This window comes from Coregonus lavaretus, assembly GCF_964263955.1.
Source record: "Coregonus lavaretus genome assembly, chromosome: 20".
NCBI lineage: Eukaryota > Metazoa > Chordata > Actinopteri > Salmoniformes > Salmonidae > Coregonus > Coregonus lavaretus.
This window is the reverse complement of record NC_140007.1, coordinates 5,918,464-5,990,552: the sequence shown is the minus strand read 5'-3', so window position 1 is coordinate 5,990,552 and position 72,089 is coordinate 5,918,464. Positions and strand designations below refer to the sequence as shown.

Here is a 72,089-nt window from a genome sequence, read left to right as displayed (position 1 = left end):
TTTCAGTTAATTAGACTAATTAATGAATACGTTATTTCTTTGTTTTATGAAGTTCATGGTGTCTATTAAATAAGTGTCTTAGATTATGAGGGAACTATATATAATTCTTTTTCTTCTAAAAATCATGGTTAGAATCTGTCTCCATGGTGGCCTCTTCTGAGCAATCCCAACCATCATCCCTTGATACCTTGGACTCTGAGGATACAGTCATTATTTCAGATAGCCCCTCCAGAAAACGCCAGAGGCTGGATACAGAAGCCAAGCAAGTAAGACAATTCTGACATTTTAAATTCTGTTCTTGAATCTGTTCTCAGAGAATTAAAATTACATTAATATACATTGTAAATTACATGGTTTCAAAACATTTTTGAAGTCCTGATTAGGGATGTCCCGATCAAGTTTTTTTAAGCGCCCTATCCGATTAAAAAAAGTATCTGCTGATATTGAGTCCTGATCAGATACTTTTATTTATTTATTGATAATACAGTGCACACTTCGAGTACATTCAAGTTATTGTCGCTGTCTGGAGGGAGTTTCTTACCATTATTGGCTTTTTCATTGGATTTTTGTAGCACTTGCAATCTTTGAGATTGGATCGGGACATCCTCTGACATCATATTAGTTTATTTCCAGTTTATTTGCAGTGGACATAACATGCAGAATTGTTATGCATTTTGTTTTAAGTTGGTGGAATCAGCTCTTACCAACAAAACCGGTGGGGAACGTATAATAAATGAATACAACCGAACCAAGTCCTTGACGGATGAAACAAGACGCAAAATGGTGAACATGCTGGCAGCTGACATGACAGAAATGAATGGGTAATTTGTTAATAGTCCTTGTGTTCTCAATCTGTAAATCTAAATCTGAATCTAAGTGAATATGACTGCACAATCCTTTCTTCTTCAATTTTGCAGTACATCTCCACCCAGACAGGTGAAAGAAATGTATGCCAAAGGAATAGTGACCTTATTCCCGTACCTCAGTGACCCATTCTCTAAGAATGGCTATGTGAGTTGCACACAGTAATAGTTGTAATGTTAAATATTATTGGAAGTTTTTGAATCCTACCAGACCATGTTGTTTTCAATGAAGTATCCATTTTTGTTATCCTTTCATCCTTCAAGGAGCATTATTATGATGGCGAGAGTGGAACTGGGTACTTGGCCTGGAGGATTAAAACTATTCAGAGAGGCACCGCCAAAGACAGGCGATCATCATTCGGAGGTAATACTGGAAAATGTATGGAACAAAACAGTTGCTAGATCAATAATTGCATTTGTTGCACTATTTCTCAGACATATAGTATAATGTGTAACTACATCCTTCAATTCTGCTAGCTCCCTCCCTCTTAGCAAATTTAAAGAAAATATGCATCAGAGACCTACAAAGGACTGTGACATAAGGGGGGGTTGCCTCGACACTGACTGGTCGAGGCAACCCCTGGCAAACTGGCCTTGCAAACTTTAGGGTGATTTAAACCAGTAGATGGCATTTTCATACATTTTTCAACCCACAAACTGCAGATTTCATAAATTGTGAAGAAATAATGTCAATATTAACACCAGCATTGATGCAGGGCTCCACACTAACTTTTTGTCTTGGTTGCACTTGTGCGCCTAACTTTTTTATTTAGGTGCACCAGCACAAAATGTAGGTGCACCCAAATTTTTTCCTTGCGTCGCCATTAACGCCACAATTTCAAGGTCACCTTTTTATCACGCTCCATATACATTCATATATATCATGTAACCACCCCCCCCCTTTGCTGTCCTCTGCCCCTCAGATGGCCAACACCTGTAATTTGGCCTTCTTCCCATTTGGCCTTGGCTAAACCAGCTTGCCACACTCCCTAGCATCAAACATATCATTCATATCATTTAGTTTACAGCTCAAAAAGTATATTTTACAGTGGAGTACTTCCTTTAAAAGTTAGCCAGGCTACTAAAACTTTTGACATGATTGAAATTTTCCCGTGTTGTGTAGAATCAGCCAAAGGATCAACTGGTGAAGACATGTCTGGAGGACCGACTGTCAGACGAGAATCCCAGTTTGTTCCAGAGACTGCCCTGACTGATGATGAGTGCAACAAAGCAATCTCACTGATGAAACATTCTGCTGATGCAGACACAATCAAGAAGAAAATGGAACTGACGTTTGTGTATCGCCGCAAAATGATCCTCGACCCCCAGCAGTCAAGCAACATACTGTCTGAGTTTCCACGTTTTAAAGACGTCAAAAGCTTGGTAATTATGTTATTTTGAAAATACTATGACAAGTGAATTGTTTTGTAAGACATTGTAGTGATACTAGCTAGCTAAACTAGCACGCAATACAATTTGATTGGCTGTCAAATAACTGAAATTGTCACCAACACCACCCCACTCCAGGTTGAACAGGATTTTGTTCTAATGTTCGGAGAGGATACCTCAAGCAAGCTTCTGGAAAGGTGGCCGGTCACGTTCAAGAAAAAGATCATCAAACAATGCAGAAAGCTTCCATCCACAAGTGAGCTTGAAGAACTCTTGCTGGCAGCTGATCCTCCTGAGGATGGCACTGAATTGGATGTTGACTTTGGTAAGATGCTTGTAAGCCTACCTTTTGTGTTGTATTGCAATATCAACATTATGTGTAAACATTTAAATATCAACATAATACTAAGAAGCTGGATCTGTGAAAGATTTACGAGTACGTTCTGTAGCAGTATATTGAACAAAACTTTTGAGATTTGACTCAGCCCTGTGGATGTTTTAGTTAGAGAACTTCTTGTGATGTAGAACTGCTGTCTGTCTGGGGGGTCTTTTGTAAAGAAAACAACGTAACTGAAGTGTGTTAACATTGAACTTGTGTTGTTACAGGTTGGGACAGTGATCTGTCATCGGTTTTACTGCTTATACACCTGATTCCACCCTCCGCTCAGGGTCGGAAGAGACCAGGAAAGGTTTCCGCATCCCAAGCAGAGAAACATCTTGTGGTATTCAAGAAGGTTTGTATTTTTTCTAATTTGTGGTATGAACACCTAATATTAGGCTACAAGTATTCATTCAATATTCATATTCAATAAGAGTAGTGTATTGGCTCTTTCTGCATATTCTACAACTACTTGGCCATTAACTACAGTTTTCCCTCATTTGTCTTCGCAGACCGGAACAAACATTCAAGAGCATCTCGATGCCATCACTACTAGCGCTCAGCCCTATCTCCTAGCTGTTGGAGTTAAGAAGAATGCAATCCACCAGTTCTTCATCATTATCGACAAGAATGCCATACCTTGCAGGTCAACCTCTTCTCTTGTTGCTTTTGACGAACTATTTAAGGCACATTTTGTGTTTGGCACATCCTACAACACCATGCTCCACAACATGTACACTTTCATCCAAACTACAGTGTACAGCATCGATGCTGGCAAGGTCAAAGAGAGCCCTCGTGTTGCTGAAATCAGGGCGAGGTTACTTCATTAGTGCTTGAAGTTTCTCCTCGAACATGAAGTGTTTTGTTTGTCAGGCTGAGTTATCGAGTTCAAATATGCTTGTTAGGCATTTACGATTAGTTCACGGTTACTTGCCTGGAAAAAATCTCCGGCTTAAATGTGCTCAGACTGGATGTGGCTGTGCGTTTGGTACGTTTTCTGGTTTTAGGAAACATTTAAACACAAAACACACTGAGTATATTGACCAACAGGTTGACCCTGATGTTTATTTAAGCAGCATTGGAGAGGCAGTGACCACTAATGTAGAGGAGACAGCTACAACGTCACGGACAGTTAATGAACACGAGGTAGCCACATCTACTCTGTTGAAAAAGTCCAACAGGAGCACTCTAGATATGTGTGCCTCTGCTGTTGCACAACTAAAAGCAGCTGGATTAAGTCAATCTACTGTAAATAGTTTTGTTTCCTCCATGGAAGAAGTGTTTTTTGAGATTCAAAGTCAAGCTACAGATGCAGCTTTGCAGTGCTTATCTCCACAGGAAACTGAAAATAAGAACAGAATAGAACAATCTTTGCAAAAGTTGGAAAACCCTTTCACACCCTTAAATTCAGAAGCTAAACGAAATAAACACTTCAAAGAGAAATGGGGAATCGTAGAACCTGTTGAAAAGGTGCTTGGCACAAGATTTGACAGCAGAAGAAACAAAACAACTGGGACATACGATCAGGTCGTTGTAACTGACAAGTTTGCATATATTCCTATTTTAGAAACACTAAAGGCCATTTTTCAAAACCCAGAACTTGCAGACATGTTCAAGCCCAGGCACATGCCCAAGGAAGGTGTGTATGCAGACTTGAGAGATGCCGCCTATTTTAAAAAAAGTCCCTTATTCTCTATAGAAAAAGATGCCATACAGATCCAGCTATTTTATGACGACTTTGAAACAGCAAACCCCTTGGGGTCTAAAAAGGGTATACACAAATTAGGTGCTATATACTTTACATTAAGGAATTTTCCCCCAATCTTTAATTCATCATTGATAAATATTCATTTGGGTGCTCTTTTCCATGCGCAGGACATCAAGCGTTATGGTTTTAATTTGATACTTGAGCCACTTGTCAGTGATCTTAAAGTACTCGAGACAGAGGGACTTAAAGTTCCCAGATTGAAAGATGTGATTCACGGTACCATAGTTCAGGTCACTGGTGATAATCTTGGGTTGCATGGTTTATTTGGCTTTGTGGAGTCATTTGGGGCAAGGTATTGTTGTCGTTTCTGTCTCCTTGAGAAAGATTGTTTTCAAACTGTGTTCTGTGAAGATGATCCAAAAGTTGTACTACGAACTATCGAGATGCACAAACTGCACTGTCAAACTTTACAAACAGATCCTACACTACCTCATATCTATGGTGTCAAACGCATTTGTCTGCTGAATTCACTACAGTATTTTAATACAGCCAAAAAATTTTCTGTAGATATAATGCACGATATTTTAGAAGGAGTTGCTCAGTTTGAAGTCAAACTTGTCCTGCAGTACATTAAGGAAAACTTCCTAAATGCTGAACAACTGGCTGGTAGAATACATGCTTTTGACTATGGATACAATCAGCAGCGAAACCGTCCACCTAGAGTAAAGTTGTTTGATGGAAGTAATGATTTGGGGTTGAATGCTATACAGTCTTGGTGCTTATTACGTAATATGCCTTTGCTATTTGGTGATTTAATACAGTCAGATGACCAGCACTGGCATCTTCTACTTTTGCTTCTACACATTGTTAACATTGTATTTTCCCCAGTCCTTACAGAAGGCATGACCATTTACCTCAAACATTTAATCATTGATCATCATCAGCTCTTCAAGCAGTTGTTTCCTGCAATCAATCTCTTACCAAAGCATCACTTCATGATTCATTACCCTCGTAATATAAAAAACATCGGCCCAGTTCTGCACATGTGGTGCATGCGTTATGAAGCTAAACATAATTTTTTTAAGAAGCAATTAAAAAGCTTTAAAAATGTAACAAAAACATTAGCCAAAAAGCACCAAAGTTGTATGGCAATGTATCGAGAGTCCTTTAGCAAGGAAAGATTAACTTTAGGTTCGGGGAAGATGGTAACACTTAGTGAGCTCAAAGAAGGTCCCGAGATTGCTTTAAAATGTGGGTCTGTATTGTCTACCAGTGTGTTTTCTGCCAAGTGGATCAAACATCATGGTACAGAGTACCGCCGTGACTTCATTATCTGTACTGAGGTAGCATTTGAGATGCCTGTATTTTGTAAAATCAAAATTATTGCTGTGAAAGATGACTGTGTATTGCTCTGTGGAAAACTGATGGAAACAGTGTGTTTTGATTACCATTACTATGCCTTTAAGGTCAGGATGCATCCAGACAGGGTTCAAAAGGTGATCAACATTACTGAACTGTGTTACTTTAAACCTTTTGATGTTCAAATGAAGTATGGAACGACAGATTCCTCCTTGTATGTTGTTCCCTATTGCCATTTTATGGAAACCTAAGGTCAATGTTTTAAAAAGGGATTTGTATTCTTAATATATTTTAGCCTGACATAGTTGAGCTGTTAATAAAAATTTGAAATGCATTATTTTGTGGTAAGTTGTGATTTTTACTCACTTAATGGAGTATTTGGTGTAATTTGACACTAAAAAAGTGTAAAATGAATACTGCTGAGATTTATTTCCGTGACACTATACGGTGTTAGAATTTGACTCTATTTGAGCTTGTTTTTCACTGCAAGATAGTCAATTATCAACACAATAGTGTGTAACATCAACACTTATCAGAGTTATTTTAACCTTGAGTGTCAACTCCATGCAGTGTTAAACTGGACTGGAATCAAACTCAATCAGAGTTGATTTGTTATTTTAGAAGAGTAAATGATTAACTCTTCCAAGGGTAATATTTACACTCTCCAGTGTTATTTAACCTTTAGTGTAAAATTAAAATAACACTATTCAGTGTAAGCGAGTGTTAAATTTTTACTCTATTTAGAGTTAATTTAACTCTAAAATGTTAACACTATGAAAAGAGTCAAATTAACACTATTTCAGGGTGGGACCATATACACTCAGAAATAGTGTTAAATTTAACTCTTTAAGTGTTACTTTAACACTTCAAAATTTACTGTGCAGGATATATACATACTGCCAGAGAGAGAAACTAGATACATTTTGTAGCCCTCTCTCTCTGGCTTGGCTAGGGTGGATTTTATCTAAGGCATGGCAACTGTGCATGCGCTGGCACATAGAAAGAGCTATATGGCACTGGAAACTTCTAGAAACTGTACAATGGCGCCAGCGACCATAATAATAATATTTGAGGCTATACAGCTTGCAGAGGTAGCATGCAAGTAAATACACATTGCTAGTACACAAAATGGTTCAATGTTGCACTCAATAAACCCACACCTAGCAATGATAACAGCACCACTATGAATTAGCATGCACAGGGCACATGCACAAACAATGCTAGCATTAGCTGGAAGCTAGAAACACTACTACAAATGTATCTTGTAAACTTATCTTAGCGCAGGGCAGGTATAACACTATTAATCATCAACCCAGATGTCCCCCAGTGAATATGCCCAAACTGTGGAAATTCACACATCTTAAAAGGCCTCAGTGGGGGGCTTAGTCCTGAAATGGCCTAGTCCTATCCGGCAGGACAGGCAGGGCAGAAGGGCAGAGCAGCGAAGGGACAAGACAAGGTGGGGTCCAGTCGTATTGTGCATCTAGCCGAACTAGAAGGGTAGCTGATAACCAGTGTCAATTGAGAGGACCATGGGGCCAGGAAGGTACCATCTCTGGTACACCTAAGGGGCTTAGGGGCCGCCCTGTGAGGAAGGTGCACAGAGGCACAGAGACGGTTCTGGGACGGCCCATGGAACACAACGGGTGAGGTGAAGGACCCTCTAACTCAGCTGGTGCAGGGCCGCTGGGGCCCATCCGTTGGCACTGAGTATGATGCCGGAGGCTGGCCTAGGCTGGAGACGGAGACTTGCCTTCTGCGGCGGATGAATGTGGCACGCCGGCCACAACTGTCGGTAGCAGCTCAGTGGATGCGGCTGAGGCTGGTGATTCTTTCAGCACTGCTATGGTGGAGCAGGTGGGGAACTCTGGGTGAGGCTCATCAGGGATCTGGAGGCAAGGGCCGGCTGGGCACCAGAGACAGGATCAGTTGGTTCCCCAAGTGCCAGGGCCGGAAACTCAGGGCCTGATAGGGCAGGGAACTTGGAACCTGCTACTAAGACTGCAAGCCAGGTATGGCGGGAGGCTGCGAACCTAGCTGAGCAGGGAACTTGTAGCCTAGCGCTACTGTAGGCGCTGGGCACAGACTGACGCTGGGGGCTGCGAACTGGCTAGGGGCAGGGACTGCACACCTAGAGGAGCAGATAACTCAGAGCCTAGTGGGACAGGAGACCCAGGGCCTAGAACTAGGACAGCGGGTTTGGCGTGTAGCACTGAGGGAGCTGACTGCTTTCCGACTGAGGCTGGGGGCTGCGGACCAACTGAGGGGAGAGACTGCAGACCTAGTGGGGCAGAGAACCTGTAGCCTGGACTGAGGGCCGACTAGAGCTGGAGACAGCAAAACTAGAATGGCTTAGGGCTGGGAGTATAGTGCTAATAACTTTGGGCCTGACAGGGAATGCGACTCTGGACCTGAGAGGGAAACTGACTCTGAACCTGAGAGGGAGAATGACTCTGAAACTAACAGGGAAACTGACTCTGAACCTGAGAGGGAGAACGACTCTGAAACTAACAGGGATACTGACTCTGGACCTGACAGGGAAACTGACTCTGGACCTGCCAGGGAAACTGACTCTGGACCTGCCAGGGAAACTGACTCTGGACCTGCCAGGGAAACTGACTCTGGACCTGCCAGGGAAACTGACTCTGGAACTGACAGGGATACTGACTCTGGAACTGACAGGGATACTGACTCTGAACCTGACAGGGATACTGACTCTGGACCTGCAATCTGAACAGGACAGGAGACTCCAGGGTTCAGTTCTAGGCTCTCTCCTCTTCTCTCTATACACCAAGTCACTCGGCTCTGTCATATCCTCACATGGTCTCTCTTATCATTGCTATGCGGATGACACTCAACTACTTTTCTCCTTCACCCCTTCTGACACCCAGGTGGCGACACGTGTGCCTGGCAGATATCTCAACTTGGATGTCGGCCCACCACCTCAACTTCAACATCGACAAGATGGAAATGCTCTTCCTCCCAGGGAAGTCCTGCCCACTCAAAGACCTCTTCAACACAGTTGACAGCTCCACAGTGTCGCCCTCCCAGAGTGCAAAGAACCTTGGCATGACCCTGGACTACACCCTGTCGTTCTCTGCAAACATCAAAGCAGTGACCCTCTCCTGCAGGTTCATGCTCTACAACATCTGTAGAGTACGACCCTACCTCCCACAGGAAGCGGCGCAGGTCCTAATCCAGGCACTTGTCCTCTCCCGTCTGGACTACTGCAACTCGCTGTTGGCTGGGCTCCCAGCTTGTGCCATCAAACCCCTGCAACTTATTCAGAACGCTGCAGCCCGCCTGGTTTTCCCAAGTTCTCTCACGTAACCCTGCTCCTCCGCACACTCCACTGGCTTCCAGTTGAAGCTTGCATCCACTACAAGACCATGGGGCTTATCTACGGAACAGCAAGATGAACTGCTCCTTCCTACCTTCAGGCTATGCTCAAACCCTACACCCCAACCTGAGCACTCCGTTCTGCCACCCGCTCAGCCCAGTCCAAACTCCACCTCGGTTGGCATTGTCTGAGAATGCCCACAGGTACGCCTACATTATTTTACTTTTTTTTACATCAGACAATCTCCAGTAAGAATGCTAAAATTCCAGGCAATATCGTCCTATAACACTGCTGTCCACCAAATGCTCAAATTATATTCACGTATAGTTTGCTATGGAAAGCATATTCAGCCAAAATCATATCAAGCCAAGATGATAGCTAGCTAGCTATAACGTTGGCTCATTGATTGTGATATAGTATAGCTTATTTGTTGGGATATACTTTAATGTCAAATCGAATAATTAGCCATCTAACAAGCTATAGGCATGCATGATGTATCAGCTTTTACAATAGCATCACAACTAATTTTCATATGAAGGATTTGCAATACTTTTTTTATCGTCCGCTTGAAGTTTCAGGCGATGTAAAATGTAGTATGCACTGGGATCAAGCTAAGCTAACTGCAAGCTAACTAGCTATATCCACACTAACGTTAGGGGTTGCAACGATTTCCAAATAGACTTAGTACTGTGTTATGTCCTGCATACAGGATCTCTTCGGGTTTGCACTGCCTCATTATCTTTCTCATTCATTTCAGGGTCAAACTCTGGCTCATACAGTGCCTTAGGAAAGGATTCAGACCCCTTGGCTTTTTCCACATTTTGTTACGTTCCAGCCTTATTCTAAAATTGATTTTTCTTTAAAATCCTCAGCAATCTACACACAATACCCCATAATGACAAAGCGAAAACTGGTTTTTAGAAATATTTGCTATAATATAATACAAAATAAATACCTTATTTACATAAGTATTCAGACCCTTTGTTATGAGACTGGAAATTGAGCTCAGGTGCATCCTGTTTCCATTGATCATCCTTGAGATGTTTCTACAACTTGATTGGAGTCGACCTGTGGAAAGGCACACACCTGTCTATATAAGGGCCCACAGTTGACAGTGCATGTCAGAGCAAAAACAAAGCCATGAGGTTGAAGGAATTGTCCGTAGAGCTCCGAGACAGGATTGTGTCGAGACAGATCTGGAAGGGTACCAACACATTTCCAAGAACTTGATGGTCACTCTGACAGAGCTCTAGAGTTCTTCTGTGGAGATGGGAGAACCTTCCAGAAGGACAACCATCTCTGCAGCACTCCACCAATCAGGCCTTTATGGTAGAGTGGCCAGACAGAAGACATGACAGCCCGCTTGGAGTTTGCCAAAAGGCACCTAAAGACTCTCAGACCATGAGAAACAAGATTCTCTGGTTTGATGAAACCAAGACTCAACTCTTTGGCCTGAATGCCAAGCGTCACATCTGGAGGAAACATGGCACCATCCCTACGCTGTAGGGGTGTTTTCAGCGGCAGGGAGACTAGTCAGGATCGAGGCAAAAATGAACGGAGCAATGTACAGAGAGATCCTTGACCTGCTCCAGAGCGCTCAGGACAGACTGGGGCGAAGGTTCACCTTCCAACAGGAAAACGACCCTAAACACACAGCCAAGACAACACAGGAGTGACTTCGGGACAAGTCTCTGAATATCCTTGAGTGGCCCAGCCAGAGCCCGGACTTGAACCTGGTCTAACATCTCTGGAGAGACCTGAAAATAGCTGTGCAGCAACGCTCCCCATCCAACTTGACAGAGCTTGAGAGGCTCTGCAGAGAAGAATGGGAGAAACTCCCCAAATACAGCTTTGCCAAGCTTGTAGCGTCATACCCAAGAAGACTTGAGGCTGTAATTGCAAGTGGCGCAGTGGTCTAAGGCACTGCATCTCAGTGCTTGAGGTGTCACTACAGACCCCCTGGTTCGATTCCAGGCTGTATCACAACCGGCCGTGATTGGGAGTCCCATAGGGCGGCACACAATTGGCCCAGCGTCGTCCGGGTTTGGCCGGTGTAGGCCGTCATTGTAAATAAGAATTTGTTCTTAACTGACTTGCCTAGTTAAATAGGTTAAAAACATGATTTTTTTTAAAGGTGCTTTAACAAAGTTTTGAGTAAAGGGTCTGAAACCTAATGTAAATGTGATATTTTGTAAAAAAATAAATAACATAAATTAGCAAAAATTTCAAATTGACTGTTTTTGCTTTGTCATGATGGGGTATTGTGTGTAGAGTGATGAGGATTTTTTAAATCAATTTTAGAATAAGGCTGTAACCTAACAAAATGTGATTAAAGTCAAGGGGTCTGAATACTTTCAGAAGGCACTGTACTAAAATTTCGAATTGACTGTTTTTGCTTTGTCATGATGGGGTATTGTGTGTAGAGTGATGAGGATTTTTTAAATCAATTTTAGAATAAGGCTGTAACCTAACAAAATGGGGAAAAAGTCAAGTGGTCTGAATACTTTCAGAAGGCACTGTACATGAAAGGCTGGCTCTATACTACCTTTCTCCAATGCTGGGCTAACATTACAGTTGCTTTTCTGATTAAGTAGCCATGTGGTAGAATTTGTTTTGGTTTGCCTCAGCCAATCAGAAGTAAGAAACTTTCCAATTTATAATGTTATCCCCACGCCAATACCTTTCGCCAAGTGTGTTTCCAGGAGAGACTCTGGCTTCAGTAAAAGCTGTTTTTAAAATACTTATTGACGAGTATGATTTTTTATTTTTAAATGGCATGTAACATCATTTTACATTTTAGTCATTTAGCAGACGCTCTTAACCAGAGCGACTTACAGGAGCAATTAGGGTTAAGTGCCTTGCTCAAGGGCACATTTACGTCATTTAGCAGACGCTCTTATCCAGAACGACTCACCAATTGGTGCGTTCACCCTATAGCCAGTGGGATAACCACTTTACAATTTTTTTTTTTGGGGGGGGGGGGGTAGAAGGATTACTTTATCCTATCCCAGGTAATCCTTAAAGAGGTGGGGTTTCAAATGTCTCCGGAAGGTGGTGAGTGACTCCGCTGTCCTGGCGTCGTGAGGGAGCTTGTTCCACCATTGGGGTGCCAGAGCAGCGAACAGTTTTGACTGGGCTGAGCGGGAGCTGTGCTTCCGCAGAGGAAGGGGAGCCAGCAGGCCAGAGGTGGATGAACGCAATGCCCTCGTTTGGGTGTAGGGACTGATCAGAGCCCGAAGGTACAGAGGTGCCGTTCCCCTCACTGCTCCATAGGCAAGCACCATGGTCTTGTAGCGGATGCGAGCTTCAACTGGAAGCCAGTGGAGTGTGCGGAGGAGGGGGGTGACGTGAGAGAACTTGGGAAGGTTGAACACCAGACGGGCTGCGGCATTCTGGATGAGTTGTAGGGGTTTAATGGCACAGGCAGGGAGGCCAGCCAACAGCGAGTTGCAGTAGTCCAGACGGGAGATGACAAGTGCCTGGATTAGGACCTGTGCCGCTTCCTGTGTAAGGCAGGGTCGTACTCTCCGAATGTTGTAGAGCATGAACCTGCAGGAGCGGGTCACCGCCTTGATGTTGGCGGAGAACGACAGGGTGTTGTCCAGGGTCACGCCTAGGCTCTTCGCACTCTGGGAGGAGGACACAGCGGAGTTGTCAACCGTGATGGCGAGATCATGGAACGGGCAGTCCTTCCCCGGGAGGAAGAGCAGCTCCGTCTTGCCAGGGTTCAGCTTGAGGTGGTGATCCGTCATCCATACTGATATGTCTGCCAGACATGCAGAGATGCGATTCGCCACCTGGTTATCAGAAGGGGGAAAGGAGAAGATTAGTTGTGTATCGTCAGCGTAGCAATGATAGGAGAGGCCATGTGAGGATATGACAGAGCCAAGTGACTTGGTGTATAGGGAGAAAAGAAGAGGGCCTAGAACTGAGCCCTGGGGGACACCAGTGGTGAGAGCACGTGGTGCGGAGACAGCTTCTCGCCACGCCACTTGGTAGGAGCGACCGGTCAGGTAGGACGCAATCCAGGAGTGAGCCGCGCCGGAGATGCCCAGCTCGGAGAGGGTGGAGAGGAGGATCTGATGGTTCACAGTATCAAAGGCAGCAGACAGGTCTAGAAGGACAAGAGCAGAGGAGAGAGAGTTAGCTTTAGCAGTGCGGAGAGTCTCCGTGACACAGAGAAGAGCAGTCTCAGTTGAATGACCAGTCCTGAAACCTGACTGGTTTGGATCAAGAAGGTCATTCTGAGAGAGATAGCAAGAGAGTTGGCTAAAGACGGCACGCTCAATAGTTTTGGAAAGAAAAGAAAGAAGGGATACTGGTCTGTAGTTGTTGACATCAGTGGGATCGAGTGTTAGTTTTTTGAGAAGGGGAGCAACTCTCGCTCTCTTGAAGACGGAAGGGACATGGCCAGCGGTCAAGGATGAGTTGATCAGCGAGGTGAGGTAGGGGAGAAGGTCACCGGAGATGGTCTGGAGAAGAGAAGAGGGGATGGGGTCAAGCGGGCAGGTTGTTGGGCGGCCTGCAGTCACAAGTCGCAGGATTTTATCTGGAGAGAGAGGGGAGAAAGAAGTCAAAGCATAGGGAAGGGCAGTGTGAGTAGGACCAGCAGTGTCATTAGACTTAGCAAACGAGGATCGAATGTCGTCAACCTTCTTTTCAAAGTGGTTGACGAAGTCATCCACAGAGAGAGAGGGGGGGGGGGGGGGGGGGATTCAGCAGAGAAGAAAATGTGGCAATGTGGCAAAGAGCTTCCTAGGGTTAGAGGCAGATGCTTGGAATTTAGAGTGGTAGAAAGTGGCCTTAGCAGCAGAAACAGATGAAGAAAATGTAGAGAGGAGGGAGTGAAAAGATGCCAGGTCGGCAGGGAGTTGAGTTTTCTTCCATTTCCGCTCCGCTGCCCGGAGCTCTGTTCTGTGAGCTCGCAATGAGTCATCAAGCCACGGAGCTGGAGGGGAGGACCGAGCCGGCCGGGAGGATAGGGGACACAGAGAGTCAAAGGATGCAGAAAGGGAGGAGAGGAGGGTTGAGGAGGCGGAATCAGGAGATTGGAGGGAGAAGGATTGAGCAGAGGGAAGAGATGATAGGATGGAGGAGGAGAGAGTAGTGGGAGAGAGAGAGCGAAGGTTGCGGCGGCGCATTACCATCTGTGTAGGGGCAGAGTGAGTAGTGTGGGAGGAGAGCGAGAGAGAAAAGGAAACAAAGTAGTGGTCAGAGACATGGAGGGGAGTTGCAGTGAGATTAGTAGAAGAGCAGCATCTAGTAAAGATGAGGTCAAGCGTATTGCCTGCCTTGTGAGTAGGGGGGGACGGTGAGAGGGTGAGGTCAAAAGAGGAGAGGAGTGGAAAGAAGGAGGCAGAGAGAAATGAGTCAAATGTGGACACAGGGAGGTTGAAATCCCCCAAAACTGTGAGGGGTGAGCCATCCTCAGGAAAGGAACTTATCAAGGCGTCAAGCTCATTGATGAACTCTCCAAGGGAACCTGGGGGGCGATAGATGACAAGGATATTAAGCTTAAATGGGCTAGTGACTGTGACAGCATGGAATTCAAATGAGGAGATAGACAGATGGGTTAGGGGAAAAATTGAGAATGTCCACTTGGGAGAGATGAGGATTCCTGTGCCACCACCCCTCTGACCAGATGCTCTCGGGGTATGCGAGAACACATGGTCAGACGAGGAGAGAGCAGTAGGAGTAGCAGTGTTTTCAGTGGTAATCCATGTTTCCGTCAGCGCCAGGAAGTCGAGGGACTGGAGGGTAGCATAGGCTGGGATGAAGTCAGCCTTGTTGGCGGCAGAACGGCAGTTCCAGAGGCTGCCTGAGACCTGGAACTCCAGGTGTGTGGTGCGTGCAGGGACCACCAGGTTAGAGAGGCAGCAGCCACGCGGTGTGAGGCGTTTGTGTAGCCTGTGCGGAGAGGAGAGTACAGGGATAGGCAGAGGCATAGTTGACAGGCTGCAGCAGATGGCTACAATAATGCACAGGAGATCGGGATGAAATGAACTGAACATCAGGGAAAGGAGAGAGCAGGCCTCCCTCACCAAAAAAAAATATATATATATATATAACCCTCCCAACTTCCACCTCAGAAACTATAATTGTTTCACTGAACCACCCGAGTAAAACTCTCCCAACTTCCACTTTAGAAATTATAATTGTTGTAGACTACAGCAGACTTATCAGTAGCTGTGATTAAGTACAGCAGCTACCAACCACCTAACGTTAATGCCTTGGATGAGGTTAGAAAAACAGCTGAATGGTAGCAGCTAGCTGGCTCAATCACAGGTACTCCCAAGCATGAAATAACATTGGAAACAATTAACCACAGTTGCAAAAAGTTACCAGTAGCTACCCGCTAGCTAGCTAGCTTTGTTGGTCCAAGTAGTGGGTAGGTTAGCCTCGTGCTTCGCCGGAGTCCGCCGAATACAGTCCTTACCTACAATAATTACCTACAATAACCTTTAATAACTACCTGAGTAAGCTACCTATAATACCAAACTACAATACCTACCTACAATCTAAATACATGGTTTAAGCTTAACTCAACACCATATAAGAAGCCAAGCTTACCTTTCATAACGCAGCAATGATTAAACGTTGGGTAGCTAGCACAAAGATATTGTATTTAGCTACCACAGTACAGCCAGCTGGTAGTGTTGGCTGGCTAGCAATGGCTACTGTGTTGACTTTGTTTGGTGATACTACTGTGTTAACAGCTTGATGATACTTCAAGATCATTGTTTATTGAAGTCAAGTGAAACTAAAATGGCTGGGGTGAACCTTCAAGTTCGCTGACTCGATGAGATAGGGTGGGTAATAAATAAAAGGGGGAATAGAGTGAAGAAATGCCTAAACAGTCAAATAGGAAGGCTGTAATAGCTGCAATGGCGCTTGATCCATTATCCTCATTATTATTAGTAGTAATATGGTTTAAATGACCTTAAAAATAAATGTACCCTCAGCATTTATGTGCTCTATAGTACAGTATGTACCAAAAAAGGAAGAGGGTATGTACAAAAAATGCATTCTATAATCTAGATCTTCACAAAAATGAATCATGGCATATAGGCCAAGTTCTCCCTGGGAGATAAATTCAGTAGCGTAAACGGAGGGGGACAGCCATAAAATAAACTATAAAAATAATAAGGATTTGTGTCGTAGCATTGCTATATGGGACTGGTCTTCTATCCTAAACAGTAGTACGAAAAACTTTGTAGAGGAATAGCTTCCAATTTATATTGCTATGTTTACCCCATATAGCGATGCAATGCGCTGTAAACCCACAAGGAAGCAGCCCCAGTCTGAATGACATTTATATATTGTCATACAGACTGTTCATTAATTGGCAATGTGTCATCATTGGCTAAACATCCTGGACCATAGGCAATATAATAATAACAAAATCCAATGTTCAGCAATGATGATAATAATAATAAATATAATAATAATATTAATAATAGTGTTAATTCTACCCAATTGAGGGGGTGTCCTCATAATTGTCTTATGCGGAGGGCAGAATCACAGCCACAGGCTAGGCTAGATCTGACGGCTCGTCCCCTTATCTGTGTTGGGCTTGATGTGCTTCTCAAAGAAGTCTTGAGCCTCCTTGGCAGTGGAAAACGTGTGTGTTGTATTCTGGAAGGTCAATATGAATTTTGCCGAGTGGATAAATCCGCATCTCAGGTTTAGCTTGCGTAGCTGGAATCTGACCTTGTTGTAGGTCGCCCTCTGTTTCAGCAGAGTACTCGGTACTCAGATCTGGGTAGATGCTGATCCTCTTCTCCGCATAGGTCAGAGTCCCCGATTCTGCTGCAAGGCGAACAATTTGCCATTTGTCTTCAAAACTGTGGATTCATACAATCATACACCAAGATCCGTTGCGGAGAGGACCCTTGCGGTGTGCAATGTTAATCAGCGGCATGGGACCCAGCTTCTCCTGCCCAAACAGTTAATAGAAAAGATTGCTCATGAAGGAAGTTGGGTTTCCCACTTCCACACCAGTTTTAATTTAATTTAATTTACGGGAAGGATTTTCGAGTGATTCTGATTCTGTTCTTTGTTAAGAGATTGATTTCCCCTTCTAGCTTAGTTCACGCTGTTTCCATATCACATTGGCCGCTGTCTCCAAACTTTCCACTCTAGCTGAGTAGGTATCCACTTTAGAAGTGAGCAGTGCAAGCGATTAATTTACCGGTTTTAATTGCAAGTTGAGGGTAGAGGTAATTTCCTCACGAACAATCTCTCAGATAGTAGTGGCCAACTCTTTCTGTTGTTGGGTGTTGAGAGCCGCCATGTTCCCACAGGTGAATTGTGAACGGACAGAATATGCCAGCTGGGGGAGCGAAATAGACCTGCTATTGTTCCTTGTAATACAGTGAATGTCCCACACCTTAATATGGTGTTATATGTTAACAATCATTTGAAATTAAGTCTGTTAATTCATAAGTTATTTTACAAAAGAAAGCCACAAGAAAGTCACGCGTTTCAATGCATGCCACCAGAACCGGTGCTGAGCACTCTCAGAACAAATTAGGGCACATACATTTTGAAATGTCAGCCCTGTTCACCTGTGATTTAGTGGTTTATCCATTCTGTAATTTATGGAAACCACCAGAGTGATGACAGTCCGAGGACTCACCTTTGGCACTCCCAGCCACTCGTCAGCCTGCTGCATGGCCTCTTTGGCATTGTCTACCCACTGTACCTCGTCCCAGCTCTCCCAGTCTGGGCACTGCAGGTAGGGAGAAAGACAGGGAATCAAAATCAGGTTCTGGACTATATAAGCTATAGGAAGTATCCGTTGTCAAGTAACAATAAAGCAGGATGTTGTTTTCATGAATACACTAATAGTTCACCTGGGGCCAGTCCGTCCACCAGTGCTCCCAGAGCCTTGGCATTCTGCCAGTCCTGGCTGAAGTTGGTGATAGGCAGTTCGGGCACCTTGTCCTGGATCTACCCCAGCAGCCTAAGCTCAGGGGTCTGTTTCTTGGTCTTGTCCTGGCCCCCATCCTCCAGTAGAGGAGAAGAGATGGAGTAGTGTAGGATCAGGGTACACACCAACCCTAGAACCAGCGTCATATTCCCATCCACTATGGCTTTACTGTCTGTAGGGGCAACACTATATTATACCCAATTACTTTGTAATTACTAGGCTGTACACGGTAACTGCAGGTGGGGTACATAAAACAATGACTGAACTGAATCATAGGAAACTGGCCAAATTGTTTCAAGTCAGTTAAAGTATAGCTACTGTATAGTTACAAGTAATGGCACCTAGAAATAAAAAATACATACTGTATTGGTGTAATGCAACCCCATGCAACCTTATGTAAAGCGTGACCAAAAAGTGTAACATTATTTAATTAACTTCATCCTCAGACTGAACTTCATCACTGAGCCTTTCACCATCTTACTCACCTATAGACACCATCTTGACATTCTCCTGGTCCAGAAACTCCAGCCCCAAAAAGACATTATCCAGCCTCATCTGCCTGAAGGTGAGCCTGGTGTGGTACTTCCTGAACATCTTCTTCTGGCTCAAGACCTCCAGCAGAGCAATGAGAGTCAGCCTGTTGTTCAGGTCAAACTAGAGGTCACCTATAAACCTGTTCACTCACTTCAGGTGCTCATTGCACCACTGTGTGAAGGTGTTATTCTGGATCTTCTTCCATGGTGCATCGTCTGCCAGGTTACAATTGTCTTTTGTTTATAATCTGATCTGTCTGTCCCTCTGTAGTGCTGTGAGCTTTTAAAGGAGGGTGAGATGTGGCATATGAGAAGCCATAGCCTCACAGAGTTCAAGAGTTTTCGTTGGAGGGGAGGGACAAAGTCTCCCCCTCCCTGTTTTCTTAACAAAACATTGTCCAAACCGTTAGCATTTACAGTGAGGGAGTACAATGCACGGAGGAAAAACAGTCCCTCTGACATATCTACCCAGTGTCATCATCATATGGAGTCTTTTTATGGAGAAAGAAGGGTATCAGACACTCATTTTGATGACCTCACTGGGATGGAAATGTATTGATTCTTATGGATGGAGGTCAGTAAGACTATCCCTCGGGTGTAAAGCTGATCCCCAACCGGGGGACCTATGACTAACATCCAGGCCTAACTTAATATACTACACCCCCTGCCTATGTTGACGTTATTCGTTATGTGTATCAGGATAAGACTTATATTACACATATTCTTTTGATGGGCTAGCAACATCTCACATTAGGTTTCCGGTGTAGCAAAATGGTCTTGTGTCATTGAGATGGATGACGCCATTATGGTGTGTGTGTGCTGCTGTATGTTATTGAAAAATCTTGACTCTACACACCATTGCACAATACTGAAACAAGATAGTCCTCTAAATGCCAAACACATGTCCAAGTTTAAGGTACTTTTCGCTGCTTCTTCAGAAAGCACCTTTCTGATTATCAAAAGTATGGTAATACCGATCAGAAATGTCTGGAGTAGGTCAAACAACCTGGCACGATACATAGTGTCTATATGGCAAAATCAACAACTGCTCAACATGACTCAAATGCCATACTGTAGACATTAAGATTTCATACAGTCAATGAGAGGTTTCTACCATGCTGTGTGTAGGATAACAACCCAAACTTAACATGTCTAATGTCTAATATGTGGTACTACTGTATATCAGGGTAATGGAGAAAAAGTATAATGATCATGAGATTTAGAATGTTTAATTGAGGTCACACATACAGTACATTTTAGAGCAAATAGTTCAACTTAAAACTCAATTAACTATATTATCACTTTCCATATCTTTACAATATACAGTACATTTTGCACTATTATTTATATTGGAAAAAGCAATGCTTGAATTACAGTATATTTTGCAGAGAAGTTAATTGGATGATAATTCAATTGATCCTAGAGGTTTAAAATGCATGCAAACATTGATTCTAAGGTAGGCCTACTGAATAGTTAGCAGTTTATGGGCTCAAGATCAGCATTAATCTCTAGGTGTTCCTTTACCCTTTTTACCACAATTATGAGTGTATGAAAATGATCTAAGATCATTCACCATGTATTCACACATAGCCTAGGCGTTGCAATGCAGAAAATTAAAATAAATAAAATAAATAAAGTGATGCGGGCAGTTGGACCTCGAAGGCTAGAAGGTTCTTCTGCAGTAATATTATACTGCAGAAGAACCTACAGTATAATATTAGAGTCCTAATGTAAAACATAAAGAAGAAAACAAATGTATGAGTTCCTGATATTATAACTTTAGGAAGATTGAAGTTGTCTTCTATTGTACAATGTATTTGACATTCACTTCTCTAATTTCTCTCTAGTTAAACTATATAAGTATTTAACTAAAGGGCTCTCCTTGCTACAACATCTGAACATCAGTAAATAACTGAACAGATTAGGAGGAAATGGGTTTAGTGTACAGAAGTCTGACCATATGTACGTATGTGTGCATGTTTGTACTCATATATGTATCCTTGTGTGTGTGTGTGTCTGTGTGTCACACTCAGGTCCTGGTGTAGAGCACGGCAGCAGTCATAGTCGCTACCATGGCAACTGCATGAGGCACCCAGACGATCCACCCACTCTGAAATAGTGACATAAACAGAAACACTGACATCAGCACTGTCTGATAGCCTGCTTTAGCCCTTTAACAGCACCTGATTGGCCAAAGCTGTCATGGAATGCAGAGAGAGCAATGACGGTTAAAAGCACCATCTTCACATAGAGAAAGACAGGAAAAAAATCAGCCCATAGAAAGAGAGATTCTTTAGATATTAATGATCTAGGCAAGACAGGAATATGTCAGATGTTGCACTGTCTGATTAGAAATGTTAGATCTGTCATGGGGAGCCACCACTATTTCCCACAATATTTCTAAGGAATGAGACACTCTTGAATTTTGAGACCGATTTGAGATTGTTTCCATGCAGTGTGCTGAAAGAGATGAACAATGTGAGATGTAGGCCGGGTTGACCTTTGTACCACAATGTGCCAAAGCACCAATACAACAAAACCAGGATAAGGCTGATGAGTATGGCTTGGACATGCAGCAATAGGGAGGTCTAAAGGAGGGAAGGGATATCACAGTAACATAAATAGTTGGGAATGGGTGAAGTTGACCCCAGGAGAGAGGGTCAACTCATGAAATATATTGATATTGGTACATAAAATACACAACACAATATGTCTCTGACCATATTCTAACAGACTACAAGCGTGTCCAAGCGAGTCTAAATCTAGAAGCAACAGTCAAGGGTAGGGGTGGACTGAGATAAGAATTCAACCCTGGCATTTTAGCTGTGGGGAAGATACATGGAACAAAAATGGCATGGATGGAACTACAGTGCCTTCAGAAAGTATTCACACCCCTTGACATATTGTTGTGATACAGCCTGAATTCAAAATTGATTAAATAGATTTTTTTTCTCTCACCAATCTACACACAATACCCCATAATGACAAAGTGAAAACAGGTTTTCAGAAATTTTTGCAAATGTATTGACATTTTAACACAGAAATATCACATTTACATACAGTACCAGTCAAAAGTTTAGACACACCTACTCATTTAAGGGGTTTTCTTTATTTTTACTATGTTCTACATTGTAGAATAATAGTGGAAACATTAAAACCATGAAATAACATATATGGAATCATGTAGTAACCAAAAAAGTGTTAAACAAATCAAAATATATTTTATATTCTTCAAAGTAGCCACCCTTTGCCTTGATGACAGCTTTGCACACTCTTGGCATTCTCTCAACCAGCTTCATGAGGAATGCTTTTCCAACTGTCTTGAAGGAGTTCCCACATATGCTGAGCACTTGTTGGCTGCTCTTCCTTCATACTGCGGTCCAACTCATCCAAAACCATCTCAATTGGGTTGAGGTCGGGTGATTGTGGGTGCCAGGTCATCTGATGCAGCACTCCATCACTCTCCTTCTTGGTCAAATAGCCCTTACACAGCCTGGAGGTGTGTTTTGGGTCATTGTCCTGTTGAAAAACAAATGATAGTCCCACTAAGCCCAAACCAGATGGGATGGCGTATCGCTGCAGAATGCTGTGGGAGCCATGCTGGTTAAGTGTGCATTGAATTCTAAATAAATCACAGACAGTGTCACCAGCAAAACACCTCCACACCATCACACCTCCTCCTTCGTGCTTCACGGTGGGAACCATGCATGCGGAGATCATCCGTTCACCTACTCTGCGTCTCACAAAGACACGGCGGTTGGAACCAAAAATCTTGAATTTGGTCTCATCAGACCAAAGGACAGATTTCCACCGGTCTAATGTCCATTGCTCGTGTTTCTTGGCCCAAGCAAGAAGTCTCTTCTTCTTACTGGTGTCCTTTAAATAAAATCTTATCAAATCAAATTTTATTGGCCACATGCGCCGAATACAACAGGTGCAGACATTACAGTGAAATGCTTACTTACAGCCCTTAACCAAAAATAAAAACAACAACAAAAAAAGTGTTTAGAAAAAAAGAGCAGAAGTAAAATAAAATAACAGTAGGGAGGCTATATATACAGGGGGGTACCGGTGCAGAGTCAATGTGCGGGGGCACCGGCTAGTTGAGGTAGTTGAATTAATATGTACATGTGGGTAGAGTTAAAGTGACTATGCATAAATAATTAACAGAGTAGCAGCGGATGGGATGGGGGGGGGGGCAGTGCAAATAGTCCGGGTAGCCATGATTAGCTGTTCAGGAGTCTTATGGCTTGGGGGTAGAAGCTGTTGAGAAGTATTTTGGACCTAGACTTGGCACTCCGGTACCGCTTGCCGTGCGGTAGCAGAGAGAACAGTCTATGACTAGGGTGGCTGGAGTCTTTGACAATTTTGAGGGCCTTCCTCTGACACCGCCTGGTATAGAGGTCCTGGATGGCAGGAAGCTTGGCCCCAGTGATGTACTTGGCCGTACGCACTACCCTCTGTAGTGCCTTGCGGTCGGAGGCCAAGCAGTTGCCATACCAGGCGGTGATGCAACCAGTCAGGATGCTCTCGATGGTGCAGCTGTAGAATTTTTTGAGGATCTGAGGACCCATGCCAAATCTTTTCAGTCTCCTGAGGAGGAATAGGCTTTGTCGTGCCCTCTTCACGACTGTCTTGGTGTGTTTGGACCATGATAGTTTGTTGGTGATGTGGACACCAAGGAACTTGAAGCTCTCAAGCTGTTCCACTACAGCCCCGTCGATGAGAATGGGGGCGTACTCAGTCCTCTTTTTTTTCCTGTAGTCCACAATCATCTCCTTTGTCTTGGTCACGTTGAGGGAGAGGTTGTTATCCTGGCACCACACGGCCAGGTCTCTGACCACCTCCCTATAGGCTGTCTCATCGTTGTCGGTGATCAGGCCTACCACCGTTGTGTCGTCGGCAAACTTAATGATGGTGTTGGAGTCGTGCCTGGCCATGCAGTCATGGGTGAACAGGGAGTACAGGAGGGGACTGAGCACGCACCCCTGAGGGGCCCCCGTGTTGAGGATCAGTGGGGCAGATGTGTTGTTACCTACCCTTACCACCTGGGGGCGGCCCGTCAGGAAGTCCAGGATCCAGTTGCAGAGGGAGGTGTTTAGTCCCAGGATCCTTAGCTTAGTGATGAGCTTAGAGGGCACTATGGTGTTGAATGCTGAGCTGTAGTCAATGAATAGCATTCTCACGTAGGTGTTCCTCTTGTCCAGGTGGGAAAGGGCAGTGAAGACACTTGCCAGTTGGTCAGCACATGCTCGGAGTACACGTCCTGGTAATCCGTCTGGCCCTGCGGCCTTGTGAATGTTGACCTGCTTAAAAGTCTTACTCACATCGGCTATGGAGAGCGTGATCACATAGTCATCCGGAACAGCTGGTGCTCTCATGCATGCTTCAGTGTTGCTTGCCTCGAAGCGAGCACAGAAGTGGTTTAGCTCGTCTGGAAGTATTGTGTCACTGGGCAGCTCGCGGCTGTGCTTCCCTTTGTAGTCTGTAATAGTTTTCAAGCCCTGCCACATCCGACGAGCATCAGAGCCAGTGTAGTACGATTCAATCATAGTCCTGTATTGACTCTTTTTCTGTTTGATGGTTCGTCGGAGGGCATAGCGGGATTTCTTATAAGCGTCCGGGTTAGAGTCCGCTCCTTGAAAGCGGCAGCTCTACCCTTTAGCTCAGTGCGGATGTTTCCTGTAATCCATGGCTTCTGGTTGGGGTATGTACGTACGGTCACTGTGGGGACGACATCATCAATGCACTTATTGATGACGCCAGTGACTGATGTGGTGTACTCCTCAATGCTATCTGAAGAATCCCGGAACATGTTCCAGTCTGTGCTAGCAAAACAGTCCTGTAGCTTAGCATCTGCGTCATCTGACCACTTTTTTATTAACCGAGTCACTGGTGCTTCCTGCTTTAGTTTTTGCTTATAAGCAGGAATCAGGAGGATAGAGTTATGGTCAGATTTGCCAAATGGAGGGCGAGGGAGAGCTTTGTATGCGTCTCTGTGTGTGGAGTAAAGGTGGTCTAGAGTTTTTTTTCCTCTGGTTGCACATTTAACATGCTGGTAGAAATTAGGTAGAACGGATTTAAGTTTCCCTGCATTAAAGTCCCCGGCCACTAGGAGCGCTGCATCTGGATGAGCGTTTTCCTGTTGATTTATGGCCTTATACAGCTCATTCAGTGCAATCTTAATGCCAGCATTGGTTTGTGGTGGTAAATAGACAGCTATGAAAAATATAGATGAAAACTCTCTCGGTAAATAGTGTGGTCTACAGCTTATCATAAGATACTCTACCTCAGGCGAGCAAAACCTCGAGACTTCCTTAGTATTTGATTTTGAGCACCAGCTGTTGTTTACAAATATACACAGACCGCCACCCCTTGTCTTACCGGAGTCAGCCGTTCTATCCTGCCGATGTAGCGTATAGCCCGCTAGCTGTATGTTATCCATGTCGTCGTTCAGCCACGACTCGGTGAAACATAAGATATTGCAGTTTTTAATGTCCCGTTGGTAGGATAACCGTAATCTTAGGTCATCCAATTTGTTCTCCAATGATTGAAGATTGGCTAATAGGATTGATGGGAGCGGCAGTTTACTCGCTCGCCGTCGGATCCTTACAAGGCACCCCGACCTACGTCCACGATATCTCCGTCTCTTCCTCATGCGAATGACGGGGATTTGGGCCTTGTCGGGTGTCTGTAGGATATCCTTCGCGGCCGCCTCGTTGAAAAAAAAATCTTCGTCCAATACGAAGTGAGTAATCGCTGTCCTAATATCCAGAAGCTCTTTTTGGTTATAGTAGTGGTTTCTTTGCAGCAATTCAACCATGAAGGCCTGATTCATACAGTCTCCTCTGAACAGTTAATGTTGAGATGTGTCTGTTACTTGAACTCTGTGAAGCATTTATTTGGGCTGCAATCTGTGGTGCAGTTAACTCTAATGAACTTATCCTCTGCAGCAGAGGTAACTCTGGGTCTTCCTTTCCTGTGGCGGTTCTCGTGAGAGCCAGTTTCATCATCGCGCTTGATGGTTTTTGCGACTGTACTTGAAGAAACTTTCAAAGTTCTTGACATTTTCCAGATTGGCTGACCTTCATGTCTTAAGGTAATGATGGACTGTTGTTTCTCTCTGGTTATTTGTACTTGGTCTTTTACCAAATTGGGCTATCTCCTGTATACCACCCCTACCTTGTCACAACACAACTGACTGGCTCAAACGCATTAAGAAGGAAATAAATTCCACAAATTAACTTTTAACATGGCACACCTGTTAATTGAAATGCATTCCAGGTGACTACCTCATGAAGCTGGTTGAGAGAATGCCAAGAGTGTGCAAAGCTATCATCAAGGCAAAGGGTGGCTACTTTGAAGAATCTCAAATATAAAATATATTTGGATTTGTTTAACACTTTTTTTTAGTTACTACATGATTCCATATGTGTCATTTCAGAGTTTTGATATCTTCACTATTATTCTACAATGTAGAAAATAGGAAAAATAAAGAAAAACCCTTGAATGAGTGTCAGAGTGGTGTGTGTAGATGAGTGGAAGGAATCAAGCGCAGGAACCAGGATGACTTCAACCGTCTTTTTAGTAACGTTCAAACACGTGAACAAAATAGTCGCCAACCCAACCGGGTGGCGCAAAACAATTACGCACAAACACAGTGCGAAAATACACAAGAAAAGCGCACGCAGTGCGAACTCTCGGGACAAGCAACAACGAGAGAAAATTAACCATACAGAGGCAGTCTGACAATAAACAATCACGCATAACACCTGACCCAAACAAACGAAACTAAATAGGGAACATCATCAAACACAAACAAGGGACAGGTGTTACAAAGAGACAAAACCAAACGAACAAGAAACATAGAACGGTGGCAGCTAGTACTCCGGAGACGACGACCGCCGAAGCCTGCCCGAACAAGGAAGAGGAGCAGCCTCGGCCGAAACCGTGACAGTACCCCCCCCTTGACGCGCGGCTCCAGCCGTGCGCCGACCCGGGGCTCGGGGACGACCCGGACGACGCGGAGCAGGGCGCGCAGGATGACCCCGATGGAACTCGGTCAGCAGGGACTGGTCCAATATGTCCCTCCTTGGCACCCAGCACCGCTCCTCCGGACCGTACCCCTCCCACTCCACGAGATATTGAAGACCCCCCATCCGGCGTCTCGAATCAAGGATGGACCTCACGGTGTACGCCGGAGCCCCCTCGATGTCCAACGGGGGTGGAGGAGTCTCCTCAATCTCAAAGTCCTGGAGTGGACCAGCTACCACCGGCCTGAGGAGAGACACATGGAACGAGGGGTTAATATTCTTGTAATCAATAGGTAGTTCTAACCTGTAACTCACCTCGTTCAATCTCCTCAGGACTTTAAAGGGCCCCACAAACCGCCGACCCAGCTTCCGGCAGGGCAGGCGGAGGGGCAGGTTTCTGGTTGAGAGCCAGACTCGATCTCCAGGTGCGTACACTGGCCCCTCACTGCGGTGTAGGTCGGCGCTCGTCTTCTGTCGACGTATGGCACGCTGCAGATGGACGTGTGCAGCGTCCCACGTCTCCTCCGAGCGCCGCACCCACTCATCCACAGCGGGGGCCTCGATCTGGCTCTCATGCCATGGTGCCAGAACCGGCTGGTACCCTAATACACACTGAAAAGGGGTTAGTTGGGTGGAGGAGTGGCGAAGAGAGTTCTGTGCCATCTCGGCCCAGGGCACATATCTCGCCCACTCCTCCGGCCGGCCCTGACAGTATGACCTCAGAAACCTACCCACATCCTGGTTCACACGTTCAACCTGCCCATTACTCTCCGGGTGGTAACCCGAGGTAAGGCTTACCGAAACCCCCAACCGTTCCATAAATGCTCTCCACACTCTGGAGGTGAACTGGGGGCCTCGGTCAGACACTATATCCTCGGGTACCCCGTAATGCCGGAAGACATGGGTGAACAGAGCCTCTGCGGTCTGTAGGGCAGTGGGTAGACCCGGCATGGGAAGGAGACGACAGGCCTTCGAGAACCGATCCACAACGACCAGGATGGTAGTATTCCCCTGTGAGGGGGGAAGGTCGGTAACAAAATCCACCGAGAGGTGGGACCAGGGTCGTTGTGGAATAGGCAGGGGTTGTAACTTACCCCTGGGCAAATGTCTGGGCGCCTTACACTGGGCACACACCGAACAGGAGGAGACATAAATCCTCACATCCCTAGCTAACGTTGGCCACCAGTACTTCGTGCTAAGGCAGTGCACTGTCCGGCCGATACCCGGATGGCCAGAGGAGGGGGACGTATGAGCCCAACAAATGAGGCGATCGCGTACCTCGAGCGGAACGTACGTCCGACCCACTGGACACTGTGGAGGACTCGGGTCGGTGCGTAACGCCCGCTCGATCTCGCCATCAACCTCCCACACCACCGGTGCAACCAGACAAGACTCTGGTAGTATGGGCGTGGGCTCAACGGACCTCTCCTCCGCGTCATACCGCCGAGACAGAGCATCTGCCTTCCCGTTCTGGGACCCAGGGATGTATGTGATCTTAAACACAAACCGGGCTAGAAACATAGTCCAGCGGGCCTGGCGAGGATTCAGTCTCCTAGCTGCCCGGATGTACTCCAGGTTACGATGGTCAGTTAGAATGAGGAAAGGGTGTTGAGCCCCCTCGAGCCAATGCCGCCACACCTTTAGGGCCTGTACCACGGCTAACAGCTCCCTGTCTCCTACGTCATAATTCCGCTCCGCCGGACTGAGCTTCTTTGAATAAAACGCACAGGGACGGAGTTTAGGTGGAGTGCCAGAACGCTGGGAAAGAACGGCCCCTATCCCGGCCTCTGACGCGTCCACCTCTACCTGGAACGGTAAAGAGGGATCCGGATGCGCCAACACCGGCGCCGAGGTAAACAGGTCCTTCAGTCTCCCAAATGCCCTGTCCGCCTCAGCTGACCACCGCAAGCGCACCGGACCCCCCTTTAACAGAGACGTTATGGGAGCTGCCACCTGTCCAAAACCCCGGATAAACCTCCGGTAATAATTCGCAAAACCCAAGAACCGTTGCACCTCCTTCACAGTGGTTGGGGTCTGCCAATTACGCACAGCTGACACCCGGTCTACCTCCATCTTCACCCCTGACGCAGACAACTGGTAACCCAGAAAGGAGACCGACTTCTGAAAAAACAGACATTTCTCTGCCTTGACATATAGGTCATGCTCCAACAGCCTCCTCAATACTCGGCACACCAGGGCTACATGCTCTGCACGGGTAGGACTGTACACCAGAATGTCGTCGATGTACACAACTACTCCCTGTCCCTGCATGTCCCGGAAAATCTCATCGACGAAGGATTGGAAGACTGAGGGAGCATTCATTAACCCATATGGCATGACTAGATACTCGTAGTGTCCGGAAGTCGTGCTAAACGCTGTCTTCCATTCATCGCCCTCTCTAATGCGCACCAAGTTATATGCGCTCCTGAGATCCAATTTTGTAAAGAACTGCGCACCGTGCAGTGACTCCGTCATAGTCGCAATCAGAGGAAGTGGATAGCTGTACTTCACTGTGATCTGATTGAGACCGCGGTAATCAATACACGGGCGCAGACCTCCATCCTTTTTCTTCACAAAAAAGAAACTCGAGGAAGCGGGTGAAGTGGAGGCCCGTATGTATCCCTGTCTAAGAGACTCAGCGATGTACGTCTCCATTGCCTTTCTCTCCTCTTGAGACAAGGGATACACATGGCTCCGCGGGAGAGCTGCTCCTGACTGGAGATCTATCGCACAATCCCCCCGTCTATGAGGCGGCAGCTGCGCCGCCCTAGTCTTACTAAACGCCAGTTTCAAATCCTCATACTCGGGGGGAATATGCAGTGCTGTCATTAGATTCGGACTTTCCACCGAGGTCGCCCCTATGGAAACACCCAGACACCGCCCCTCACACTGGGCAGACCACCCTTTAAGAGCTTTCTCTCGCCACATAATAGTAGGGTCATGGGTCATCAACCAGGGAAGACCCAGCACTACCGGATACGCAGGAGAGTCAATCAGATAGAGCTGAATTATCTCCTCATGACCCTCCTGCGCCATCATCTGAAGGGGTGCTGTGACCTCCCTAATCAACCCAGACCCTAACGGACGGCTATCTAGGGCATGAACGGGAAAAGGCTTATCAACTGGAAGGAGGGGAATCCCTAACTCTATACAGAACTGGCGATCTACAAAATTCCCAGCTGCGCCTGAATCTACCAGCGCCTTATGCTGGGAACGAGGTGCAACCTGTGGAAAACAAACAGGCAAGGTTAGGTGCACGACAGAAAGCTCTGGGTAAGTAGGGCGCCTACTCACCTGGGGGGACCCCCCAATGCGTGACCTGCCTTCTCCCTCACCGGGGGACCCTCCCCAACACCTAGCCGCGGTGTGCCCTCCACGGCCACAGTTAGTGCAGGGACCGGGCCCCCTCGGGTTCCTACTCCTCCGTTCCCTAGCGCCAGCACCCCCGAGCTCCATAGGGCTCGGCTCGGAGGTGCTGGAGAGTGGAATGGGCGAACCCCCCCCGGGACGTCCACGGGTGGCGAGCAGGGTATCCAGCCGAATGGCCATGTCGACAAGCTGGTCAAAGGTCAACGAGGTGTCCCTGCACGCCAACTCTCGCTGGACGTCCTCCCGGAGGCTGCAGCGGAAGTGGTCGATATGGGCCCGCTCATTCCACCCTGCATCGGCCGCTAGGGTCCGGAACTCCAATGCAAAGTCCTGGGCGCTCCTCATCCCCTGTCGGAGGTAGAACAGACGCTCCCCCGCCGCCTTCCCCTCTGGTGGATGGTCAAACACAGCACGGAAGCGGCGGGAGAACTCCGCATAGTTAGTGGTAGCGGCGTCCATTCTCCTCCATTCAGCGTTGGCCCACTCCAACGCCTTGCCGGTGAGACAGGAGATGAGGGCTGAGACGCTCTCGTGTCCCGAGGGCGCCGGGTGTACGGTGGCGAGGTAGAGCTCCACTTGCAGCAGGAACCCTTGACACCCGGCAGTGGAGCCGTCGTACGCCCTCGGGAGCGAGAGCCGAATCCCACTGGGTTCCGGAGATGAGGCAGGAGGACTGACCGATGGGGATGGTTCGGTTCGTGGGGGCGTGGGTACCCCGCTGGTTTCCCATCGGTGAAGAGTGTTCATCACCCCCTCCAGGGCATGACAGACCTGGTTAATACGATCCTCCTGTCCACGAAGACGTTCCTCCATCCCGGCTGTTGGCGCGGTCGCTCCTGCTGATTCCATGGATAGATGCGAATTTCTGTCAGAGTGGTGTGTGTAGATGAGTGGAAGGAATCAAGCGCAGGAACCAGGATGACTTCAACCGTCTTTTTAGTAACGTTCAAACACGTGAACAAAATAGTCGCCAACCCAACCGGGTGGCGCAAAACAATTACGCACAAACACAGTGCGAAAATACACAAGAAAAGCGCACGCAGTGCGAACTCTCGGGACAAGCAACAACGAGAGAAAATTAACCATACAGAGGCAGTCTGACAATAAACAATCACGCATAACACCTGACCCAAACAAACGAAACTAAATAGGGAACATCATCAAACACAAACAAGGGACAGGTGTTACAAAGAGACAAAACCAAACGAACAAGAAACATAGAACGGTGGCAGCTAGTACTCCGGAGACGACGACCGCCGAAGCCTGCCCGAACAAGGAAGAGGAGCAGCCTCGGCCGAAACCGTGACAATGAGTAGGTGTGTCCAAAGTTTTGACTGGTACTGTAAGTATTCACACCCCTTTGCTATGACACTCCAAATTGATCTCAGGTGCATTCACTTTCCTTTGATCCTCCTTGAGATGCCACTACAACTTGATTGGAGTCCACCTGTGGCCAATTCAATTGTTTGGACATTAGAAAGAAACTATATAAGGTCCCACAGTTGAAGAGCACAGTGGTCTCCATCATTGGGAAATTGAAAAAATATGGAACTACCCAGACTCTGCTCCCCGTGTAGCTCAGTTGGTAGAGCATGGCGCTTGCAACACCAGGGTTGTGGGTTTGATTCCCACGGGGGGCCAGTATAAAAAAATAATATGTATTCACTAACTGTATGTCGCTCTGGATAAGAGCGTCTGCTAAATGACTAAAATGTAAATGTAGAGCTGGCCATCCAACCAAATTCAGCAACCGGGCAAAAAGGACCTTGATCCGGGAGGTGACCAAGAACCCAATGACCACTCTGACAGAACTACAGAGTTCCTTGGCTGAGATGAGAGAACCTGCCAGAAGGACAACAGTATCTACAGCACTTCACCAATCTCATCTTTATGGGAGAGTGGCCAGACGGAAGCCACTCCTGAGAAAAAGGCACATGACAGCACGTCTGGAGTTTGCAAAAAGGCACATGAAAGACTCTGAGATTATAAGGCAAAAGATTCTGTGGTCTGATGATTCTGTAGTCTGACAGAAATTGAACTCTTTGGCCTAAATGCAAAGCGCTATGTCGGTAGAAAATATTTGCAGTTGTATGCTACTACCCATGAGACCTACAGTGCATTCGGAAAGTATTCAGACCCCTTGACTTTTTCCACATTGTGTTACGTTACAGCCTTATTCTAAAATTGATTAAATAATTTCACACCCTCATCAATCTACACACAATACCCCATAAGGACAAAGCAAAAACAGGTTTTTATAAATTGAAAACTGAAATATCACATTTAGATAAATATTCAGACCATTTACTCAGTACTTTGTTAAAGCACCTTTGGCAGCGATTACAGCCTCGAGTCTTCTTAGGTATGACGCTACAAGCTTGGCACACGTGTATTTGGGGAGTTTCTCCCATTCTTCTCTGCAGATCCTCTCAAACGCTGTCAAGTTGGGAGTGTCGCTGCACAGCTATTTTCAGGTCTCTCCAGAGATGTTCAATTGGGTTCAAGTCCGGGCTCTGGTTGGGCCACTCAAGGACATTCAGAGACTTGTCCCGAAGCCACTCCTGCGTTGTCTAGGCTGTGTGTTTAGGGTCGTTGTCATGTTGGAAGGTGAACCTTCGCCCCAGTCTGAGGTCCTGAGCGCTCTGGAGCAGGATTTCATCAAGGATCTCTCTGTACTTTGCGCCGTTCATCTTTCCCTCTATCCTGACTAGTCTCCCAGTTCCTGCCGCAGAAAAACATCTCCACAGCATGATACTGCCACCACCATGCTTCACTGTAGGGATGGTGCCAGGTTTCCTCCAGACGTGACACTTGGCATTCAGGCCAAAGAGTTCAATCTTGGTTTCATCAGACCAGAGAATCTTGTTTCTCATGGTCTGAGAGTCCATTAGGTGCCTTTTGGCAAACTCCAAGCAGGCTGTCATGTTCATTTTACTGAGGAGTGGCTTCCGTCCACTCTACCATAAAGGCCTGATTGGTGGAGTGCTGCAGAGATGGTTGTCCTTCTCAAAGGTTCTCCCATCTCCACAGAGGAACTCTGGAGCTCTGTCAGAGTGACCATCGGGTTCTTGGTCACCTCCCTGACCAAGGCCCTTCTCCCCGATTGCTCAGTTTGGCCGGGCGGCCAGCTATAAGAAGAGTCTTGGTGTTTCCAAACTGCTTCCATTTAAGAATGATGGAGGCCACTGTGTTCTTGGGGACCTTCAATGCAGCTGACATTTTTTGGTACCCTTCCTCAGATCTGTGCCTCGACACAATCCGGTCTCGGAGCTCTAAGGACAATTCCTTCTACCTCATGGCTTGTTATTTGCTCTGACATGCACTGTCAACTGTGGGACCTTATATATACAGGTGTGTGCCTTTCCAAATCATATCCAATCAATTGAATTTTCCACAGGTGGACTTTTAGAAACATCTCAAGGATGATCAATGGAAACAGGATGCACCTGAGCTCAATTTCGAGTCTCATAGCAAAAAGTCGGAATACTTACAGTGGGGAAAAAAAGTATTTAGTCAGCCACCAATTGTGCAAGTTCTCCCACTTAAAAAGACGAGAGAGGCCTGGAATTTTCATCATAGGTACACGTCAACTATGACAGACATATTGAGAAAAAAATTCCAGAAAATCACATTGTAGGATTTTTAATGAATTTATTTGCAAAATATGGTGGAAAATAAGTATTTGGTCAATAACAAAAGTTTCTCAATACTTTGTTATATACCCTTTGTTGGCAATGACACAGGTCACATGTTTTCTGTAAGTCTTCACAGGGTTTTCACACACTGTTGCTGGTATTTTGGCCCATTCCTCCATGCAGATCTCCTCTAGAGCAGTGATGTTTTGGGTCTGTCGCTGGGCAACACGGACTTTCAACTCCCTCCAAAGATTTTCTATGGGGTTGAGATCTGGAGACTGGCTAGGCCACTCCAGGACCTTGAAATGCTTCTTACGAAGCCACTCCTTCGTTGCCCGGGCGGTGTGTTTGGGATCATTGTCATGCTGAAAGACCCAGCCACATTTAATCTTCAATGCCCTTGCTGATGGAAGGAGGTTTTCACTCAAAATCTCACGATACATGGCCCCATTCATTCTTTCCTTTACACGGATCAGTCGTCCTGGTCCCTTTGCAGAAAAACAGCCCCAAAGCATGATGTTTCCACCCCCATGCTTCACAGTAGGTATGGAGTTCTTTGGATGCAACTCAGCATTCTTTGTCCTCCAAACACGACGAGTTGAGTTTTTACCAAAATGTTTCATCTGACCATATGACATTCTCCCAATCCTCTTCTGGATCATCCAAATGCACTCTAGCAAACTTCAGATGGGCCTGGACATGTACTGGCTTAAGCAGGGGGACACGTCTGGCACTGCAGGATTTGGGTCCCTGGTGGCGTAGTGTGTTACTGATGGTAGGCTTTGTTACTTTGGTCCCAGCTCTCTGCAGGTCATTCACTAGGTCCCCCCGTGTGGTTCTGGGATTTTTGCTCACCGTTCTTGTGATCATTTTGACCCCACGGGGTGAGATTTTGCGTGGTGCCCCAGATCGAGGGAGATTATCAGTGGTCTTGTATGTCTTCCATTGCCTAATAATTGCTCCCACAGTTGATTTCTTCAAACCAAGCTGCTTACCTATTGCAGATTCAGTCTTCCCAGCCTGGTGCAGGTCTACAATTTTGTTTCTGGTGTCCTTTGACAGCTCTTTGGTCTTGGCCATAGTGGAGTTTGGAGTGTGACTGTTTGAGGTTGTGGACAGGTGTCTTTTATACTGATAACAAGTTCAAACAGGTGCCATTAATACAGGTAACGAGTGGAGGACAGAGGAGCCTCTTAAAGAAGAAGTTACAGGTCTGTGAGAGCCAGAAATCTTGCTTGTTTGTAGGTGACCAAATACTTATTTTCCACCATAATTTGCAAATAAATTAATTAAAAATCCTACAATGTGATTTTCTGGATTTTTTTTTCTCAATTTGTCTGTCATAGTTGACGTGTACCTATGATGAAAATTACAGGCCTCTCTCATCTTTTTAAGTGGGAGAACTTGCACAATTGGTGGCTGACTAAATACTTTTTTTCCCCACTGTACGTAAATAAGGTATTTCTGTCATTTATTTGTATTTTTATACAATTGCAAACATTTCTAAAAACCTGTTTTCGCTTTGTCATTATGGGGTATAGTGTGTAGATTGATGAGGAAAAACAATTATTTAATCAATTTTAGAATAAGGCTGTAACGTAACAAAATGTGGAAAAAGTAAAGGGGTCTGAATACTTTCCGAATGCACTGTGTAGGACTATGCCCTTGCAACAGCCGGTGCTCATTCCGCACGTGCGTCACTCCTTATCTTAAAGCCATATCAAATATCTTGGTTGTAAAATAGTTGCTATTGAGCTGAATATTAAAAATGTTCTGTACCAACAGAAAGCTGAGACCTTCCTCTCCTCTACAGTGACAAGGGGACAAAGCTTTCAAAGCTGTGTTTTCCCACAATTGCAGTTTGAAATGCTATACGATCAGAACGCATTTTTCTCTCAAGCTCATGGGGGGAGAGGAGAGAGGCTCGCTCATCACAGCAGTAGGCCTCAGCGAGAGCCTTCATTACAGGAATCATGAGGATAAAGCGCTTTACTGTTTGACCAAAACATGGTTTTAGCCGCCCCAAAATATAGGACGTTTTGAGTGAGGTGACAATGTAGAATGTGCTCTTTCTACATTTATAGGCAACCTTTCAGTTTTTTATGATCCATGATCTTGGCGGTCTAACTGATGACAGAGTCGGAGTAGATCTCTTTGCTGATGCCCCGTTTGACTTTGAATGTATGTTTGCGTGACCTCAGCTCAGCCTATCAGAAAACCGGGCCAGCCCATCTTGGTAAGGGCCAGCCGTTGCCCACTGATCAGCCAAAGGCTCATTATAGATTAGTATGGCCATGTCACCTTTCTCATTGTTTTATTTTTATATGTGTGTGTCAATTTCGACCAGCCCACACAACAACAAAAAATGGGCCAGCCCATCTGGCATTTGCCAGATGGCCAATCCGCCCATGGTCAAGGGACAAGCAGGTGGGGAGAAGGGAGGGAGCAGGTGTGGTTTGATAAGAAATGCTCTGGTGAATCCTTCCTCTCACGATTCATGTTTGTGTCAGGTTATTTCGCAATGAAAAAGATTCCAACCCTCTTGTGCTATGTGGAATGGAATTGAGTTTAGCTCTAGCAGGACTGGCATCATGTGTTCTGCTTTCCATGTCTCTAAGATTGTGTTGTCTTTGTGGGATATGCAGAACTCAGGCTAAAGGGAAGGGGTAGTCTACTACTGGTGCTGCTTGAACTCAATTTAATCTGAACTGAACATTTGAATTCAACTTCAACCCAACATTTACAAAACATAAATGTTGAAGACGATTCATGCAATACCTCTCACTCTCCTTACTGGCAGTACCGTATGGACAGTCTTGATAGTGGATAACTCACTTTGTTTCCTTTCTCCCGCTGCATCTTCAGGTCAGCTTTACACTCCCCAAGCTCATCAGTGATCGACTGCTTTTCCTGCTCAGTCGTCTCAAACTTCTCCTTCAGGTCTGACAGCTCGGTCTGTGTCTCCTCATACTGAGAACAGAGAGGTTATAAATATCACAGGCATTCATAAAACATTCAAAGAGCAAGCATAAGGTTTCTGTTTCAAATGGGATAAAACTGTGGTTGTGAAATTCCAGGCCATCTTCAAATACTTTGAACATACATCCTTCCTTCCCCCTTGCCATGAAGTGATCACTGAGCTAACACGGTCGGATCTGACCATTATGGGTTACATTATATCAGGGTATTGAACACATTTTCTGGAGGGCCACACTTAAAATGTATTATATTTCCTGTAAGTCAAAATTAGCAAAGAATAATCCTCTATCGCTTTTGCAATTTTTGATGGTCCCTGATTATCTAGCTTTCGTTTCGATGACTATTAGCAAGCTGGACAGAGTGAAGAGAGTATAAAGGTAGGTCCATTATAATTTCTACACAGTTTCGATTTGGTTTTAGTCTTTTCAATGTTTTTCACAGACAAAAAAAGGTTAAAGAAAATATATAGTATATGTATTTTAGATTTTACTCAAACTACCCGCAGGCCAGATTCGGCCTTGAGTTTGACACGTGCATTATTTACTGTAGCTTTTATAGCCTATCCAGTCATGTCAAATCACAGACCGTGATTACTTCAAGGAAGGGAGGAAGACAGCGTGCACATCCTGTGCCCACCTCTCTCTGCAGGTCCTTGGTGCGGCCGTCTGACTGGTCCAGCTGGCTCTGAAGCTTGGTGTTGTCCTGCAGGTGCTGCTCCTGCAGGGCCCCCAACCTCTTCTCCATCTCCCCCTGATGGTGCTCCAGGGCCTTCAGGCTGCTGCTCAGCTCAGCACTCTGGGCAAGCGAGCTGGGAGAGAGAGGGGTAGAAAGAGAGATGAAGAAGAGAGATGGATAGAGAAGCAGAAAGATAGAGCGAGACAGAGGTCAGGAGCAGTGTTACTTTATATGAATGATATGTAGCCTGTTGTATTCTAATCGTGACCATTTTGATGTCAACTTTATTGGTCTGTCAATAAGTGTGTGTGTGTGAAAGAAAGTGTAAAAGTCAGAGTCAAAGATAATTACGGATTTGACTAGAGTAAGGGATTAGAATAAGGGGCAGTGTGAGAGCGTTTGGGACCTTTTTGGAGTTGGGTTATGTACCCTCAACTCAGTGTACTGTATGATGTTTCTGAACAGATGTTCTTGCAAGTTGTGTTGCAGATTACAGACTGACCTGGCCAAATCCTTCTCTAACACCATTTGCTTCTTCAGCATGGCCTCTTTCTCTGAGCGCATGACTGCACTCTCATTCTGTTGGTTCCCCTTCTCCTTCTGGTGAGCCCTGAGCAGCTCCTCCTTTTCCACCCTGAGGGCAGCACACTCCTTCTGATGTTTATTTAGCACCTCTTGTTTCTCCAAGCGCAGGGACGACACCTCCCTCTGGAGGCTGGTGTACTCCCTCTGTATAGACTCCAGTTCAGCTGCTGTAGAAAACCATAGGGACGCTCATACATGCCTCAACATGGCATCATATCACAGCCTGAGTGCCAGTCTGTTCTTGTTTTCGCCAACTCCTTGATACTTTCAGTAAAGCTATTTAGTCAGATGACTTTTCCGGGCTGATTAACTGCCCAAACTAAGTTGATGTGGACATACTTTCACATGAATGCAACTGTGAAGCAAAGTTGTGCTTCTTTAACAGTTTGTCAATATACAGTATGGGCTCTATTTTAACAAACCTAACGCAATGGTAAATCTAAGCGCAGGCGGTAATGCTATAGGTTCAGGGGTGTGTCAGAAATATTTTTTGCTATTTTAACTATCACAATTATCGGCGCACTTGCTGGCGTTGGCGCGAAAGGGCTGGGTTTGGATGAATAAACAAGTTGTGGGTTTGTCAAGGCTTGGCCCCTCACTGGCCAATCAGAACGTGCTCCATGGCAAAATATGTGGTTGCTTCAAGTTGTGTATTTATTGTCTTGGAATCAACTCCAATTCCAATGTTAGTCCGTTATAGTTTGTTAAATGGCTTACAGAAACAAAATAACAAAATGTAGACCTATCTTTGCTAAATAAAAAATGCTAACTTGAACCCATTTGTAGTCCACATTGTTCTAAGTAATTGCATGGCTTCAATAGCATTCACACTGATATACGGGCTAGGCCTACTTTAAATTGCATTATGGCTGAGCATGGACATACCAAACATTGTCAATAAGCAAGATTAAATTAATTATTGATAAGAGAACAAATAATTATAATCAAATCCCCCCCCCCCCCCCCCACCCTCCAAAAAAATAATAATAATATTGTTTTAAATAGGCTATGTCACACTTACAGGCACCATCATTTCTCCCAGTGGGCATATATACATGTAAAACAACGCAGACTATGGATGGTTTTACGAACATCCAAACTTTTCACAGTAGCTGGATAAAGATCCAATATAAATAGAAAGGGAGAATGGCCAATCACCGTTATACTGCTACCAAATAGTCCTATGTTTTATGAAGGTCATCAGAACCGTCTTACAGATCAGATGGCATTCACACATCTCCAGAAGTTCCATTGCAAGCGCGCCACGGACGTTGTCACCATAAAACCAGGAAGGTGAATCATTCTAATAAGTTTGGTTGTAATAAAATGTAACGAAAAACAAGCCGTTTTTTAAAAACAACAATAAATAAATGTAAAATGTAATGACATCATAAAATGGCCAGGATAAAAAAGACACACATTGCTGTTGAACCAGTCTTCGTTATAGTAGGCCTAAGGGAGGGCTTGGGTTCTGAACATACAGTGCATTCAGAAAGTATTCAGACCCCTTGACTTTTTCCACATTTTGTTATGTTACAGCCTTATTCTAAAATTGATTACATTGTTTTTTCCCCTCATCAATCTACTGTTTTTTTTTTTTTTTTTTTGCACATTTATAAAAAATACAAACGGAAATATACATCTACATAAGTATACAGACCCTTTACTCAGTACTTTGTTGAAGCACCTTTGGCAGCGATTACAGCCTCGAGTCTTCTTGGGTGTGACGCTACAAACTTGGCACACCTGTATTTGGGGAGTTTCTCCCATTCTTCTCTGCAGATCCTCTCAAGCTCTGTCAGGTTGGATGGGGAGCGTTGCTGCACAGCTATTTTCAGGTCTCTCCAGAGATGTTCAATTGGGTTCAAGTCTGGGTTCTGGCTGGGAAACTCAAGGACATTCAGAGACTTGTCCCGAAGCCACTCCTGTGTTGTCTTGGCTCTGTGCTTAGGGTTGTTGTCCTGTTGGAAGGTGAACCTTTGTCCCAGTCTGAGGTACTGAGCGCTCTGGAGTAGGTTTTCATCAAGGATCTCTCTGTACTTTGCTCCGTTCATATTTCCCTCGATCCTGACTAGTCTCCCAGTCTCTGCTGCAGAAAAACATCTCCACAGCATGATGCTGCCACCACCATGCTTCACCGTAGGGATGGTGCCAGGTTTCCTCCAGAAGTAAAGCATGGCATTCAGGCCAAAGAGTTCAATATCGGTTTCATCAGACCAGAGAATCTTGTTTCTTATGCTCTGAGAGTCCATTAGGTGCCTTTTGGCAAACTCCAAGCGGGCTGTCATGTGCCCTTTACTGAGGAGTGGCTTCCGTCTGGCCTCTCTACCATAAAGGCCTGATTGGTGGAGTGCTGCAGAGGTGGTTGTCCTTCTGGAAGGTTCTTCCATCTCCACAGAGGAACTCTGGAGCTCTGTCAGAGTGACCATCGGGTTCTTGGTCACCTCCCTGACCAAGGCCCTTCTCCTCCGATTGCTTATTGCTTAGTTTGGCCGGGCGGCCAGCTCTAGGAAGAGTCTTGGTGGTTACAAACCTCTTCCGTTTAAGAATGATGGAGGCCACTGTGTTCTTGGGGACCGTCAGTGCTGCAGAAATGTTTTGGTACCCTTCCCCAGATCTGTGCCTCGACACAATCCGGTCTCGGAGCTCTAAGGACAATTCCTTCGACCTCATGACTTGGTCTTTGCTCTGACATGCACTGTCAACTGTGGGACCTTATATAGACAGGTGTGTGCCTTTCCAAATCATATCCAATCAATTGAATTTACCACAGGTGGACTCCAATCAAGTTGTAGAAACATCTCAAAGATGATCAATGGAAACAGGATGCACCAGATCTCAATTTCGAGTCTCATAGCAAAGGGTCTGAATACTTATTTAAATACGTTTTAATTTTTTATACATTTGCAAACATTTCTAAAAACCTGTTTTCGCTTTGTCATTATGGGGTATTGTGTATAGATAGATTTTTATTGATATAATCCATTTTATAATAAAGCTGTAACGTAACAAAATGTGGATAAAGTCAAGAGGTCTGATTACTGTCCGAATGCACTGTATAAAATGGAAAACATGCCATTTTTAAAGGTTACAACTTCTAAATACAAGGTTCACCGAAGGTTCTCATCTCTCGTTTCATGATGGGCGTGTACACGTAGCCTAGTCTGATTTAGTGCCTGGTCTTGTTCACTCTTTTCTAATGAGTCCTGCGCGGATTGAGGGAAACAGAAGACACATATGCGTTCCTGTGAGTCAAGCACTGATGTTGGGTGATCACAATCAGCGTTCCAATTAATCCCAAAGGTGTTTGATGGTGCTGATGTCAGGGCTCTGTGCAGGCCAGTCAAGTTCTTCCACACCAATCTTGACAAACCATTTTTGTATGGACCTCGCTTTGTGCACAGGGTCATTGTCATGCTGAAACAGGAAAGGGCCTTCCCCAAACTGTTGCCACAACGTTGGAAGCACAGAATTGTCTAGAATGTCATTGTATGCTGTAGCGTTAAGATTTCCCTACACTGGAACTAAGGGGCCTGAACCATGAAAAACAGCCCCAGACCATTATTCCTCCTCCACCAAACTTTACAGTTAGCATTATGCATTGGGGCAGGTAGCGTTCTCCTGGCATCCGCCAAACCCAGATTCGTCCGTCGGACTGCCAGATGGTGAAGCGTGATTAATCACTTTAGAGAACGCGTTCCCACTGCTCCAGAGTCCAATGGCGGCGAGCTTTACACCACTCCAGCCGACGCTTGGCCTTGCGCATGGTGATCTTAGGCTTGTGTGCGGCTGCTCGGCCATAGAAACCCATTTCATGAAGTTCCCAACTAACAGTTCTTGTGCAGTTCTTGTGCTGACGTTGCTTCCAGAGGCAGTTTGGAACTCTATAGTAAGTGTTACAACCGAGGACAGACTATTTTTACACGCTTCAGCACTCGGCGGTCCCATTCGGTGAGCTTGTAGGCCTACCACTTCGCGGCTCAGCCGTTGTTGCTCTTCACAATAACAGCATTTACAGTTGACCGGGGCAGCTCTAGCAGGGCAGAAATTTGATGAACTGACTTGTTGGAAAGGTGGAATTCTATGACGGTGCCACGTTGAAAGTCCCCGAGCTCTTCAGTGAGGCCATTCTACTGCCAATGTTTGTCTATGGAGATTGCATGGCGGTGTGCTAAATTTTATACACCTGTCAGCAACGGGTGTGGCTGAAATAGCCGAATCCACTCATTTGAAGGGGCGTCCACATACTTTTGTAAATATAGTGTAAATGCATTTCAGAGCAGAAACAATATATACAGCACCAGTCAAAACTTTGGATACACCTACTCTTTCCGGGGTTTTTCTTTATTTTTACTATTTTCTACATTGTAGAATAATAGTGAAGACATCAAAACTATGAAATAACACATATGGAATCATATAGTAACCAAAAAAGTGTTAAACAAATCAAAATAAATTTTATATTTGAGATTCTTCAAATAGCCACCCTTTGCCTTGATGACAGCTTCGCACACTCTTGGCATTCTCTCAACCAGCTTCACCTGGAATGCTTTTCCAACAGTCTTGAAGGAGTTCCCACATATGCTGAGCACTTGTTGGCTGCTTTTCTTTCACTCTGCGGTCCGACTCATCCCAAACCATCTCAATTGGGTTGAGGTCGGGATTGTGGAGGCCAGGTCATCAGATGCAGTACTTCATCACTCTCCTTCTTGGTAAAATAGCCCTTACAGAGCCTGGAGGTGTGTTGGGTCATTGTCCTGTTGAGAAACAAATGAGAGTCACACTAAGCCCAAAACAGATGGAATGGCGTATCGCTGCAGAATGCTGTGGTAGCCATGCTGGTTAAGTGTGCCTTGAATTCTAAATAAATCACAGACAGTGTCACCAGCAAAGCACCCCCACACCATAACACCTCCTCCTCCATGCTTTACGGTGGGAAATACACATGCGGCGATCATCCGTTCACCCACACCACGTCTCACAAAGCCACGGCGGTTGGAACCAAAAATCTCCAATTTGGACTCCAGACCAAAGGACACATTTCCACCGGTCTAATGTCCATTGCTCATGTTTCTTGGCCCAAGCAAGTCTCTTCTTCTTATTGGTGTCCTTTAGTAGTGGTTTCCTTGCAGCAATTCAACCATGAAGGCCTGATTCACACAGTCTCCTCTGAACAGTTGATGTTGAGATGTGTCTGTTACTTGAACTATGTGAAGCATTTATTTGGGCTGCAATTTCTGAGGCTGGTAACTCTAATGAACTTATCCTCTGCAGCAGGTAACTCTGGGTCTTAATTCCTGTGGTGGTCCTCATGAGAGCCAGTTTCATCATAGTGCTTGATGGTTTTTGTGACTGCACTTCATGAAACTTTCAAAGTTCTTGAAATGTTCCGTATTGACTGACCTCCATGTCTTAAATGGACTGTTGTTTCTCTTTGCTTATTTGAGCTGTTCTTGCCATAATATGGATTTGGTCTTTTACCAAATAGGGCTATCTTCTGTACACCCCCCCCCCCCCCCCACCTTGTCACAACACAACTGATTGCAATTTCTAAAGGTTACAACTTTTAAATACGAGGTTCATCGGTATTCACCGAAGGTTCTCATCTCTCATTTCATGATGGGCGTGGACACGTAGCCTACATCCTGGAGGGGGTTTTACGCACGTCCAAAACGGGACCTTTATGGCTAAAATAATGTGGGCCTTCATACAATGCATAGTTAAAAAGGGAATGTCAGCTCACTGTTTCATTCCTCTCAAACTTTATATTTTAATAAATCTTTAGTGATTAAGATTGATTTCCAAGCGGTCTCAGGAGCCAAACCCTTTATCGACAGTCTTGACTACTTCACAATTGCATTGGGCAGAAAAAAAGCATTAATTGAGAGGAGGGGAGTGCTTGGTTTTTAATCAAACAAAACAAAATGGAAAAAAACAACAACCGTTTTTAATGTTTCTAAATACGAAGTATACAGGCACCAAAAGCACATTAGGCTACTCTTGTTCCATGCGCATATGGGAAGTGTGCGTCACGGCTGGATAGACTGTGTTACCGCTAAAACCAGTTTTTGATTGGTGTTAAATATCCTATCAGCACTGCCTGAAATTATCACTATGGATAATATTTTTAAGCGAGCTGATATAAGACAGGTAACTTACATGACGAAATTGCCAACTAACTTGACACTAGCGCCGCCTTAACGCCAGCCGAACATAGAGCCCTATATAGGCTATATAAATATTTATTATGTATTTTCTATACCTTGTGACTCTGCAGCCTTCTGCCACTGCTTGCTCTGCTGCTGTAGGTCACCTTGCAGGCCGTTAATCTCACGCTCGTATTTGCTGGCCGTCTGTCGCCACTTCTCCATCTCCTTGGAGACGGTTGCTAGGTTACTCTGGACAGCAGCAACCTCCCGCTCCCGATCGGCGGTGGCAGCATCCAGGGCGTGACGCAGTGTCTTCACTTCTTCTCGTGCTCTGTGCAGTTCATCTTGGGAACTCATGAAATCGCTGTCTTTCTGCTCTCTCAGGACCCCCAGCTCGTCCTGTAGCTGTCGCAGCTGGCCTGCTCACACAGAAGGATGTGCGAGGAGGGTTATTTCACTAGCTGGGTGCAGATGGGTGATACAATCTAATCTTTCACACTAAGGGGGGGTAATATTATTCATGGCAGCTCTTTCTATCTCACAGGAGTGAACCAATAACATAACTAGGCCTACACACAAACTTTAACTTACACAGATATAGTAGCCTACATTCATGAACAGACACGTACAGAAACACTTGCACAAACACAGCTTTACCCACACACATTCCTGCACATTGCTCACACACCCCTAAAGTAATTGTAGGAAACACGCACACACTTAGGCCTACCCTGTAGGACTTTCATCTGTTTTGCAGACTCGCCAGCTTGCTGCTTGTTGGCTCGCCTCTCTTCCTCCAGGAGCCCTGCAATGTATGACACAAATACAGAAGGACAATAAGTTAACTTCTCTAACAGAGAACATTCAGTGCTGTAGATGTTATGTGAATGTGTGTGTGCCTGTGCATGTATGGTTTTACAGTATTGGGTAATGCACTGTTGTGTGAGTGTCATTCCTAAAGCCTTTCCAGTACCTTGCAGTTCCATGCATTTCAGTTTTCCTGTCTTGGAGAACTCCTGGGCCTCTTGAAGCTCCTCGTTCAGATGCTTGATGACTTTTTCTGAGTCACTGGTGCCCATGTTGGATCGGTTCAGCTCATCTGGGAAAAGGAATGGAGATGAATACAGTGTTCGGCAGAGGACACACCAAACTGACCAACATGGCCGGGTGGAGATGGTTGAGCTGCACTTATCTACAGTATAGGGGCAAATGAGGACAAACCTTCTTGCAATATTAAAGATGACAGACATTAGGCAGTGTAGTTCAACAAGTTGTCTGGTACTTTGTGTGACTCTTTAAAGGCCTTCATGAGATTCCAAAGGTAATATCAAACTTGACTGAATGTCTTAATCTCTGGACTATTTTGCTTCCCCACTCACAGTCAACAGATTACATTTAGCCATGGAAATGTGAAATAATTTCCCAAGACGACCAAAAATGGGCCTAGTACATAAACGATGATGTGCCAAAATTTGAATAATTAATATGATTTCATCTGAACTCAAATATAAGGGCTCCCTCATATATGTGGGCTCTCATAGTCAAGCCCATTGATGTACTCTCAAAACAATCACATCTCTCACAGTTTCAAAACAATGCCCTCTACTGACTATGAATTCATAGGTCGAAAAGATGACTAGTGGAGAAAGCAATGCATAACTCTCTCTCAAAATAGACGGAAAAAAACACAGCGAAAACTTTTCTTCTAATCTGCCAGGGCTGGGAAAAGAGATGACCTCCTCCTAGATCAAACGTTTGGCAGAGGCAAAAACAAGGCGCCAGAACAGGTCAAGCCTGTGCACTATAAATTGATTTATCAAGGGGATATGACATCACTGTGGCAGACACTGTATCAGTGCAGAAACTAATAATATGGGTGTTTCAGATAGCAGACACGACATACACATGCACACACACAACCTCTCACACTCGCTAGCTCATTGAAATACACATCTAAACATTACTGTCTGAACGAACCGTGCCTCAACTATGTCAACAGAAGCCTTTAGACGTTAATGTTAATTCCTTACATTATATTTGTCAAACATGACTGGTGTTTAACCTTTATTTATGTAATTAAAAGTCTCATTCAAGTTTGGCTATATTTTCTGGTACCTCCCTCATGTCAGCATCGGTGTGGACATATCACCTAGGCTACACTTTGAGATGTAGGCTAATTATTTATGTACAGATAACTGCCCAAATAAAGGAAACACCAACATAAAGTGTTCAATGCGCCTTGGCATAGATTCTACACACACACACACACACACACACACACACACTTTAAACCCCCTATGCTCTTTGAGACCCCTCTTTCAGTCATTGAGATCTCTTCTTCTAGCCATGGTAGCCAAAATAATGGGCAACTGAGCATTGTTATACATGGCCCTAAGCATGATGGGATGTTAATTGCTTAATTAACTCAATAAGCACCTGTGTGGAAGCACCTGCTTTAAATTTAGCCTCCTTTGTATAACTCATTTACTTATATTTTGCTAAATAGATTTGAATATTATTCCAATGTTGGCCTTTTTAGAGGCACATTTTTTATGTGTATTTCTGGCTCAGTTGACAGACACATTTATCTATTTCACGTAACCTAACATAGCAGGCATAAAATAAATGCCTGAAACTAGATCCCCTACATCAGGGGTTCCCAAACTTTTTGGGACCCGCGACCCCATTTTTGATATCAACATTGTTTTGCGACCCCACCATGAAACAAAAGTGATGTAATTAAAGGCCAATGCTTACTTTTTTAATTGGGGCTATGGCACTTTGACAGTACTTTTGACAGTATTTCAATCTGAAGTGACTGAAATGCATCAGAAAGGTATTAGGAAGTTCATAAGATCATCATTCCAAGATGGCGTAGCAGTGTGGTCGTGTATTGTGTTGTGTCCTCGTGTAAATAGCCTTTTTTTTTTGTCTTCTTTTTCGTATATATTTCTCTATCTCACTTTCCATCCTTTAACTAAATATACTTTCCTGCAACCCGCCTCACTCAATGTGGAACGGATTCTATTTCTTTATTTTTATCAAGAACCTACGGCTGAAACTAGCCAGCTAGCCAGCTAACTAGCTACTTGCTATTAGCCTCCGTTAGCGGTCTTCACCACTGTCCGTGGCCTGCACTACCTACCAGCCAGCTCTAGCCTGGACAATTATCGGCCAGTCTGCACAGCGTGCTATCGACCCAGAGCATATCGGATTTTCTGCCGGAATCACAGAATCACTGGACCTTAACACCGGACCATCTCAACTAGCTAGCTGCAACCGAATGGCTGTTGTTGGCTAATCACCACTGTCCCGACGTACCAGTTAGCCTTGAGCTAGCCTCGAGCCAGGCCCATCTCCCGGCTATCTATCTCTCTGTCAACCGGACGGGACCTCCTAGTGTCGACACGGAGCCCCGCGATCCATCACGAATGGTCTGCCGACATAATCGTCTGATGTGGTTTCAACAGGCTTCCCATTGCGATGACCACGAAGATCCATCTGCTAGCCCAGGCCCGCTAGCATGCGCAATCAACAGCCGTGCCTCCTGCTCACCGGTGCTGTAGTAGCCTACGAACTGCCTATTGCTGTTCACTGGACCTTTTGATCACTCAGCTACACAGCTAATGCCTGCTGGTCTGTTCCTTTACACGGTACCCCATCCTGTTTATCTGTTTAGCCTCAGCCCAAACTTTCGTCGCCATTACCAGTTGTTGTCTTAGCCCTCTCGAATAACACCTGTGATTGCCTCTCTCCCATGTCAATATGCCTAGCCTATTGCTGTTTGGGTTAGTTCTTATTATACAATTTCACTGTAGAGCCCCCAGTCCCGCTCAACCAGCCTCAGAGAGCTACTTTGTCCCACCCCCCATACACACGGAGACTGGCTCAATCGGTACCTCCAGTGATGCTATCTCTTACATAGTTACCCAATGCTTAGGTGTACCTCCACTGTACTCATATCCTTCCATATCCTTGTCTGTACATAATGCCAAGAATCTATTCTACAACGCCCGGAAATCTGCCCTTTTTATTCTCTGTACCCAACGCACTAGAAGACCAGTTCTTAAAGCCTTTAGCCGTATCCTTATTCTATTCCTCCTCTGTTCCTCTAGTGATGTAGAGGTTAACCCAGGTCCTGTAGCCCCCAGTAACACTACTACCCCCCAGGCGCTATCATTTGTTGACTTCTGTAACCGTAAAAGCCTTGGTTTCTTGCATGTTAACATCAGAAGCCTCCTCTCCAAGTTTGAGTTAGTCACTGCGTTAGCACACTCTGCCAACCCTGATGTTCTAGCAGTGTCTGAATCTTGTCTCAAGAAGGCCACCAAAAATCCAGAAATATCCATCCTGAACTACAACATCTTCCGTCTAGATAGAACTGCCAAAGGGGGCGGAGATGCAATCTACTATAGCCTGCTGAGCTCTATCATACTATCCAGGTCTGTGCCCAAACAGTTTGAGCTTCTACTTCTAAAGATCTTTCCAGAAATAAGTCTCTCACTGTTGCCGCATGCTACAGACCCCCCTCAGCCCCCAGTTGTGCCCTGGACACCATATGTGAATTGCTTGCCCCCATCTATCCTCAGAGTTCGTACTGCTTGGTGATCTAAACTGGGATATGCTTAACACCCCAGCCATCCTCAATCTCACACAAATTATCAAGGAACCTACCAGGTACAACCCTAAATCCGTAAACATGGGCACCCTCATAGATATCATCCTGACTAATTTACCCTCTAAATACACCTCCGCTGTCTTCAACCAGGATCTCAGCGATCACTGCCTCATTGCCTACGTCCGTAATGGGTCCGCCATCAAACAGCCACCCCTCATCACTGTCAAACGCTCCCTACAACACTTCAGCGAGCAGGCCTTTCTAATTGACCTGGCCCGGGTATCCTGGATGGATATTGACCTTATTCCGTCAGTAGAGGATGCCTGGATGTTCTTCAAAAGTGCTTTTCTCTCCATCTTAAATAAGCATGCCGTATTCAAAAAATGCAGAACTAAGAACAGATACAGCCCCTGGTTCACCCCAGACTTGACTGCCCTTGACCAGCACAAAAACATCCTGTGGCGTACTGCATTAGCATCGAACAGCCCCCGCGATATGCAACTTTTCAGGGAAGTCAGGAAAGCAAAGGCTAGCTTTTTCAAACAGAAATTTGCATCCTGTAGCACTAACTCCAAAAAGTTTTGGGACACTGTAAAGTCCATGGAGAATAAGAGCACCTTCTCCCAGCTACCCACTGCACTAAGGCTAGGAAACACTGTCACCACCGATACATCTACGATAATCAAGAATTTCAATAAGCATTTTGCTACGGCTGGCCATGTTTTCCACCTGGCTACTGCACCCTCCGCTGCAACTTGCCCATTACCCCCCCCCCCCCCCCCCCCCCCCCCCCGCTTCTCCTTCACCCAAATTCAGATAGCTGATGTCCTGCAAGAGCTGAAAAATATGTACCCCTACAAATCAGCTGGGCTAGACAATCTGGAACCTTTCTTTCTAAAATTAGCCGCAGAAATTGTCGCAACCCCTATTACTAGCCTGTTTGACCTTTCTTTCGTATCGTCTGAGATCCCCAGAGATTGGAAAGCTGCCGCGGTCATCCCCCTCTTAAAAGGGGGTGACACTCTAGATCCAAACTGTTACAGACCTATATCCATCCTGCCCTGCCATTCGAAAGTATTTGAAAGCCAACTTAACAAACAGATCACCGACCATTTCGAATCCCACCGTACCTCCGCTATGCAATCTGGTTAGCTGGTCATGGGTGCACCTCAGCCACGCTCAAGGTCCTAAACGATATAATAACCGCAATCTATAAATGATAGTACTGTGCAGCCGTCTTCATCGACCTGGCCAAGGCTTTTGACTCTGTCAATCACCACATTTTTATTGGCAGACTAAATAGCTTTGGTTTCTCAAATGACTGCCTCGCCTGGTTCACCAACTACTTCTCAGATAGAGTTCAATGTGTCAAATCGGAGGGCCTGTTGTCTGGACCTCTGGCAGTCTCTATGGGGGTGCCACAGGGTTCAATTCTCGGGCCGACTCTCTGTGTATATCAATGATGTCGCTCTTGCTGCTGGTGACTCTCTGATCCACCTCTACGCAGACGACACATTTTGTATACATCTGGCCCTTCATTGGACACTGTGTTAACAAACCTCCAAACGAGCTTCAATGCCATACAACACTCCCTCCGTGGCCTCCAACTGCTCTTAAACACTAGTAAAACTAAATGCATGCTCTTCAATCTAACGCTGCTTGCACCCGCCCGCCCGACTAGAATCACTACTCTTGGCGGGTCTGACTTAGAATATGTGGACTACTACAAATACCTGGGTGTCTGGTTAGACCGTAAACTCTCCTTCCAGACTCACATTAAGCATCTCCAATCCAAAGTTAAATCTAGAATCTGCTTCCTATTTTGCAACAAAGCCTCCTTCACTCATGCTGCTAAACATGCCCTCGTAAAACGGACTATCCTACCGATCCTTGACTTCGGCGATGTAATTTACAAAATAGCTTCCAACACTCTACTCAGCAAATTGGATGTAGTCTATCACAGTGCCATCCATTTTGTCACCAAAGCCCCATATACTACCCACCATTGTGACCTGTACGCTCTCGTTGGCTGGCCCTCACTACATATTCGTCGCCAAACCCACAGGCTCCAGGTCATCTATAAATCACTTCTAGGCAAATCCCCGCCTTATCTTAGATCATTGGTCACCATAGCAACTCCCACCCGTAGTATGCGTTCCAGCAGGTATATCTCACTGGTCATCCCCAAAGCCAACATCTCCTTCCTTCCAGTTCTCTGCTGCAAATGACTGGAACGAATGGCAAAAATCTCTGAAGCTGGAGCCTCTTATCTCCCTCACTAACTTTAAGCATCAGTTGTCAGAGCAGCTTACCGATCACTGCACCTGTACACAGCCCATCTGTAATTAGCCCACCCAACTACCTCATCCCCATATTGTTATTTACATTGTTATTTATTTTGCTCCTTTGCACCCCAGTATCTCTATTTGCACATCATCTTCTGCACATATATCACTCCAGTGTTAATACTAAATTGTAATTATTTTGCACTATGGCCTATTTATTGCCTTACCTCCATAACTTACTACATTTGCACACACTGTATATTGATTTTCTATTGTGTTATTGACTGTACGTCTTGTTTATTCCATATGTAACTCTGTGTTTTTTTTTTTTCCGCACTGCTTTGCTTTATCTTGGCCAGGTCGCAGTTGTAAATGAGAACTTGTTCTCAACTGGCTTACCTGTTTAAATAAAGGTGAAAAAAAAGGTGCTCTTGAGAGATTTCATCAGACTTTGAAGTCTGTTTAGGGCTTTTGAGAGACTGTTATGAAGGGGTCTTGTGCTGTTTTCAGCGTGGGAGGTTGTTAAGGAATCTCTCAGTTTTAATCCGAATGAACTCGTGTTTGGACATCATGTCAGAAGTCCTTTGAGTTTGCTGAGAGAGAGGTTGTTGCAGGGCGACACTTGTATTTTTGACTTTATGTTTTGTTTACCCCATATGTAACTATGTGTTGTTGTATTTAATCGCACTGCTTTGCTTTATCTTGGCCAGGTCGCAGTTGTAAATGAGAACTTGTTCTCAACTGGCTTACCTGGTTAAATAAAGGTGAAATAAAAAAGAAATAAAATCAGGCAAAGTTTTGGGGGGCGATATCCTATGTAGAAAAGAACATCAACATTTATCATTTTATTTTTTACCCCAGTCTGATTTAGTGCCTGGTCTTGTTCACTCTTTTCTAATGAGTCCTGCGCGGATTGAGGGAAACAGAAGACACATACGCGTTCCTGAGAGTCAAGCACTGATGTTGGGTGATGACAGTCGGCGTTCCAATTAATCCCAAAGGTGTTTGATTGTGCTGATGTCAGGGCTCTGTGCAGGCCAGTCAAGTTCTTCCACACCGATCTTGATAAACCATTTTTGTATGGACATCGCTTTGTGCACAGGGGCATTGTCATGCTGAAACAGGAAAGGGCCTTCCCCAAACTGTTGCCACAACGTTGGAAGCACAGAATTGTCTAGAATGTCATTGTATGCTGTAGCGTTAAGATTTCCCTTCACTGGAACTAAGGGGCCTGAACCATGAAAAACTGCCCCAGCCCATTATTCCTCCTCCACCAAACTTTACAGTTGGCATTATGCATTGGGGCAGGTAGCGTTCTCCTGGCATCCGCCAAACCCAGATTTGTCCGTCGGACTGCCAGATGGTGAAGCGTGATTCATCACTTTAGAGAACGCGTTCCCACTGCTCCAGAGTCCAATGGCGGCGAGCTTTACACCACTCCAGCTGACGCTTGGCATTGCGCATGGTGATCTTAGGCTTGTGTGCGGCTGCTCGGCCATAGCAACCCATTTCATGAAGTTCCCAACTAACAGTTCTTGTGCAGTTCTTGTGCTGACGTTGCTTCCAGAGGCAGTTTGGAACTCTATAGTGAGTGTTACAACCGAGGACAGACGATATTTACACGCTTCAGCACTCGGCGGTCCCATTCTGTGAGCTTGTAGGCCTACCACTTCGCGGCTCAGCCGTTGTTGCTCTTAGACATTTCCTCTTCACAATAACAGCGTTTACAGTTGACCGGAGCAGCTCTAGCAGGGCAGAAATTTGACGAACTGACTTGTTGGAAAGGTGGAATTCTATGACAGTGCAACGTTGAATGTCCCCGAGCTCTTCAGTGAGGCCATTCTACTGCCAATGTTTGTCTATGGAGATTGCATGGCTGTGTGCTCAATTTTATACACCTGTCAGCAATGGGTGTGGCTGAAATAGCCGAATCCACTCATTTGAAGGGGCGTCCACATACTTTTGTATATATAGTGTAAATGCATTTCAGAGCAGAAACGTTATATACAGCACCAGTCAAAAGTTTGGATACACCTACTCGTTCCAGGGTTTTTCTTTATTTTTACTATTTTCTACATTGTAGAATAATAGTGAAGACATCAAAACTATGAAATAAGGGTCTATTAGAAGTTAGTAGGGCTCTTTTTTATTTTCTCAGAAGTATTAAGTATATAAGATTCCACAGAGAACTGTGGCCCTTAGCACAATGCCTTAGAAATGTGAGCTCTCAAATTGCCTGTACACCCAATATTTCCTTTTCAAAGTCTGCCTCTCTTTGACCCTTTCCTCCTCACTCTGGTCTGGGATGACTTGCAAAAGTCAGAATTAGGATAAGAGTGACTGGTCCTAGACATCAGAACTGATCCAACATACAGTATATCCAGTCCAATCTGTCCAATTTCATGTAGTAAGAATATAGAGAGGGTTTGTGTTACCTTTAATGAGAGAGACATTATTCACAGGTTCTTTCAGCTCCTGATGATCCATTTGCTTATCTGCAAAAAATGAGAGTCTCATTTGAGTAGACTGACTTTACAAACAATTAGGGGTGCGAGATGAGCTAAATCGAGAATGAAATATTGACAAGCTATCATAACAGATGAAGAAAAAAATAGCATAACATTATATGAAGCACAATATTAAAATATTTAATTGACTTGTTAATTTATGGGCATACAACACACATTAAGGATTTTATGAAGATATTATGTTGTATTACAATTCTATGAAATAAATGAATAATACAAGTATAACATGATAATAATGGATAATAATTAAGCCAATTAAATGCAAGTACATTATATTTCAAAACGTATAATAATGTGATATTACCTCAGGTCAGGTGTCCTCTGCTATTATCAGTGCTGGGGCAACAGCAGTCCCTGACATGAATAATTATTTTCCAACTATCTGATTTTTCAGATGTGAAATTGAATAGTCCATCTGAAGAGGGGGAGATCAGTTGCAATAACAAAGATTGTCCATCAGGCTGCCAAGCTATTTTCCAAGGCTTGTAAGAAAAATAACCACTGGTACTGTAAAAATGACTGGTTGATTACTGTGATGGTACTCAAAACCTAACAATAGAGGTCATCCAGATTAAAACTATAATTTGTCACAAATGGTCCCCCCTCTTCATGGTGGAGGGTTCCGGTCTTTCCACAGTAGGTCATGAATCCGACTAGGGCATCTCTGAAGCTGCAGCTGCATACTGAAACAGAAGGAGGTTTTGTTCAGGGAATTCAGCTGCTCCCTGGCCAGTTGGTACTGATGTAGAAACGGGGGCTTAGCCTAACAATAGGACCTGCCAATATGAGATTGTGTGAGAGTGGGTACTGTGTGAGAGTATGTGTGTGCGTGCCTTTTTATGCCAAGTAGGGCACTGCCATTTCCCTTTAAATTAACTCCATGTTGACCATACAGTATATGTTGGTAATGGTTTTGAGCTCTGAAAGGAGCACTTTTTACAATAAATGCAGGACATAGAATAAACAGAAGCAACTGATGTAGAAAAGTGAATTTAGAGGTGAATGATGCAACTAATGCACTGAACTAATGCAGTGTGACATTGCAAAGGTTAGGAGGCTTTGCCAAAAGTGCAGAAAGGGCCTGAATAATAAGAGAGATTAGGCAAAAACAAAGAGACTAATCTAGGAAATCCATGAATGGGGGAAACTACCAGACAGTACACAGTCTCAAGGACAAACTAGACAACTCTGACCAAAACAGAGTGAAAGAACAAAACGTAAATACCCTCAGGGTAATACTGCCACTCTGATGTGTGTGTGTGTGTGTGTGTGTCCCAAGTATTGTGACTCCCACAGAACTACAATGTTTTTCCTCCTAATACGTGACCCAATGCCAATGGCTACTAATGCTGCTTTTGAACTGAATGGATACATTTGATCATTCATGTGTAGAGATGAATAGAAATGAAGGGGGTTGATAAAGTTTTCATGGCCATGTGACCAGGAGAAACTCTGGGGCCTAATTGTAGGGTATAACTACAGCCCATTTTGTCCTGGTCAGGTCATGTGGTCAGGAAAAACTCAGGCCCTTAAAAAGGTACCGGTAACTAAATGGATTGCTCTGTATTAAATAAAATCAAATGTTATTGGTCACATACACATATTTAGCAGTGTTCCTAGCTCCAACAGTGCAGTAGTATCTAACAATTAACAATAATACACACATATCTAAAAGTAAAATAATGGAATTAAGAAATATATAAATATTAGGTTGAGCAATGTCGGAGTGACATTGACTAAAATACAGTAGAATATAATACAGTATATACATATAAAATGAGTAAAGCAGTACGTAAACATTATTAAAGTGACTAGTGTTCCATTATTAAAGTGACTAGTGATTCCATGTCTATGTATATGGGGCAGCAGCCTCTAAGATGCAGGGTTGAGTAACCAGGTGGTAGCCGGCTAGTGATAGTGGACTATTTAACAGATAGAAGCTGTTTTTCAGTCTCTCGGTCCCAGCTTTGATGCACTTGTACTGACCTCGCCTTCTGGATGGTAGCGGGGTGGACAGGCCGTTGCTCGGGTGGTTGATGTCCTTGATGATCTTTTTGGCCTTCCTGACATCGGGTGCTGTAGGTGTCCTGGAGTGCAGGCAGTGTGCCCCCGGTGATGCGTTGGTAGACCGCACCACCCTCTGGAGAGCCCTGCGGTTGCGGGCGGTGCAGTTGCCGTACCAGCTGGTGAAACAGCCCGACAGGATGCTCTCATTGTGCATCTGTAAAAGTTTGTGAGGGTCTTAGGGGCCAAGTCAAATTTCTTCAGCTTCCTGAGGCGCTGTTGCACCTTCTTCACCACACTGTCTGTGTGGGTGGACCATTTCAGACTGTCAGTGATGTGTAAGACGAGGAACTTGATGCTTTTCACCTTCTCCACTGCAGTCCCGTCGATGTGGATAGAGGCGTACTCCCTTTGCTGTTTCCTGAAGTCCACGATCAGCTCCTTCGTTTTGTTGACGTTGAGGGAGAGGTTATTTTCCTGGCACCACTCCACCAGGGACCTCACCTCCTCCCTGTAGGCTGTCTCGTCATTTTTGGTAATCAGGCCTACTACTGTTGTGTCGTCTGCAAACTTGATGATTGAGTTGGATGCATGCGTGGCCACGCAGTCATGGGTGAACAGGGAGTACAGGAGGGGGCTGAGCACGCACCCTTGTGGGGCCCCTGTGTTCAGGATCAGCGAAGTAGAGGTGTTGTTTCCTACCTTCACCACCTGGGGGCGGCCCGTCAGGAAGTCAAGGACCCAGTTGCACAGGGCGGGGTTCAGACCCAGGGCCCCAAGCCTAATGATGAGCTTGGAGGGTACTATGGTGTCGAAGGCTGAGCTATAGTCAATGAACAGCATTCTTACATAGGTATTCCTCTTGTCAAGATGGGATAGGGCAGTGTGCAGTGCGATGGTGATTGCATCGTCTGTGGATCTATTGGGGCGGTATGCAAATTGAAGTGGGTCTAGGGTGTCAGGTAAGGTAGAGGTGATATGATTCTTAACTAGCCTCTCAAAGTACTTGATGATGACAGAAGTGAGTGCTATGGGGCGATAGTCATTTAGTTCAGTTACCTTTGCTTTCTTGGGTACAGGAATAATGGTGGGCATCTTGAAGCAAGTGGGGACAGCAGACTGGGATAGGGAGAGATTGAATATGTCCGTAAACACTTCAGCCAGCTGGTCTGCACATGCTCTGAGGACTCGGCTAGGGATGCCGTCTGGGCTGGCAGCCATGCGAGGGTTAACACGCTTAAATGTCTTACTCACGTCGGCCACGGAGAACGAGAGCCAACAGTCCTTGGGAGCGGGTAGCGTCGGTGGCACTGTGTTATCCTCAAAGCAGGCTCTACCAGATCAAGAAATTCGCATCAATGTCCAATTCTTTCGCTTATACTGTATTGTCTGTCCTATATCTAGGAGATCTAAGAAATACCTTATTTTTGTTGGCACAAAACTACCTCCATACATACCCGTGACACTTGTGGGGGCCATAGAGCAAAACAGATAACACCATCGTGTTCACGAGAGTTTGTAGCCCAAACGTATTAGTTTGTAGCCCAAACGGTTCGGACGCTACAGACAGAAGTTGGCACATCAGCCTTACCAACTTCAGATGAGTCCCGTGACACTTGTGGGGGTCGTCGAGCAAAACGAGTCTCATCTTTCCATAGAGTGGTCATATTATTAGTTTGTAGGCCAAACCCTTTGGACGCTACAGACATTTTAGTGAGAAGACCGATTTTCGGTATGTCTCATGGTCTGACAAACACCGCTGTTGCTTGGCCACCTTCCACCGCAGATGCGGAAGGCCGACATAGACGGATGTGGTGGATTGAGACGCAGCCCATGCAACAAAAAAAACACATCTCTAGCTTAAACTAACAGATTTTGATGGGGATTCTTTACTACGGGTGCGTCAATGGACTCTTAAGGTTAATGTAGTCAAAGATAATAATTCCTGTATTATACTTATGCTAAAATATGTATTATTTTCTACTGAGCCATTGACTTTATGTTCAAATTCTTCTCTTTTATAATGATTGTTATTGCATTGTCGAGAAGGAACCTGCAAGTAAACATTTCATTGGATGATATACACTACCAGTGAAAAGTTTGGACACACCTACTCATTCAAGGGTTTTTCTTTATTTTTACATTGTAGAATAATAGTGAAGACATCATAACTATGAAATAACACATATGGAATCACGTAGTAACCAAAAAAGTGTTAAACAAATCAAAATATATTTTATATTTGAGATTCTTCAAATAGCCACTCTTTGCCTTGTTGACAGCTTTGCACACTTTTGGCATTCTCTCAACCAGCTTCATGAGGTAGTCACCTCGAATGCATTTCAATTAACAGGTGTGCCTTCTTAAAAGTTAATTTGTGGAATTTATTTTCTTCTTAATGCGTTTGAGGCAATCAGTTGTGTTGTGAGAAGGTAGGGGGGTTATACAGACGATAGCCCAATTTGGTAAAAGACCAAGTCCATATAATGGCAAGAACAGCTCAAATAAGCAAAGAGAAACGACAGTCCATCATTACTTTAAGACATGAAGCTCAGTCAATACGGAACATTTCAAGAACTTTGAAAGTTTCATGAAGTGCAGTCACAAAAACCATCAAGCACTATGATGAAACTGGCTCTCATGAGGACCACCACAGGAAAGGAAGACCCAGAGTTACCTCTGCTGCAGAGGATACGTTCATTAGAGTTACCAGCCTCAGAAATTGCAGCCCAAATAAATCCTTCACAGAGTTCAAGTAACAGACACATCTCAACATCAATTGTTCAGAGGGGACTGTGTGAATCAGGCCTTCATGGTCGAATTGCTGGAAAGAAACCATTACAAAAGAACACCAATAAAAAGAAGAAGAGAAACACGACCATTGGACATTAGAACGATGGAAATTTGTCCTTTGGTCTGGAGTCCAAATTGGAGATTTTTGGTTCCAGCCGCCATGTCTTTGTGAGACACGGTGTGGGTGAACGGATGATATCCGCATGTGTAGTTTCCACCGTAAAGCATGGAGGAGGAGGTGTTATGGTGCTTTGCTGGTGACACTGTCTGTGATTGATTTAGAATTCAAGGCACACTTAACCAGCATGGCTACCACAGCATTCTGCAGCGATACGCCATCCCATCTGGTTTGGGCTTAGTGGGACTATCGTTTGTTTTTCAACAGGACAATGACCCAACACCTCCAGGCTGTGTAAGTGCTATGCCAATTTACCAAGCAGGAGAGTAATGGAGTGCTGCATCAGATGACCTGGCCTCCACAATCCCCCGACCTCAACCCAATTGAGATGGTTTGGGATGAGTTGGATGGCAGAGTGAAGGAAAAGCAGTCAACAAGTGCTCAGCATACTTTGGGGGAAAAAAGTATTTAGTCAGCCACCAATTGTGCAAGTTCTCCCACTTAAAAAGATGAGAGAGGCCTGTAATTTTCATCATAGGTACTGTGACTGTTTGAGGTTGTGGACAGGTGTCTTTTATACTGATAACAAGTTCAAACAGGTGCCATTAATACAGGTAACGAGTGGAGGACAGAGGAGCCTCTTAAAGAAGAAGTTACAGGTCTGTGAGAGCCAGAAATCTTGCTTGTTTGTAGGTGACCAAATACTTATTTTCCACCATAATTTGCAAATAAATTCATTAAAAATCCTACAATGTGATTTTCTGGATTTATTTTTCTCAATTTGTCTGTCATAGTTGACGTGTACCTATGATGAAAATTACAGGCCTCTCTCATCTTTTTAAGTGGGAGAACTTGCACAATTGGTGGCTGACTAAATACTTTTTTACCCCACTGTATGTGGGAACTCCTTCAAGACTGTTGGAAAAGCATTCCAGGTGAAGCTGGTTTGAGAGAATGCCAAGAGTTTGCAAAGCTGTCATCAAGGCAAAGGGTGGCTATTTGAATTAATTTGTAATCGTTTCTTTCCAGCAATTCGACCATGAAGGCCTGATTCTCACAGTCCCCTCTGAACAATTGATGTTGAGATGTGTCTGTGACTTGAACTCTGTGAAGGATTTATTTGGGCTGCAATTTCTGAGGCTGGTAACTCTAATGAACGTATCCTCTGCAGCAGAGGTAACTCTGGGTCTTCCATTCCTCTGGCGGTCCTCATGAGAGCCAGTTTCATCATAGCGCTTGATGGTTTTTGCGACTGCACTTCAAGAAACCTTCAAAGTTCTTGAAATGTTCCGTATTGACTGACCTTCATGTCTTAAAGTAATGATGGACTGTCGTTTCTTTTGCTTATTTGAGCTGTTCTTGCCATTATATGGACTTGGTCTTTTACCAAATAGGGCTATTTTCTGTATACCCCCCTTACCTTGTCACAACACAACTGATTGGCTCAAACGCATTAAGAAGAAAATAAATTCCACAAATTAACTTTTAAGAAGGCACACCTGTTAATTGAAATGCATTCTAGGTGATTACCTCATGAAGCTGGTTGAGAGAATGCCAAAAGTGTGCAAAGCTGTCATCAAGGCAAAGGGTGGCTATTTGAAGAATCTCAAATATATTTTGATTTGTTTTACACTTTTTTGGTTACTACGTGATTCCATATGTGTTATTTCATAGTTTTGATGTCTTCACTATTATTCTACAATGTAAAAATAAAGAAAAACCCTTGAATGAGTAGGTGTGTCCAAACTTTTGACTGGTAGTGTATATCATCCAATGAAATGTTTACTTGCAGGTTCCTTCTCGACAATGCAATAACAATAATTATAAAAGAGAAGAATTCGAACATAAAGTAAATGGCTCAGTAGAAAATAATACATATTTTAGCATAAGTACAATACAGGAATGCACAGCGCGTTATCGACCCAGAACATATCGTTTTTTCTGCCGGAATCACTGAATCACTGGACCTTTAACTCCGGATCATCGCAACTAGCTAGCTGCAACCAAATGGATGTTGTTGTTGGCTAATCAGCCTTGAGCTAGCCTCGAGTCAGGCCCATCTCCCGGCTATCTACCTCTCTGTCAACCGGACGGGACCTCCTAGAGTCGACACGGAGCCCCGCCGATCCATCACGACTGGTCTGCCGACGTAATCGTCTGTGGTTTCAACAGGCTTCCCATTGCGATGACCACGAAGATCCATCTGCTAGCCCCGGCCCGCAAGCATACGCAAACAACAGCCATGCTTCCTGCTAGCCTGTGCTGTAGCACCAATTCGAACTGCTCTCGGACTCACATATTGCTGTTCACTGGACCTTATGATCACTCAGCTGCACAACTGATGCCTGCTGGACTGTTCCTTTACACGGTACCCTGTCCTGTTTATCTGTATAGCCTCAGCCCAAACTTTCATCGTCATTACCAGTTGTTGTCTTAGCTCTCTCGAATAACACCTGTGATTGCTTTATGCAACTCTCCCATGTCAATATGCCTTGCCTATTGCTGTTCCAGTTAGTTCTTATTATACAATTTCACTGTAGAACCCCTAGTCCCTCTCAAACTTCCTCAAATAGCTCCTTTGTTCCACCCCCCCATACACGCGGAGACTGGCTCAATCGGTGCATCCAGTGATGCTATCTCTTTCATTGTCACCCAATGCTTAGGTTTACCTCCACTGTACTCATATCCTTCCATATCCTTGTCTGTACATAATGCCCTGAATCTATTCTACAACGCCAGGAAATCTGTCCCCTTTACTCTCTGTACCCAACGCACTAGAAGACCAGTTCTTAAAGCCTTTAGCCATATCCTTATTCTAGTCCTCCTCTGTTCCTCTGGTGATGTAGAGGTTAACCCTGCAGCCCCCAGTATCACTCCTACTCCCCAGGAGCTATCATTTGTTGACTTCTGTAACCATAAAAACATTGTTTTTTTGCATATTAACATCAGAAGCCTCCTCCCTAAGTTTGAGTTATTCACTGCGTTAGCACACTCCACCAACCCTGATGTTCTAGCAGTGTCTGAATCTTGGCTTAGGAAGGCCACCAGAAATTCAGAAATGTCCATCCCCAAATACAACATTTTCCGTCTAGATAGAACTGCCAAAGGGGGTGGAGTTGCAATCTACTGTAGAGATAGCCTGCAGAGCTCTATCATACTATCCAGGTCTGTGCCCAAACAGTTTGAGCTTCTACTTCTAAAAATCCACCTTTCCAGAAATAAGTCTCTCACTGTTTCCGCTTGTTACAGATCCCCCTCAGCCCCCAGCTGTGCCCTGGACACCATATGTGAATTGATTGCCCCCCATCTATCCTCAGAGTTTGTACTGCTTGGTGACCTAAACTGGGATATGCTTAACACCCCGGCCATCCTACAATCCAAACTAGATGCCCTCAATCTCACACAAATGATCAAGGAACCTACCAGGTACAACCCTAAATCCGTAAACATGGGCACACTTATAGATAACATCCTGACTAACTTACCCTCTAAAAACACCTCCGCTGTCTTCAACCAGGATCTCAGCGATCACTGCCTTATTGCCTGCGTCCGTAACGGGTCCGCGGTCAAATGCTCCCTAAAACACTTTAGCGAGCTGGCCTTCCTAATTGACCTGGCCCAGGTATCCTGGATGGATATCGTTCTCATTCCGTCAGTAGAGGATGCCTGGTTGTTCTTTAAAAGTGCTTTCCTCTCAATCTTAAATAAGCATAACCCATTCAAAACAATCAGAACTAAGAACAGATATAGCCCCTGGTTCTCATCAGACTTGACTGCCCTTGACCAGCACAAAAACATCCTGTGGTGTACTGCATTAGCATCGAATAGCCCCCGCGATATGCAACTTTTCAGGGAAGTTAGGAACCAATATACACAAGCAGTTAGGAAAGCAAAGGTTAGCTTTTTCAAACAGAAATGTGCATCCTGTAGCACTAACTCCAAAAAGTTTTGGGACACTGTAAAGTCCATGGAGTCCATAAGAGCACCTCCTCCCAGCTGCCCACTGCACTGAGGCTAGGAAACACTATCACCTACCGATAAATCTACAATAATTGAGAATTTCTACAAGCATTTTGCTACGGCTGGCCATGCTTTCCACCTGGCTACCACTACCCCGGTCACCAAGGTCCTAAACGATATTATAACCGCGATCGATAATAGACAGTACTGTGCAGCCGTCTTCATCGACCTGGCCAAGGCTTTCGACTCTGTCAACCACTGCATTCTTATTGGCAGACTAAATAGCCTTGGTTTCTCAAATGACTGCCTCGCCTTGTTCACCAACTACTTCTCAGATAGAGTTCAATGTGTCAAATCGGAGGGCCTGTTGTCTGGACCTATGGCAGTCTCTATGGGTGTCCAACAGGGTTCAATTCTTGGGCCGACTCTTTTCTCTGTGTATATCAATGATGTCGCTCTTGCTGCTGGTGATTCTCAGATCCGCCTCTACGCAGACGACACCATTTTGTATACATCTGGCCCTTCATTTGACACTGTGTTAACAAACCTCCAAACGAGCTTCAATGCCATACAACACTCCTCCCGTAGCCTCCAACTGCTCTTAAACGCAAGTAAAACTAAATGCATGCTCTTCAATCGAACGCTGCTGGCACCCGCCCACCCGACTAGAATCACTACACTCCACGGGTCTGACCTAGAGTATGTGGACAACTACAAATACCTAGGTGTCTGGTTAGACTGTAAACTCTCCTTCCAGACTCACATTAAGAATCTCCAATCCAAAGTTAAATCTAGAATCGGCTTCCTATTTCGCAACAAAGCCTCCTTCACTCATGCTGCCAAACATGCCCTCGTAAAACTGACTATCCTACCGATCCTTGACTTTGGCGATGTCATTTACAAAATAGCCTCTAACACTCTACTCAGCAAATTGGATGTAATCTATCACAGTGCCATGCGTTTTGTCACCAAAGCCCCATAAACTACCCACCACTGTGACCTGTACGCTCTTGTTGGCTGGTCCTCACTACATATTCGTTGCCAAACCCACTGGCTCCAGGCCATCTATAAATCACTGCTAGGCAAATCCCTTCCTTATCTTAGCTCATTGGTCACCATAGCAACACCCACCCGTAGTATGCGCTCCAGCAGGTATATCTCACTGGTCATCCCCAAAGCCAACACCTCCTTTGGCTGCCATTCCTTCCAGTTCTCTGCTGCCAATGACTGGAACGAACTGCAAAAATCTCTGAAGCTGGAGACTCTTATCTCCCTCATTAACTTTAAGCATCGGTTGTCAGAGCACCTTACCGATCACTGCACCTGTACACAGCCCATCTGAAATTAGCCCACCCAACTACCTCATCCCCATATTGTTTTTTATTTTGCTAATTTGCACCCCAGTATCTCTATTTGCACATCATCTCTTGCACATCTATCATTCCAGTGTTAATACTAATTGTAATTATTTTGCACTATGGCCTATTTATTGCCTTACTTCCATAACTTGCTACATTTGCACACACTGTATATATATTTTCTGTTGTATTTTTGACTTTATGTTTTGTTTTACCCCATATGTAACTCTGTGTTGTTGTTTTTATCGCACTGCTTTGCTTTATCTTGGCCAGGTCGCAGTTGTAAATGAGAACTTGTTCTCAACTGGCTTACCTGGTTGAAAATAAAGGTGAAAAAAAATATATATACATATAAATACACTTTCGTTATCACTTTTGTGCCAAAAATATCCATTAAATTATTCAAGTAATTTTGTTCGAGACCAATTTTTTCTCACATCACTCACTGCCAAAGATATTAACATTTTATATTCATCCAATGTCTGTCATGTTTCTGAATGACGTGATGACGTCATCACTGCTTGCACTGCTCCAGTGCTGCTTGCGCTGCTCCAGTGCACACTGAGTGCTAGGGTGAGTTCCAGACCAACTAGGTAGAGATCCCTGTTTTTCTACAATCAAAATACTACAATAGCCACAAGGCTGTTGACAACCAAAGCAACCATTACTGCAGTAAAAAACAAAACAAAAAACAGTAAGTTCAGGTTCTACCTCCGAAGAATGACGGCTACTTATACATATTTACAAATTGGGTGTGGGAATTTCCATCTGGCGTTGATAAACATCAACAAATAGGGCACTGCCATCTGTCACTGAAGCTACCTAGCATGCTAACCTTATCTAGCTAGCTAATGTTATCTGTTGTTGCTGTTTTTTGTTAACTACAGCCAGCTGGCTCTATGGCTGGTTCTGATGCTGGATTTGTCATAAGCATTGATTTAGAGAGAACTTCACCACAGACGGAAACCACTATCTTTGACTTTGCCATCTATTGTTATGTCCAAAGTTTTGGCATCTTCCATCAATTGTGGCAGAGAATCTGACATAGAAATAGTTAGAAAGAATAAGATAAAGCTCCGGTAATATGGATAACTATTGAAAGCTGTGTTTTTCTACATTCTAATGGACACTGTGCAACCTTTGGTAGGCTGCTGGATTAGGATACTTTTCTGGTTTAAAAAAAAGTGGAGGTGCAAAAAAACAAGTTTGCACCCCCTATTTTTATTTGGACAAGTGGACAAAAGGCAGTCTGGCTCATCTCAGTCATGAAGAGGAATAACTTTGCAGTTGTTTCTAATTAGTAAACAATGCCATGCTGGTGGGTGGTAACGTTCAAATAAAACCCAGCCCTGAAATGAAACGTAGGATGAAAATAATTTGTATGTCATATCATAGGAAAAGACACCGCATTCATGTGGATTTGCACGAAGTGGGCAGTTCGGATTTGTCACTTCAAGCCCAAATATATCATACTTCCACTAAAACAATTCATTATTGACTTAAATCGTTGTGCAACACCATGGTAAGCTCTGGCCATTGTCTTTCAGCTCGAAAAAGTGGATCTCTACTGGTGTGGGTGTTTAACATACACTACATGGCTCGTCGAACATCTCATTCCAAAATCATTGCATTAATATTTTGAGTTGGTCTACACTTTCCACTAGATGTTGGAACACTGCTGCAGGGACTTGCTTCCATTCATCCACAAGAGCATTAGTGAGGTCGGGCACTGATGTTGGGCGATTAGGCCTGGCTCGCAATCTGCGTTTCAATTCAACCCAAAGGTGTTCGATGGGGTTGAGGTTAGGGCTCTGTGCAGGCCAGTCAAGTTCTTCCACACCGATCTCGACAAACCATTTCTGTATAGACCTCACTTTGTGCACGGGGGCATTGTCATGCTGAAACAGCAAAGGGCCTTCCCCAAACTGTTGCCACAAAGTTGGAAACACAGAATTGTCTAGAATGTCATTGTATGCTGTAGCGTTAAGATTTCCCTTCACTGGAACTAAGGGGCCTAGCCTGAACCATGAAAAATAGTCCCAGCCCATTATTCCTCCAACTTTACAGTTGGCACTATGCATTCGGGCAGCTAGCGTTCTCCTGGCATCCGCCAAATCGAGATTCGTCCGTCGGACTGCCAGATGGTGAAGCGGGATTCATCACTCCAGAGAACACGTTTCCACTGCTCCAGAGTCCAATGGCGGCGAGCTTTACATCACTCCTGCCGACGCTTGGCATTGCGCATGGTGATCTTAGGCTTGTGTGCGGCTGCTCAGCCATATAAACCCATTTCATGAAGCTCCCGACGAACAGTTCTTGTACTGACGTTGCTTCAAGAGGCCGTTTGGAACTCAGTAGTGAGTGTTGCAACCGAGGACAGACGATTTTTAATGCGCTACGCGCTTCAGCACTCTGCAGTCCCGTTCTGTGAGCTTGTGCGGCCTACCACTTCGCGGCTGAGCCGTTGTTGCTCCTAGACGTTTCCATTTCACAATAACAGCACTTACAGTTGACCGGGGCAGCTCTTTGACGACATTTGACGAACTGACTTGTTGGAAAGGTGGCATTCTATGACGGTGCCACGTTGAATGTCACTGAGCTCTTCAGTATGGGCCATACTACTGTCAATGTTTGTCTATGGAGATTGCATGGCGGTGTGCTCAATTTTATACACCTGTCAGCAACGTGTGTGGCTGAAATAGCCGAATCCACTAATTTGAAGGGTTGTCCACATCTAGTGTAGCAGTCAATCTATTTCCTGTAGTCTCAGAATTATTAAACATTTTGTTTCATGTAATAAAGTTACTTCAAATGGAGCCTACTTTATTTTTAACATGTAAATAATATGAAATAATGTCATTAAAATAAGTTGATTCACCCACATAAGTATACCTGGATGCATGTATCAACTTTCCTTGTTTGGGCTTATGACTAAGCTAATGTTGCTTCAAGCACCTGAGGACATCGCACTTTGTAAGAGCCTGCAATTCACACCTCCCTTGTAGATGGGGGATATTAGCATAACTCTCAGTGCTTGGCCCCTCTTTCCCGCCAAACAGTCAGTCTCCATGCTAGGCAATTCTCAGCCATTTCACTAATGCAGGCAGTGACTCTACTTCCGTCAGCGGCATCATTTGTCTTGACCGCTAGGACACTTTTTTTGGCTATGATTCCAGCGTGAACCAGCAGAGTTCGCCCATTGGTTGTTGTGTCACCTCGTTTTAGCTGAGGAACGTGCTCCTAGCGCTCAGGCGTAATCATCTCTGTATTAGCTGATTTATGCTACGGAGGCGCCGTATGGATGGTGTGCATAATATTCTACTGTATCTTAGTCTATGCTGCTCTGTCATTGCTTGTCCATATATGCATATATTCTTAATTCCATTCCTTGCTTAGATTTGTGTGTATATGTTGTGAAATTGTTAGATATTACTTGTTAGATATTACTGCACTGTCGGAGCTAGAAGCACAAGCATTTTGCTACACCCGCAATAACATCTGCTAAACATGTGTATGTGACAAATAAAATGTGATTTGGAGCCTCTAGAGGCTTGCGGAGGCCAAATTGAGCACCTCCCAATTAACAATGCAGAGGGCTCCGTATAGCTCCGTATAGCTCCGCATTGACATGATTGGTTGACGGTAGGTGGGGGTGGGAGGTCCTGTATAAACACAAACTCACTTCTTTGACAACTTCCTTCACAACAGCTCTGCTCTGCTTCGCAAAGCACAAGAAGTATGAATGCCCTGACTTCTACAGAGGCCGTACTGCAGTAAATGCTGTATGGCCACTGCAGAAGCCTTTAAAGCAGAAGGCAACCACCACAAAACGGAGTATGTGAACTAGATTACAGGAGTGTTCCTCAGAGTAGATTACGGGTGAGTTCCTCAACTGCACAGGCGCCTTACCTAGTCGTCCGGAACTCAGCCTTTTGTTAACTTGCTCAAGCAGCATTTGACGTGACGTGATTGGCCATGTTCGAGAACATCAGAACAACAGCAGGCAACTGCCGACTGACTGATCTACAAATCACCTTCCATCATAAATAACGACTCATTATTATTTGTAGATCAGTCAGTCAGTCACAATTTACCCCTGATACATTGCAGTTTTCATCCTCTCAAACACAGCTATTGTATCCACTGCTTCAAAAACATGATAAACATTCATGATGGGCCAGGAAATAGGTATATTGCTGCGTTCATAACCAAGTGGGAAGTTGGTAATTACCAGCTGTGAAGTCGTAAATACCAGTTGGATGCATTCATTTACATTTTTACATTTACATTTTAGTCATTTAGCAGACGCTCTTATCCAGAGCGACTTACAGTTAGTGAATACATATTTTTTTATACTGCCCCCCCGTGGGAATCGAGCCCACAACCCTGGCGTTGCAAACGCCATGCTCTATCAACTGAGCTACATCCCTACCGGCCATTCCCTCCCCTACCCTGGACGAATTGTGCGCCGCCCATGAGTCTCCCGGTCGCGGCCGGCTGCGACAGAGCCTGGATTCGAACCAGGATCTCTAGTAGCACAGTTAGCACTGCAATGCAGTGCCTTAGACCACTGCGCCACTCAGGAGACAACGTTAATGGTGCGCAGGTCAGCTGTTTGTTCACCCACACCTGCCCGCAAATGCTAATAACCCATCTGCAACCACCCGACTATATGTGATAAAGTGAAAATCTGAGGCCCTCACCCGACACTCACCCGCTAATTTCGAAACTTCGCTGTAGGCTACAGTCGGAGACAGCAGAGCGATTTTTTGACAAGGGGGTGGAGGATTTTTTTGGCCTGATTTAGATAGGTTTCTGCTTATAATTTTGGTAGGCTATTTGTTAGTCAACTTGTCTATAATTAGATACATGCAGCTTCTCTTCTGTTATTATATGTTGCCCTTGAAGACTAAATAAACCCTTCTCACCAGAGTAATGTAATAAATCGATAGAATGAATGGCACAATCTAGTTGACATTGGTATAGTTGTCCCTGTTATCTCTGCTTCTTTCTCGGAGCAAATACGTTTAGGGACCGGGGAGAAAATGCAATAACCCCAATTAAAAACAGGAAAGATTTTCTGTGCAAAATGTCCAAATGGCATCAGTTTCACAGATTGTAAGGAGATAAGCTGTGAAAACGACCCAACATGTTTCTGATAAGATTTCAGTTCGGCTTGGATGCATATTTTATGTGGTTGAAATACTATCAGCTTTTATGATGCTGATAAAGATAGCACCTCTACAGATGGTATCTAACAGCACATTCACATTCTCTCAAGATGCTGAAAGAAATAAATCATATTTCTCCACTCCTGTTCCCGAGTCAAAATGTAGCCTACATTTGGTGTATATTTTTATATTTTAATTCTGCAGGAGTTAATATTAAAGGGGAATTTCACCCTGGCTCAGCCACGGCATATAGTCATTACTATATTAACAGCATTATGTTTTTATTATAAACATCACAAATATCCAAACCACAAGCTAGAACTAGCACATTTTAATTTCACTGGAAAAATCGGGAAGTTTCAACTCCCTGTGTATTTGTCTGCTCATAGTGAACCACAAAGTCCAGCATTCATAGTGAATGCTAATACCGCCTGCTAGGTAGATGGACCGTGCCCACAAACTAGAATAATGGGGTTGTTTACTTCTAACAACCAACACACAGTAATCTCAGAACTTCTCAAGGCAAGATGTTTTTGAAAACGTTAGTTTTTCACTGATTGTCATCATGCCCGTGATTGCGTACTGGGAGAGGTTGTGTTTTTCTCTAGCAGGAGGTAAGCTTGGCTTCTCATATGGTGTTGAGTAAAGCTTAAACCATGTATTTAGATCATAGGTAGGTAGCTTATTTAGGTAGTTATTGTAGGTTTCCGTAGGCAATTATTGTAGGTAAGTATTGTTTACGTATTGTTTAAGTATTGTTACGGCGGAGCCCGGCGAAGCACGAGGCTAGCTAGCTAGCGGGTAGCTACTGGTAACGTTTATTGGTTATTATCTGTTTAGTGCAATGGTGGAGAGTGGTTTCCAATGTTAATGTGCTAGCTAATGTGCTAGCTAGCTAGCCAACGTTTAATTTTTTTTGCTGCGTTATGAAAGGAACTTGACACGGACATGAATGATCTGTTTTGTGTGTTAACACACTCTTGGTATGCTAGCTAGCTAGCGGGTAGCTACTGGTAACGTTTATTGGTACTTATCTGTTTAGTGCAACGGTGGAGAGTTGTTTCCAATGTTAATGTGCTAGCTAACCAACGCTTAATTTTTTGCTGCGTTACGAAAGAAACTAGACACGGACATGAATTATCTGTTTAGTGTGTTAACACACTCTTGGTGGTTTGTTGTAACCAAGTATTGGTGCTAAACTGTGTGTTATTGGATGCTAGCATGCTAGTTAGCTATGGCGTCATAGCTAGGCATCGTGGGCTGTTGTGGTTAGTTACTGTGGGTTGGCATTGTTGTTCGGCGGTGCCGGGGGTAGCACGAAGCTAGCTAGCTAGCCGTTCTTCAAACAAGGTCAACACAGTGGCCATTGCTAGCTAGCCAACAGACACGGAAACGAATTATCTGCTTAGTGTGTTAACACACTATTGGTGGTTTGTTGTGACCAAGTGTTGGCGCTAAACTGTGTGTTTTTGGATGCAAGTGTTGGTGCTAAACTGTGTGTTTTTGGATGCTAGCATGCTAGTTAGCTATGGTGTCATAGTTAGCTAGCTGAATAAAGTGGGTTGAGTCTATTCCTTTAAACATTGAACCGCTGTGGTTCACAACAATTCTGATTTCTAAAGGTGGAAGTTGGTAGAGTTTTTGTTCGGGTGGTTCAGTGAAACAATTATAGTTGTTAGAAGTAGAAGTTTTTGGTGAGGGAGGCCCTGCTCTCTACTGTCCCAGATGTTTAGTTCATTTCATTCCGATCTCCTCTGCATTATTGTAGCCATTTGCTACAGCCTGTCAACTATGCCTCTGCCTATCCCTGTTCTCTCCTCTCTGCACAGGCTACACAAACGCCCCACACCGCGTGGCTGCTGCCTCTCTACCCTGGTGGTCCCTGCACGCACCCCACACCTGGAGTTCCAGGTCTCAGGCAGCCTCTGGAACTGCCGTTCTGCTGCCAACAAAGCTGACTTCATCCCAGCCTATGCTAATCTCCAGTCCCTCGACTTCCTGGCGCTGACGGAAACATGGATTACCACTGAAAACACTGCTACTCCTACTGCTCTCTCCTCGTCTGACCATGTGTTCTCGCATACCCCGAGAGCATCTGGTCAGAGGGGTGGTGGCACAGGAATCCTCATCTCTCCCAAGTGGACATTCTCAATTTTTCCCCTAACCCATCTGTCTATCTCCTCATTTGAATTCCATGCTGTCACAGTCACTAGCCCATTTAAGCTTAATATCCTTGTCATCTATCGCCCTCCAGGTTCCCTTGGAGAGTTCATCAATGAGCTTGACGCCTTGATAAGTTCCTTTCCTGAGGATGGCTCACCCCTCACAGTTTTGGGGGATTTCAACCTCCCTATGTCCACATTTGACTCATTTCTCTCTGCCTCCTTCTTTCCACTTCTCTCCTCTTTTGACCTCACCCTCTCACCGTCCCCCCCTACTCACAAGGCAGGCAATACGCTTGACCTCATCTTTACTAGATGCTGCTCTTCTACTAATCTCACTGCAACTCCCCTCCATGTCTCCGACCACTACTTTGTTTCCTTTTCTCTCTCGCTCTCCTCCCACACTACTCACTCTGCCCCTACACAGATGGTAATGCGCCGCCGCAACCTTCGCTCTCTCTCTCCCACTACTCTCTCCTCTTCCATCCTATCATCTCTTCCCTCTGCTCAATCCTTCTCCCTCCAATCTCCTGATTCTGCCTCCTCAACCCTCCTCTCCTCCCTTTCTGCATCCTTTGACTCTCTGTGTCCCCTATCCTCCCGGCCGGCTCGGTCCTCCCCTCCAGCTCCGTGGCTTGATGACTCATTGCAAACTCACAGAACAGAGCTCCGGGCAGCGGAGCGGAAATGGAAGAAAACTAAACTCCCTGCCGACCTGGCATCTTTTCACTCCCTCCTCTCTACATTTTCTTCATCTGTTTCTGCTGCTAAGGCCACTTTCTACCACTCTAAATTCCAAGCATCTGCCTCTAACCCTAGGAAGCTCTTTGCCACATTTTCCTCCCTCCTGAATCCTCCCCCCGCGCCCCCCCCTCCTCTCTCTCTGTGGATGACTTCGTCAACCACTTTGAAAAGAAGGTTGACGACATTCGATCCTCGTTTGTTAAGTCTAATGACACTGCTGGTCCTACTCACACTGCCCTACCTTATGCTTTGACTTCTTTCTCCCCTCTCTCTCCAGATAAAATCCTGCGACTTGTGACTGCAGGCCGCCCAACAACCTGCCCGCTTGACCCCATCCCCTCCTCTCTTCTCCAGACCATCTCCGGTGACCTTCTCCCCTACCTCACCTCGCTGATCAACTCATCCTTGACCGCTGGCCAT

The 72,089-nt window shown here is 44.9% G+C and overlaps 1 protein-coding gene across 1 annotated transcript; it reads right to left on the bottom strand.

Moving 5' to 3' along the window:
• Nucleotides 1-19,714: 19,714 nt before the first annotated feature.
• On the bottom strand, nucleotides 19,715-54,042 carry LOC311147432 (sarcolemmal membrane-associated protein-like). The gene is made up of 9 exons (XM_084184131.1): nucleotides 53,664-54,042; nucleotides 53,267-53,326; nucleotides 44,902-45,027; nucleotides 44,659-44,733; nucleotides 44,042-44,347; nucleotides 37,697-37,946; nucleotides 37,156-37,327; nucleotides 36,376-36,510; nucleotides 19,715-20,613 (listed from the first exon to the last, which is right to left on the bottom strand). The coding sequence occupies exons 2-9, from the start codon at nucleotides 53,316-53,318 to the stop codon at nucleotides 20,533-20,535; spliced, it is 1,197 nt and encodes a 398-aa protein (XP_084040257.1). The 5' UTR covers nucleotides 53,319-53,326; nucleotides 53,664-54,042; the 3' UTR covers nucleotides 19,715-20,532.
• Nucleotides 54,043-72,089: the final 18,047 nt, after the last annotated feature.

What these genes read in the sequence shown, in the direction of transcription:
- LOC311147432 (XM_084184131.1), bottom strand. Translation starts at nt 53,318, where the DNA reads ATGGATCATCAGGAGCTGAAAGAACCTGTGAATAATGTCTCTCTCATT. An exon ending in TAATGTCTCTCTCATTAAAG is followed by an intron (nt 45,028 to 53,266) that starts GTAACACAAACC and finishes TCCTTTTCCCAG; the next exon opens with ATGAGCTGAACCGATCCAAC. An exon ending in AGCGGGAGAAAGGAAACAAA is followed by an intron (nt 20,614 to 36,375) that starts GTGAGTTATCCA and finishes TCACTATTTCAG; the next exon opens with AGTGGGTGGATCGTCTGGGT.